The sequence below is a fragment of the Glycine soja genome, chromosome 16 (genome assembly GCF_004193775.1).
Source record: "Glycine soja cultivar W05 chromosome 16, ASM419377v2, whole genome shotgun sequence".
Classification (NCBI taxonomy): domain Eukaryota; kingdom Viridiplantae; phylum Streptophyta; class Magnoliopsida; order Fabales; family Fabaceae; genus Glycine; species Glycine soja.
The window spans coordinates 4723381-4795469 of record NC_041017.1 but is presented as its reverse complement, the minus strand read 5'-3'; the positions used below and the strand labels follow the sequence as shown (position 1 = coordinate 4795469).

Below are 72089 nucleotides of genomic sequence, written 5' to 3'. Positions count from 1 at the left end.
TGTGCTTTTGTTTGCCTTTTGGGTCTTTTGATGATTCAGTGCGTTATGGTGCACCGTACCCCTTGCAACAGGTCCACGTAATTGGTTACATCACTGCGTTGATCACATCCGTCCATGTCCATGATAGGGACCGTACAGACAACCACAGGAGAGAGACAGAGAGATTTGTGTTTGTGATTGGATAATACAAACGACCCGGTTTGGAATAATACAACAATGATGGTGGTGGAGTGCAAATAGCAGTGCCAAAAAATGGCAATGCTTCAAGAAGAGGTTTGGATTTGAGATTTATTTTTTTCAATAACTTAAAAGTGTATTTGGATGAAGAAATTTAAAATTTTAAATACTTAAATTAAAATTCTTTTATTTTTAAAATTTTAAGTTTGGATAAAAAAAATTAAAGTTATGAAGGTGAAAAAAATGAATGAAAAAAGAGAAGATATAATTAGTGTTCCTTTAAGTTCACGATTGCTGAAAGTGTTTTTTGGGGAGACGGTAAAAAGAGAATTTCAATTTCTCATTTTTTAGAAGGAAATTGAAATTCCAGATTTTTAATTGTTTAAAATTCTGTTTTAAAATTTTAAAATTTTAAATTCTTCAAAAAAACATTCAAATAATGAATTCTAGATTATAGACATTTAAATTCTCTGATAAATTACTTTTTTTAGTTAAAATTTTCAATCCAAACGCACTCTTAAGATATTTTTTAAAATTTTAGTTCTTTGAAATGGTTGTAAAACAAATTTGATATGAGATTTAATTGTACTTGAAGATTATATTTTTTTTCTTCTAAAAAATATATTTTAGGAAAGTCAAACTCAGATTTTCTTTTACTGGCTCGACTGTGTTGTATCCGAGTGGGTGTCTCATTTTTGTTTCTCGAGGGGTGAAAAAAGGTGTCATGGAATATTTTTACTCCATGATTTTCTATGAATGATGATTACTTGTTGCCTGGGGACACTAACCGTAGCAAGGGTGTGTGTGAGTGAGGGATATCATATTAGTCATATAGGCATAAGGAAGAAATTATTGTTATTATTGGACCTAGATTTGTTCGTTGTGATGTGAGGGAGCACATGTGCAAATGCAAATGTACAAGTCTTGCTGACTCGTTTACTTGTGTTAAATCAATTTGGAGAGACTGTGACTACTCAAAAAATTGTTGGGTCTTCGAGCAATTTGTGTTGTGTTGTTGTGCCCATGAGTTGTTTGGGCTTGTTTTCTAATATTTGTTGTGTAAAGGGGTGTTTTCAATTGCTCGTAATTCCATAACATTTTTTTTATATAATATGCTTGTTCTAAAGTATTCTAATTGAACGATGAAAATGTTTATGTACGTCAAAAGCACTAGATAATGCATTGGACATGGCTGATTCAAACCTTATCTAATTCATATCTTATCCCTAAACATGTCATATCTAACTTTTAAAAACTTAAATGTTTCAAAATTAATTTCAAATCATATCGAATCGAAATAATAAGACAAAGCACATCCTGAACACTCTAGTTTCCACACAATTGTCACCCTAGCCTCAACTTCTCATATTGTTTATATCGAATTATCATACGTTTCATTACTTTTTTTTCCCCATAATCTTTCATGTATGTTTTAATACATGACCATTTGCACACTCTAAAAGCTTTAAATGTATATAGCACTAGAATGATTAAAGTGATATAACAAATATAATTTAAATTTCAATTAAATACAATCGGAAATAAAGGGGACTGCAATAGAAAAAGAAAGTATTGTATCTTTCAACAATATAAAAGGACAGGTTTTAGGAAAGAGTCAAACGAAGTGTACGATGTTTAATTTGATAATTAATAATAATGAGGAGGACCAAGTTACACGAGAATAATTCTAAGAAAGTTATTTTAAGGAAATGAATGATAAGAAAAAAAATTATTCTTGATATAGCTAAATATTTACTTAGTACAAAATTGTTTCTCTAACATTATCGGATAATGCTATCTAAATTTAAACAGTAATGATAGTTCCTCAATTTTTCTATTTAACAAAGTCGCATAAATATTAAAATAAATGATAATGATGTTAGTAGTTAAAGTATCAATATGTTACATATCCCCCTTATTGGATTACTTTTACACTTTTAGTGTTGAAAAAGACTAACATTGTTTTTCATAAACTATTTTACAAACTAACTTATGGTATATAGTATTACTCACAGTAATGTTTTTGTGCTGCACAAAATCACAGAAATTTGGCAGCATTCAAAGATGACAACTTATTTTAGATTGGGTGCCAAATAATTATAAATGTTACCGTCATCATCATATAGTACAATTCAAAATAATTCTATTTTCTTTCAGAAAATAATAATAATAATAATAATTCTATTTACTAATTCTAAATAAATTTTAAAAATTAACTTCAATTGTTTTCTTTAATTCTCCAGAATTTCACTCAAATTCAAACATCAATATGGGACATTTAGTGAATGAATATTCTTGATGTTTTTGCATATCACATTTTATAGCTTGGCTCGGACAAGACATCTGGTGGGGGCTGATGTTTGTGATCCTGATTTACCCAGTTTCACTAGTTTATTCTTTAGAATATACTTCGAAAAATCAATTAACCTCCCACTAATTATTCAAGAAAGCAATACTAGTTGTTCTTCTCCTTGCCTACTTTTCTTGACTGAAAAAGTCATTCTCTCCATTCAGGGGCAGGAATTCTCACATGAACTTTTAGTACCTGGAGAAATTTATCTAAAAGATAAGGGGGAAAACAAATAAGGGACATACAAAGACTATTTGATCGGTATAATTATTTTTTAGTAAGTAATCTTTTTACTCGATAAACCTTTTAAGATTTTTGTTTTTAGTCCATAAATTTTTTTATTTTTAGTCATTTAATTTTTTTTCATCTTTACAGTTTTTCAATTTATTTTTATTCTTACTTTTAGTTGTTTTTAAGAATTAAAGGTAAGGATAAAAAAATATTGAAGAACAAAAAAAGTTTAAAAAACTGAAAACAAATAAAAAAATTTAAGAACTAAAAACATAAATTCTAAAAATTTTAAGGATAAAAAAGATAATAAATTTTTTGTTACAAGCAAAATAGATAGTATTGATTAGAATCCAACTTAACATAAGCTATACAAATTTGAGCGGTAAAAGTATATTAGTTGTACAAAGAATTAAGAATAAAACCACATTTATGGTGCAAAAGTTTTATAGACGGTTAGATATTTTTAATTTTAAATCTATGATTAACTTTTTTTTTTCTTTTCCAAAATTGTCGCTTTGGAAAACTCCTTCTCTTTATTAATGTTTATTCTCAATCAGAAGACCTTGTGTCTTTCTCTCCATCTCCCTCCTTGGCAATAAACCACATCAGTGCTCACCTTCGTCGATTGATTACCTTCACAAATCTAAAGGTGCAACACCATATTGGGCTCCAATTGAAACAAATATGAATGAATTTTTCTATTCTATTGGCTACCTCGTAGATCTTAAGGTGTTGATGGAATATACTTAAGCGTGATGATGGTGTGTCGTCAATCTTAGGCGTGACCCTGACGATAGTGGCATTGGTGTTGGCCTAGATGGTGACACGAAAGTTAATGTCAGAGAGACAGAGCATGAAGATGATCTTGGTTAGGGACGAGGAAATATTCTAGAAGGTGGAAGGAGGAAGGAATCATCGATTAATTGAGATGCTAAAATGTAGAAGAATTTGGTGGTGATTGAGAACTAATGTTTGTATTTTTTTATGAACTTGTCGATTCTGGATCAAATGAGTTTTGCATATAAAATTGTTTTAACCTAGGTGATTAACTAGACATGAAATTCTTATGTTGTACACATTACAAAATTAAATGAAAATATCATATTTAACCCACATTAAATAGCTTGTTTAATTATGTAACAAGTGAATACATTTATTATGCCCAAAATAAATGAAAAAGCTCTTATTAAATCAATGTAAATGAAAAGACATTTATTAAACTCTAAAATTCGTTCAAATATATTAGGTTTTTGTAAAAGTGCCCTTTTAGCCCAAAATAACATAAGTGAGCATAAATACACCAATCTCATGTATAATTGATAGCCAAAGCTCCTCAATTTGAGTATTTTTTGGCCCAAAAATTCCTCTATAATCCCACTTTTAGCCCAAATTATATTAGTGTAAAAATGTGATTAAGCTCAAATTCATATAAGAGAGAATTATGTTTGACCCAAATGTCTACACCAAGTCTATTTAATGCTTCCTTAAATCTCTTAGTCATTGCTCTTATAATGTGTCTATTTGAAATTTGTAAAGGATCCCTTGAGTATGCTTGTTCTAGCTCTTGATTGAAGCACAATTTTCCATGGTTACGAGGTTTAGCTGTTCTATTTACTTTTCTAATTGTTAGGTATTTAGATTTTTTATCCCTCTAAACACCAAAAAGCATTTTATTAATTGTGCAAAATGGCCAATTGTTCAATTGATGTGGTTATGTGAAGCAAAGTAGAAATTTAGACCCGTAATTGTCCATAATCCTAATAATTAGGGTAAAACATCGGTTCTTATTGTGTAGAAATATATACTAACTTAAGAAAACCAAGTGTGTGCATTTATTGATTAGAATAAGTCCCTTTAAAATCTAATATTGGTAAGTTAAATTCCTAAAATCTTATTTATGGTCACCTATCAATTAGAGAAGCAGTTAGAACGCTTATCTTAATTATTGTTAGTGTAAAAAGGGATAGATTGTTAATTCTTACTAATAATTTGAACAAATTTATCTATAAAAAAGTATGAGGTTGTGTGAAGACATTTCACATTATAGATTCGTAATTGTCCATAATTCTAAAGCCTAATGCTATTAGAAAGATAAATTCATAAGATCTTGTTTAGGGTTATTTACCAATAAGAGTAGTAAAAGTAGTAAAAAAAAACTTATCTTAATTACCGTAAATATAATGAGGGATTGGTTGTTAGGTAATCAATAACTAGAACATTTTTTTTTCTAATAGTAGATGAGTGCATCTTTGAACTCCACAATCAACCTAGAGAACTAAAGTGAAGATCTTACTTTTGACAGTATTTTTATCAATGAATTTCAACTTGTTCTTATTTCAATTCTTGTTCTTTCTCAACTATATATAGTTTTCCTTTTAATAATATTGCTAACTCAAAACCTACTTACTTTTATTTATTGTTTTCTATTTTAATTTAATAAAAGAGGTGAAACTTTACTAGTCCATGTAAATTTGACCTTACTCTCCACTTGCTCTAAAATTATTTTCTAAAAAAGAGTAGGCTATAAATTTCGTTGGTTTGACAACCCATCAAGAAACACTATGTTAGTGACATATACATATAATTTTAGTGACTAAATATATTGGTCGCAATCAATGATAGATGCGTAATTTGGTTGTTAAACCTCTTATTGACTAGGAAAATTGTGACTGCTCTACTCTAGGTCCCTATTTCTATAGCTAACATGTATAGTGACCAAATTATTTTGAATAACGAAAAAAAATTAGCCACTAAAGGATCTTTTTGTAGGGGTAATATATATAATTATTTTTATATTGTGGATAATTTATTGTCAAATAATTTGATAAGTAACAATCTTAAAGATTGTGCTGTTTGTTAAGTTGCATCATAAAGATGTGTGGGTGTGATTCTATTTTTATGACTTTTTTTTTATAATAAATCAAACTAATCCCATAGATTTATTTAACACATGAAATTGAAAGTGGTTTATAATCAAAATTTCTATATTTAAATTATGCAAAGAATTAAAGCATAAAATATATTTCTAACTATTTTAACACATCTAATTATGGGTAATTAACGATGATGTATTTAATATATCTATTTTAACACATTAGAGATAAAATTAGGTCGAGTTAAGTTAGACTTAACCTGCTTTATAATTTTAGCCTAAGCTTAAGTTGATGTCTTATAGTAAGCCAATTTTTTAAGGCTTGTTATGGCCTTTATATAAATTTGATTTGGCTAATTAGTTTATTGAAATATTTTTTTTTCATATTTTTTGTTCATATAGGTCAATTGACATGTCTTTGAAGAATTAATTTTTTTTTCCCAAGACAAAAAAAGAAGAGTTAAAAAATAAGCTTACAGACACTTATTCATTTATTTTAAGTCAACTTAGTACGATTTAGATTTCATCTTACATCATTTAAAATCATGTTGAAATGCGGATTAATATAATTTTAAGTAAATATTCATATATTTAATCTCAAATTGAGAAATTAATATTGGATTTAAAATTAATTCTGAGTCAAGGAATTTAAGGTAAGTTTTATTTTAGATAAAAAAAATTTAAAAGAATTTTATTATTAACTTGCTTTTAGAATAAAAAACATTTAAATATAAATTATTTCACTTCATTTAATGAAGTTCAATTAAAATTAATTTTATAAAATCAATTGCACTAAAAAATAATTTTATAAATTAATCAAGCACAAACACTTAATCATCGAAACAAAATTGTTTTGAGGGCACGTTCTTAAATTGCTTATAGAAACATTGAATCGTAGTTAACACATAATATAAAATGAAAGTGTCTTATTCTAACAAACTATATTTTATAAACCTCGGAATTAAACCAAATCATCTGTACAAATATCTATTCTCCCAAGTCTTTACATCTTTTAGCACAGTTAGTTCTTTTGGTAGTGTATTTGTTGGAAGGTAAATAACCATATTTAAGCTAAAATATTATAATCTCACGGATCTTTGACTTACTTTACTACCAAGTTCTTAGATCATGAATCAGTAGCCGCTGACATCCTAAAAGAGGCGTTTGCCATCATGATGAAGCGGATATAATTGTTTCCCATTTATCCCCACCTTATAAATTCCTATACCTATGAATTGTGTCCCAATGAAGAGGAAGAAAAAATGTAAAGGTTAGTGGGATAATGAAAAAAAAAAAAACAAATAAAGAGTCACACACACATATATATATATATATATATATATATATATATATATATATATATGTATGCTTCAATTGTGTGAACCAAATGATAAAATAATTAATACTTATAGATCCGATTAATTTGAATTCAAATTGCAAGTCTCTTAATTGAAATTTAAACAACAATTAAATTTATATTTTTTTATTATATTATTGATACAGAATATTCATCCATAATATTTTTATTGATAATTATTTTTTATCAAAAAAATTTAACTGATCAATCATTTTTTTTATTTACAAAACTTAAACCAAGATATTACTTAAAGAAATTGAACTTACAATCCCATCGAAGGGTAAAAAACTTTATGCCTACCAACAAAAATATTTTTTCTTTTAGTTTATATAAAAAAAACAATTTATCAGAAAAAGGATGATATATATTAAAAAAAGTCTAATATATAATATTTTCATTTAAAGTAAAATATTTTTCTTAAAATTTACTTTAAACACCACTTATGGTCGAATCAATCCTAGAATGGCTCAAACTTACGACTCGTTGGTAATTAAATTACATTTGAGAACATGTGAACACGCTGGCTGTACATTTGATCTAAAAATAAAAAATTGTATAAAAATTTGACTTGTTATTACCAGCTTCATAAATTCTCTCAATCAAATTGAATTTTGATTAACACAAATAAATCTTTTTAAGAAAAAGAAGACATCAAGCAATATTCAAACTTTGCCTAGCGACATGTAACATTTGGGCTTGCAGGTTTTATTTATGTCTGTGTTCCCCTTCTTGGTGTGGGAGATTTTACATCCCTCAGTGCGCAGAAGATATTTGTAACATCCTTTTCTCCATGGTTTTGTTTCCCTTCTGTTTCCTTATGTGTACGTTTTGCTTCCTCGTTTGTTAAATTCTCAACTTGCACTAATGTGTTGTGGACCATTCCATTGAGGATCTCATCCTTGCCATGTGATGGTGGGTCACCCTCACTACCCACCGGGACTTGTTTTTTACTCCCAAGAATATATGCCATTCAATGCTCTACCTATTGCTACCCATTAGATATTAACATGTTTCACAACACATGAAAGTATTCATTATTTTACATCCTATTTATAGTCACAACACAACTTTCTAAATATGATGTTGATCCGTTTAAAACTAAACTTAACTTTTTAAGTAAAGTTTTGAGTTTGAATTGATGGGTGAAAAAAATATAATTTTTAAAAAAATCTTATTAAAAATACTCAATCAGTTTCTTAATAAATATTAAGTTTTGATAAAATAGTAAATAACTTTTTTCCTTCTATACAAAATCACGTATACACATATTTATAAAAGAAAAAATAGACTATGTCTCTTTCACTTTGCTTTCTTTCTAACCCATGTTTGGACTTTTGGGTATTTACCTTCACTATGCTAAATGTCAATCATTCAACAAAAGTCCTGTTTTTAGCAACCCTACCCATTACCCATATTCTTAAATGAGTTCATCTTGTTGACTCCATTTCTTAATAATGTAAGAGCTTACAAAGTGTCTAAATCTGACACAGAAAGTTCCTTTCCACTTGATAATGAGAGCTCATGTGTATCAAGTTATCAACGTGACTTTTGTATTTTTCTAATGGTAAAGGGTGTAGAAAGTGTTCATAAGCTGGCAATTTTTGTCTTCAACTTGCACAATTCAACAATGAATACGTAGCGATTTGACGTTTATATACTAGCACACTAATTGCCCAATTAGAGAATTGTAATTTGCATCTAAAAAGAATGTTTAGGCCAAAAGATTTGCCAATCAAAGGATAGTTGTAGTTCCACTTACGTATCGTTAGGAGAAGGACAAAAATTAAAAAAGAAATGCAATGAAGGGATAATAAAAAAACAAAAAGAAAAAAACAAAGGTAATGATCGTTTCCATTTTCATATTGCGCCTTCAATGATTGACTAGAATTGCAGCCATGTGAAGTACATGAGGACTATAAGCATTGCAAGATTATCCAACCACTATGTCTATGTAAAACTCTATTTTATTCAATGCTTGAAAAATGATATTCAATGATCAACGTATAAGGGGATTTCATTTTTGTGAGATAGTGGGCGAAAATAAAACTAAAATTTGATTCTTTTAAATTTCGTTACGTAATTTTTTATCATTTAAAATAGTCTTTCCTTTTTTTATATTATTTGATGGGTGGCATGTGATTTGAACATACTTGATTAGTACTAATTTCATTTTCCACCGCCGTTAAACTTACATCAAATTCTGTCCTTTTATATATATTTTATTTTACTTTTATCAATTAAGATTTTTTTTTATCCAAAATGACCTCCTATTTTTCAAAAACGTAATAATTAGTGTTCATAACTTTGTTTAGCTCGCTTGTAAGAACATTATTTTTGATACTGAGCAAGAACATTATTTGAACATTTTTTTTTAATTTAAGTAATGTATTTTAAATTATAAGAAAAATATGCATAATTATTTAAATAAAAATATACACACCTTAAATTAAGAGAGAAAAAAAACTAAGTTAAAAACATTAATTTGAGAATACAAGTATATGAGATTTAAGATACTAAATTTTTTTTAATAATAGAAAACTTAAAATTTACACTTTAAATTGGAATATACAAGAAATCTTCATATAAAAGAAAATCTTAAAATTAATTATAAAATTTTATATAAAAATAACTGCCAAATAATGATAAAATCACGTACGTTTTATAATAAAAATATTTTCACATTAAAAAAAATATTTATAGTATAAGAACAACTGCGAACTAGCTTAAGCTAGCTTAAACATAATTAGACTTAATAAGGTGGTGACATAATAACGTATAAATGCTTGCTACCAAAAACATCATTTGTCAGAGCACTATTTTCTGCCATAGTTGTTGATCGAAAAACAATAAACTACATCACATCACACACATCCTAAATTGCTTATTGTGCCGAAGATAATGGACTATTGGGATAGCAAAGTAATATGCACACATAAACGACAATATTAAAAGCATGTAAATTCTAAGCCATTCCATTCAGAAAAACTAGGGAAGTGAATTCAATATTTCAATCACTTATCAAAAGCGTGTAAACAAACAGGGTTGTGTTTAATTATCGTATCTTCAATTCTTCATACTTGCTAGATATTTATAAAGAAAATACAAAAGCATGCATGGAAGGACCAGGATTTCCCTATACCTAAACATGGTAGAGACCCATCCCAAAAAAGGGAGAGCTACTATAAAGTTTACTTTAGAATCTATAAGGCTATATACTACTTTTTAGTTTAATTCATATACTTAATTGGCATGTCAAGAGTTACATAAAAAATGTTTACTTATTAGATTTTTTTTTAAAAAAAAAGAACAACATTTTATTTTAGTAAAGGGCTGTTTTAATCTAAAATATTGAGCTAAAATGTAAGGAGCTCCCTGTAACTATATGCATATTTTATAAATCCTCGTGATATAGAATTCAGCTATCTAAACTTACCATAGTTCTTTTTCATAAAACTAACTGGCAAGCTAATTCAAAGCTTTTAAGTTATTAGACCAAAGTTAAAAGTTTATAATATTTGATAAAATTAGTTACTAAAGTAGTTAATAAATATATAATTACATCAATAAACATATTTATATATTTTTTATATAATTTTTTTATAGACAATAAATTTTAATTATTTTAGATTCCTACTTATTTTTTAAAGATCAAATACAACATTAAAAATAAAAAGAAATCATGCAATAATGAAATAAACAGTATTTTAATAAAAAAACTAGTAAAAAGTGAAAAATAGTTAAATAATAATTAAAACAGTAACATCAGAATTATTAAAAAAAGAAGGGAAAAGGAAAGTGTATTAAAATAGTAATAATAAGAGTAAAAAAAAAACTTATCTGCGATAACTAAAATATATAATTACATCAATAAACATATTTATATATTTTTTATATAATTTTTTTATAGACAATAAATTTTAATTATTTTAGATTCCTACTTATTTTTTAAAGATCAAATACAACATTAAAAATAAAGAAATCATGCAATAATTAAATAAATAGTATTTTAATAAAAAAAAAGTAACAAAAAAAACTAGTAAAAAGTGAAAAATAGTTAAATAATAATTAAAACAGTAACATCAGAATTATTAAAAAAAGAAGGGAAAAGGAAAGTGTATTAAAATAGTAATAATAAGAGTAAAAAAAAATTAATAACTTATTTGCGATAACTAATACCTTATAAGCTATAAACTACAGTAAAAACTACTTAAATAAACTTACTTATTGAACATCTTAATTAGGTTAAATAAATTCATATTCTAATCAAATAAGTTAGACGTTAACTTGTTTAATCTGTCCCTTAAAAAACTTGTTTAATATGTCAAACACACTAATAGTGTAAGATTTACACCATATTCATGTCATGTGTAAAAAAAAAAAAAAAACTCGTTATAAAGATTTGATACATATGTTTTAGGACCCATTTTTTAAAAGTTAATTTGGGACAAATGTGACTTTAAGAACATATAAAAAAGTGTTTTAGTTTTCAGAGATATTGTAAAAACTAGAATCTATTTTTGTTTGGTTACAATTATAAAAAGTACTTTTATTTTAAAAGTTAGTTATAATTAGATTTTTTTCAGAAGTTAATCAAAATAATTAGAAATGTAATAATTTTCTGAGCTTACTTTGTTTTCAAAAAAATTAAACAAAGACTAAAATTTTTTTAAGAGTAATTACAAATAAGCTTTTATGTGTGTTTAGATTCAATTGTTAATTTTTTTTAACAGAAGATTGAATTATTTTTAGAGACTATTTAAATGGTAATATTGGTCATATATTCCATAATGAGATGCATATGGGAGGAAAAGAGATAAAAAAAGGAAAAACATAATAGACTATATGATGAAAAAAGAGATAATACCAAAGGAATGCAAAGAAAAAAAATAATGCAAAAAAAAAATCAGAATCCTAAACTTTTAATAAAAGAAAGTGAATTTTTTTTTTGTTCGTGCCTGAGAATCGAAGACAAATCAAATATTAGATTTTATAATAATTCACATATTTTACTTAATCAACATTCAACTACACCTTCTTGGTTATTTGAAGATGTATTTTTTTTTTACTGATGACAAAAGCTTAATCCAACACTTTAAAAAAAGTTAAAAAAATAAACTAATAAATCAAATTGAAAAAAATTAATAATGTTAAAATTTCTGTTGAGGAGGAATGAAGTTGAGGTTAGGAGACCCACAAAATTGGGTGCTCAAAACCAGAATGGGGTAGCATGCAGTATCATAACGCATGACGAATGCATGGTGGTCCTGCATTTATGAGAGTCGATGATTAAACAGTTGAATTGGATAGATCTCATACTGTTCCAAAGGGAGAAAAAAAAAATGAAACACAACAACACCTCATCCCCAACAAATTAATGCAAATGCAAATGGAAATGGATGGATGCTAGTTTAGTTTCAAACATTGAAAAGTAAAAAGGTGTGATTGAATGAGGGAAATGGATGGATAGAATGAGGGACAACAGAGGACCACACATATGGTCTGGTGATGTCACCCACTTAGTCCTTCTTCTATCTTAAAAGGAAAAAAAAGTGTAAAAAAACAAACCCACTATTGCATATCTTTGCTCCTCATTTCAGCTGGTCCATGTTTGGAATTACAGAATGAATAAGGCTTAATCCTTCTATTATATCTTTTTTTTTTTTTTTATATATATCCTCCTTCTTTTCATGATAGGTTTTAAATATGTTTTATATTTTTAAGACAATAAATATTTTTACTTTTCATTCTATACTTATCACAAAAAGTTAGTAAAATCTTTTTTAAGATGATATAATAAGATGATTTAATATTATTCAAAATAAATATTAACATGCTTACATGCATCAATTAGGAAAGAAAACAAGGAAAGCTGGAAAACAATAAGCTTAGTCAAAAATTGTTTTAAAAATGAGAATGCTATAATTTTCACACAAATATTAGACATTAACTTTTATACATTCTTAGTGCAAAAGTTTTTACACCCAATCATTTAGACATTATTTTATGTATGACTTGTACATAGGAGTGTATAAAAAACTAAACCGATCCAAGTTATAAAAATCAAATCGTTTTGAGAAAAAGTCCGAACCTTTTTATAAAAATGGTTTGAATCGTTTTTTTTTTAAAATTGAATCATATATGAGTGTGAAATAGATGAAAGAACTGAAATAACCAATTCCAACTCAAAAAAATTGAATTGTTATGAAAAAAAATAAGAATCTACTTTATAAAATTATTTCATTTTATATTTAAAAATATAAACCATGCACAGTCCTACTTTTGAATTAGTTATTGTATAAGTTAATAAACTTAACATAATAACATTTTTTGATTAATTGACGTGTAAAAAATTCTTTACACAACTAACACATACACTATTTTCTCTAAATATTATATTTGAACTTTTTAATGGAGATGCCAAATTGATATGTACATGTGGAAATGTTTTTTGACATATTATAATTGTTCAAAGTAGCTATGTAGTAGTAATAATGCAATGTTTAAAATGAATAAGTTGATCTTGTGAGAAAAGCTCCATCTACATAAGCTTACCATTATAAACCTAACCACATGGTGCCCATTTGTTTTTCAGTGCTTTGTAACTTAGTGGAGGTTAAGAAGTTCCAATTGCTCTGGACTGTACGATGTTTATTCTTCATGGTCAAACTGTGAACAGAAAACAGAAACAGAAAGGTAAATGGTCCACACAAAGTCCTAAAAATCTGTAACCAAAACACATCCAATGGGCTTGAGGTGGACTTTTACCGAATTTCTCTTTAAGAGTAACATGGGTAGGCCCACTTCAAAAACCACGGGTTAAAATAAAACATGTAGTCAAAAGCTGCTATCCTTGGTACCATAAAAAAGAAGAAGAAAGAAAGCTACTAGCAAGTATATTATGGACCACGAAATTCATTTTTTTTCAAGACGAATATTACTGTCTCGAACTAGTAGCATGTGACATTATTTATGTAAACCAAATTTGTGGTGAAAAAATAATCATAATGTTTGTGTAAATTATTGTTAAGACATTTATATAACATTATGTATGAACAAAAATGTTGAAACGTTGTAAACGGGAAAAACAAGGTTGTGATATTGCCCAAAATATTACATTATTATTATTATTATTGGTTGGATTATTAAATCTAAAGTATTTTTGAATGACCTAAAAAAATGTTTTTAAAAAGCCTTTGTTTGACTTATTTACTGAATGCGTTGGTATAACTTAAATTTGACGTGAGTTAGGTTGCATACCTCCAATGAGTAGTCTAATTTATTTTCTCTCCTATTATGAAATAATCCAATATAGTATAAGACAAAAAGGATGAACATAGGTCATGTTTGGTTCAATTTTGTTAGGCTTAAACACTACTTTTAAATAAAACTTAAAATAAGAGTTTTAAATGTAAATTAAAAATTGCAAGACAGTTTTCTTCTTCTTAACTTAAAAGAGATGACACAATAAAAGTGAGGTGAGAGAGACAACAAAACAAATAGAGAGAGAAAGAACCAAGAGGAGATTGAGGATGAGAGAGAGAGAGCTATATAGAAGAGAAACTAACCTTCTTTAAAAGTTTATTCAACTGTCTCTTTTTACAAAACTTTTTTTTTAGGTTTAAAAAGTTACTACAAAATTAAAACCCAAAATAAACATCTTTAGAAATAAATTAGAAACTAATTAACAATTTTCATTTCTTAGTTTAAAAGAGATGACTCAAGAAAGAGTGGGGAACAAAACAAGGAGGGAGAGAGAGAGATAGATAGAGAGGAACAAAATGAAGGTTACCTTTTCCCTCCTCTATTGTTCTGTCTATCTTCTTTCCATCATAATAAACATACCACAAAAGCTCCTTCATCTTCATTTTTTAACAAAGCTATTTTTTAAAAAGTTATTTTAAAACAAAAACTCAAAATATGAGTTTTGAAAATGAAGTAAGAATTGCTTGAGAGGTTTCATTTTTCTTAACTAAAAAAGAGATAGACAAGAGTAAGACGAGAGAGATGATAAAACGAGGAAAAAAAGAGAGAGAGAACGAGAGCGAGGAGAGAATAAAATAGATTTTTTCTAAAAATTTCTTCGCCTACTATTTTTTTTTTAAAAAAAGCTAATTGTTTTTTTTTATTTTCTAAAATTAAGCTACTAAATTTTTTAAGAACTTTTCGGAATATGTATTTGGTTCAAATTATCCTTTTAAAGATTTTTCTTTAAAGAATCAAACATTACCATAATAGGAAATCTTCAAAGCAGTTATCATATTCACAAATAATGAGTACGTATACAAACCAATTATAAAGTGGCAATGAACATGATGAAGAATCGCACAAATACTCCACGCCGGAAACTGAAATATTATTGAGGAAGTCAACACTCACCTTGCATTTTATCCATGAGTAAAAAGTAGTTTGTGTACCAAAACTTGTTCCAATGTTTATGTACAGCAGGTGCAGGTGGTGCATCTAAGGTTATTCATGAATCCGAGTTATTCATTTCTAATCTCAAATTGATCCAAATCAATTCAAATAATTTTTGTGCATAGATCAAATCTAATCTAAATCATACAAATTTCTTGAATTTTGAATTGAATCACGAATTTTAACATTTGAATTCGTTGATCAAACCTATTAATTAAGAGTGAAAATATTTCTTGTTTTTTCAATTCTCATGATTTCATTCAATTACTTTCACAAAATTAGAATTCCAACTTACATTTTTTTTATCACACCTCAATCATGTAGAAACTTGAAAACACATTGAAATAGTGCCACAAAAATTAGTAAAAACTTTAGCTTATAAAAAAAATTAGGTTTTAAATGCGTTAACAGATAATTTTTTTATTTAGTAATCCAACCCAATATAAATCGTTTACAATTATATTAATTTGTGTTGGATTTTAATTTTTTCTTTGAAAATCAATTTAAATCAACCCGTTTAAATTTAAATGGATTAAATCGCGAAACTCAATCCAAAGCCACCAGTGCACACCCCTGGTGCATCCCCTGTAGATATTTGAGAATCGGTCCCACTCTTTATTCAGACACAATTTTGAGTGAATGTAACCCAGACTTAACGAATTAAAACATTCTGAATTTCATAAAAGGTTAGGTGAAGCAAGGGATGATCGATTCCATTCAAGAGCGTTAAAAATATTACAATTATTTTGATTGTTTTATATCACAGAAATTATAAATAAAACGAGTATTTATTAGACGTAACAAACTTTCGGCCACGTAAAGCATAACTACCGCAGTCAAAATAGAATAAATTAAGCGGAAAGGTATCTTCACTTTAGATAAAGCCAAGGTAATCGTCATGCATTGAAATTTCGTAAAAACGTTGTTGTAAGATACTAACAATCTTAGAAAACGCAGAATCGACTTTCTTTTTAACTTATTGTATAGTATTAGTACCTACCCAATCCTTAGCAAAATAGCATTGCTTTGCTACTAAAATATATAGATTAAGGAAAGTCTTCTAAAATGAGTTCAACGCAGGTTTTGTCTTGTGTGCATACTAGATGTCATATATATTGAGAACACCCAACTCTTGTAAGACCAAACCCGTCAATGGAATGAAAAGAAATATTTCCTTCTAACAATGGGGAATCCGAATAATTAACCACACCCACCTCTTTTCATAAACTCAAACCTTCTGTACGGTCCACAGGGTCTAGAGACCTACGATAATATACAACAGCATTAAAACAATAAAACAAGGTCAACCTGGTGCTAAGAGGCTGGGTTGGACCAATTATTGATCTATTGTTAGGTTGCCTTACCTTGTATATGCAAGAGGCTCATTCTACAAACCTATGACATTAGTTCCACAGCAACAACTCTAGCGTTCAAGTCACATATAAACGCGTGCGTGCGTGAGAGAGAGAGGATCACTTGACATCAAATATCAAATTTTTGTACGTACACCACTTAATAACTTTCTTTACTTTTAACTCAACAGTTAGTTTGATTAATTTCACATTTTACAGTTATGGATTTAGTATAAGTTCTTTTTATCGGTAAAAGTAGTATACGTATAAAGTTTGACACTTGATATCAATTGATCATGTGTGTATGTGTGTGTGACTGTGTGTATATAACCTTTTGGAGAAAAGAAGTGGAATCTACTAATACAGTTTACTAGCCGTTAACCAATTGGTAGATTCAACTCACTTTCTCTAAAAGATTGTGTTATACTTCAATTCATTTACAAATATCTTAGGGACTCATAAGAGTCTTAGCATCATTGGGACTTTAGAAGATAAAATGAAGTTTGAGAACTTCATTTTCATCTTCTATAATCCAAAAGTTGATAGTAAGGTGTTCAAAAAGGAGGAAAAATACTCAAAAGGCTCACTCATGGTAGCTTAATGCTGCTAAAGTTTATTTACATTGAAGTAGTTAAAACATGGCACATTTTCATCACTGGAGAGAAGAAAGAACAAAATTTCATGATAGAGAAAAGATTGGTGTAATTTAAGTATCTCTAAGAAGTATAATTTACACCAATGAATGAAGGTTACTAGTCACCAGAAACAGTAGAAAAACCAAACATGCAGAAACTGCTTAGCGACTAAGTATATCTCACTATCATCAGCAACAAGGGCAAAAATAAGTATATTATTATATTCTCATCCTATAGATAAAAAAGGTAAATGCAACCAATAGTAAAAAAGTCTAGACTCTATTATATTCTACTCAGATGCCCCCTGCACAAAATGATGAATCTGATAGAAACCAAAAAAAGAAAAAGCTCACATAATTCAAATCATTAAATGGAAGCTCTCGGTGCAACAATAAACTAGATACCCATTTGTCCTCATGAAAGTTAATGCACTTCAAAGATCATTTCCTTCTTTAATTTATATATATATATATATATATATATATATATATATATATATATATATATATATATATATATATATTTTATTTTTTTTTTAAAAAAAGCTTCTATAACAAGAACTATTATTTTGAAAAATGTTGTGTTTGTACTCTGAGGGTGAAGCTTGGTGTAACAAGGTTAATACATTATGGCCATGAATGTCATTGGTTCTAGTTGTGGAAATAGCCACTCTGCTAATGGGAGTAAGGGTGCATAAATTTAACCCTTCAAAGACCTGGCAATGATGGGAGTCGGGTGTGCCATGCAATAGGGTATAGTTTTTTTCTCCTATGTCTATTTTTACTTTCTAAGAGAAGCACCAATTTTACACTTATCTTTATAATCTGCTTCTGATGATGCCACTATAGAGTGCCTATATATTTTTGGCTCCTTCAAGAAATAAAAATAAGTGCTTTTTCAAGTGCTTTTTTCTTAACTGAAAAAGAAACTTTTGTTGATAGCACAACATAGCCCATCAGGCATCCTTCAATCATCTGATCAAATGTAAATTTGATAAACAAGTTATATAAAAGTTAAGCTAACAAAAACTTCTACTTGTTTTATATAACTTAAAAATTTGAAGGGGATATAATTGATTGTTGCTTATTATGAACTTAGGCCACTAATTGCAGATTATTCAACAATCAGTTTTTCCAAGCACAGTGTAATCAGCAATATGTTCAGTTTCATAATTAAAAAATATTTATATCAATAAACATTGTCTTTAATGAACAAAATAAGAATTATTTTGCAGAAAATTTGTTGCAAAGGGGCCAAACTTTGACTAGTTACCCGTGAGAATTGATTTAAAAGTTAATCATATAGCACCATCAAAATAAATTGTGTAAATTATACAATAACAATAAAGTGAATAAACCATCAAAAGGTGTTGTTGAAGTTCTCTTACACTCATTTTTGGAAATATATGTCAAAGTCAAATGATAAATTCTCCTTACATACAATAGATCATACAATTGATTGAAGCGTCACAGAAAAGGGAAGAGAAAGAAATATATGTGAAATTCAAATGATAAATTCTCCTTGCAAACAATAGATCATACAATTGATTCAAGTGTCAAAGAAAAGGGACGAGAAATGATGAATATACAAACAATAGAGCTTCAGAGAAGAAACCAAGGCAGAACTTTCTTCTAGAAATTTAGTCTTTAGAAACATATCTAGTTATGAAAATTCATTAGATAAGAACTAAACTCAACACAGTGGAAGGGGAGGATTTTGGATTTCACTCAACCTGACCTTGTCTCACACCTTTGGCCCCTATGTCACCAAATTCTCTGCAAAATAGTTCAAGACACAAACATCTAAACCCTAGTTGACAATGAATCTACTATAATCCACGCACTACGTGCCATACCCCTCAAATGAATACTTTAAATTAATTTTTACAGTAGAAAATCACAATGTTAAAAATTAGTCCACCATCTCATCTAACTCAAAGACATGTTAACTAACTATCAGTATTAAACTAGTGAAGACCAGTTACAATTTAAAAAAGATACAACTAAGTATGAATAAGATCTACATATTTCTAACACAATGTTGGGGTCTACAACAATTTATAAAACTTCAAGAATTAATGACGTCACCCATAAAAAGTAGTCACCTTGTCCTATTAAAGTCAACATTAAAGATGGGGCAAGCCATCTTAACATCAACCGTTTCATCATTCCCGGAATCAGGTGAAATCAGTTGTTCAGTTTCTAGTATATATGCTATGCCATGTTGAGGTACATAATCAAATACATATCACTCAGCAAAATCTCTAAAACTTAGACAATACTCAATGGCCATAATTTCCGATAACAATTTCTCGCAGTTTAGTTTTCATATCAATTACCTCAAATCTAAACATCATTATCGCTAACCATACACTACTACCTACCAAGCAAGCACAAGAAAATAAAAAAAAAATACTATCTTGCACTTGCACAATTCGATCCGAGAAGTATCTCGAAACAAGAAAAAACCGCATTGAGCTCAAAGAAAACTAAAAACTAAAAACATTTCTTTCTTTTTCGAAGTCAACAACAGAACTAATCCATTTCTATTTCCCTCCAAAACCCTCACTAACCTCTGCAGAAATCAAGCATCGCTGTCGTCACTGTCGCTATCGTCATCGCTGATGCCCGCAGCGGAAGCGGCGGCGGCAGCATTCCCCGAGTCACCGTCAATGCGAACTCCGGAACTCGCCGTCCGGCCGCGAGTCCTGGACGGCAGAATGTTATTCAAATCGACCTCCATGAGTGGGTCGTCGGAGAAATCGCTTCCGTCGTCATCACTATCACTACCATCATCTGAATCGTCATCGTCGTCGTCGTCTTCTTCTTCTTCTAGTATCATTTTCCCTTTGCCCTTGTCGTCACGCATAATCCCCTTCCCCTTTCGGTCCTCTTCCCTTTCGTCGTTCTCGCCTTCATGGTCGTTTTGGAGGTCTTTGTCGTCGTTTTCTTTGAGGTCGAGCTTGGGGATTTTGGAAGGGAGGTCTTGGAGGTCGAGATCGGACTTGCGCTTGGAGGAGGGCAATGTGGGTTCTTGGGGTGGGTCGTTGTGTTCAGCCATGAATGTGATTTCGTGAATTGAAGAAATTAGGGTTTGGGGGGAGAAGAGGAAGAAGAAGAAGAAGAAGAAGAATTAATACCGGCGGCAACAGTCTCTCGAGTCTCAGGCACACTGTCACACACACCGAATGGCTCGCCTTAGCACAAAACCCAAAATGCGGAACCTAACTATTTCTTACACTTTAAGTTAGTTCAAAAAAATAGGTTTAAATTTTTTTCAAAACGTATTTGACAAATATTGATCCGAAAACTATCATCATATTCCAGGTGAATATTTTTTTTGTCAAATTTATTTGATATTTAAAAGATTAATCATGACTTGAACTTGAATTACTTGGTTAAAGGTCCTTTTGGAGTGATTATGAGTTTTTGGGTTTCAAATATAATTTTAAAAATAAATCGTGTTTCATAATAATGAAGTTTAAATAATTTTTAAATGATTTTTGAAATATTTTTATACTCATTTTAAAAAATAATAATAAAATGTTATATGAAATTAATTTTGTTACTATATCACCTTTTTAATGATTATTGTCATCATAATTATTATTGTTATCGTCATAACTGGTTGTCGTCGTTATCATCTCATTTTAAAAATTATTTTTATGATTGTAAATAAACATAGATTAATTTTTATTTTTAAAATCTTTAAAATAATCAAGATTGTTCAATATGCTAATAACTTTTTTTTTTATCTATAACAAACTGACCAATGTCTTATTACATTTTATTAGAATTGATTAGATATATCAAGTTTGATTAAATTTGTTGGGATTTTATGTTAAGTTTGATTTAGTTTTTAATTGAAATCCGAATTTAGGATATATTGCAATTCCTAATTTTTCATGAATAGAAAATTGATGGATTATTGATATAAAAAAAGTGAGAATAATTCTTTGTTGTTCTTGAGAACTAATAAGCTTACCAAATACTAAAGATCTATGTGGTGCTTAAAATAACTAACTAATCTTTTTTTTATAAAAAAAAAAAAAACTAACTAATCAATCATATCATTCATAGTTGCATGATTATAGCGTCTTCACCTTCTTAGATTTTGTATTAATTATGATACATGAAAGATTATGCGGATCATACCAAGTTTATGTCCCTCATAGGAAATTTGAATGTAGTATTCCATAACATATTCGAATCTCACTCTCATTGGAATTATATATATATATATATATATATATATATATATATATATATATATATAAAGTTTTTTCATACACATAGGCTTTATTAAAGACCAACAAAGCTTGATTATTCTTTGCCTAGTTTTATTATTTCTCTTTTGCAGGAACGTGAGGATATTTTTCCGCAATAAGGAGCACAAAAATGGATATGTAGTTTCTTTTGTATGATCAAATACTCCAATTTATCTGACTATATATTCAAACAATCTTCATACTAAATGCATTTGTCATCTTTTCATAAGAAAAAATGATCTTTATCTTTTGTTTTCAACATTCTAGAATAGATTGGTTCTGTGAGCTAAAGTGGAATTAGCTATGAAAAAAATGTAGAAAATTACTTTCCAAATATGATTGTGTTTATACTTCAATTTTTCTATATCAATTATGGCTATAATTCAACTAGCGGGTTTTTTTTTTAAGTAGCACTGCAACTATACTATCTCCCTAATATATAATATTTCAAACAAATGTTAGAACAAATCTCTTTTAACCTGTGATATTACAAACTACAAAGAAACACAGGTTATTAATAAAATGCGGAAATTACAGATCAAATCATACCTCCAGCCATTCCTATGAAGAGTTTCTTGTTTTGGTTCTTCCAAGCTCTCTCTCTTTCTACTCTCTAGATGGTGTATAAGACTGAATTCGAAGGGATGAGCTCAGGGACCAAATTCATGTGCTTATATAGGCATTCTACCATCAAGAATGCATTTACCAGCCATTACCACTCATTATTGGCTGTTACAATTCATTATTGGCCATTATCATCCATTAACAGCCATTCAATTTGACTTTCAAAACTGATGAGCGTTACAAAATTTCAAAATGTTATGACCATGAATTATTACATTCTCCCACTTGGTCCAAACATTTTGACTTAATGCTCAATCTTCTTAAGAAATGAATATATGAATCATAGTGATAGTTCCTCTTATAACGAGTAATATCATCTATGTATTACAATATACTCAATTTCCCAAGCAGTATACTTAAAGTGGTAATAAAACTTCATGAATAAACCCAATGTTTATTCTTGGTCCAAAACATAATTTTTCTCAAATAAATCAATGTGCACCAAAATATGAGAAAATATCATAATATAAAAGTTTCAATTTTTACATATATGTATACAATCATAAATTGGAACCAAGTCCCATTCTTTCTACATGATCCTTAAATTTAAACGGTGGCATGCCTTTAGTTAAAGGATCAGCGATCATCAACTCAGTGCTTATATGCTCAATGACCACTTTCTTGTCTTTTACTCTTTCTCTAATGGCTAAGTACTTAATGTCGATGTGCTTACTTCGACTTCCACTTTTGTTATTCTTAGCCATAAAGACAGCAGCTGAGTTATCGCAAAAAATTCTTAAAGGCCTTGAAATAGTATCAATTATCTTCAGCCCAGAAATGAAACTTTTAAGCCATACACCATGTGATGTAGCCTCAAAACAAGAGACAAACTCAGCTTCCATGGTAGAAGTAGCAGTCAAAGACTGCTTAACACTCCTCCATGAAATAGCTCCACCAGCCATCATGAAAATGTACCCAGATGTTGATCTACGAGAGTCAACACAACCAGCAAAGTCTGAGTCTGAATAACCAATCACATCTAGATTGTCTGTCTGTCTATACATAAGCATGTAATCTTTGGTCCCTTGAAGGTACCTCAACACTTTCTTAGCAGCTCTCCAGTGGTCAATACCTGGATTACTCTGATATCTTCCTAACATTCCAACTGCAAAAGCAATGTCAGGCCTTGTGCATACTTGAGCATACATGAGGCTTCCAACAACTGAAGCATAAGGAATGTTTTTCATTTGTTCCCTCTCAAAGTCATTCTTTGGACATTGGTTCAAATTAAACCTATCACCCTTCACAATGGGAGCAACACTTGGTGAACAATCTTTCATCCGAAATCTCTCTAGAATTTTGTTAATATAGGTTTCCTGTGATAGACCCAAAATACCTCGAGATCTATCTCTATGAATCTTAATGCCGATGACATAAGATGCATCACCCATATCCTTCATGTCAAAATTCTTAGAGAGAAATTGTTTCACCTCATGTAGCAAACCCCGATCATTGGCTGCAAGTAAAATATCATCTACATATAAAACAAGAAAGCATATTTTACTCCCACTAACCTTGTGGTATATGCATTGATCCATGGGGTTTTCATCAAAACCAAATGAAGAAATTATCCCATGAAACTTAAGGTACCACTGACGAGAAGCTTGTTTTAAACCATATATAGATTTATTAAGCTTGCAAACCAAATGCTCACCACTATTAGAGGAGAAACCTTCAGGTTGTTTCATATAAACCTCCTCCTCTAAATCACCATTAAGAAAAGCTGTTTTCACATCCATTTGTTGCAACTCAAGGTCAAAATGAGCAACTAATGCCAAGATTATACGAAGAGAATCTTTCTTAGATACTGGAGAAAAAGTCTCTTTGTAATCTATTCCTTCCTTTTGAGTAAATCCCTTAGCAACAAGTCTTGCCTTGTATCTCTCAATGTTGCCTAATGAATCCTTTTTGGTCTTAAAGACCCATTTACATCCAATGGCCTTCGCCCCATTAGGCAACTCTACAAGGTTCCAAACTTTGTTACTCTGCATGGAACTCATCTCATCCTTCATGGCATCATACCATAAATTTGACTCTTTACAACTCATGGCTTGATCAAAAGTTTCAGGATCATTTTCAGCTCCAATATTATAGTCAGATTCTTGCAAATATACAATATAATCACTAGGAATAGCTGATTTTCTTACTCTAGTAGACCTCCTTAATGTTGCATCAACATTTTCTTGGGGATCATGTTGTTCAACTGGTTGTTCATCATTTTCATGAATTTGATGATCAACTTGATCTACTAGATTATCAACAACAGTTTGTGGAATGCCAATCATGTGTTGTTCATCATCCCTTTGAACTTGAGGGGTATGAATTACAACCAATCTTTCATTTGACGTGGAAGGTTGAGATTCTATATAATCAATTTCAGAACCTAAGTCCCTCAATTGATCACTCCCACTGATCAAATCATTTTCAATAAATTTGGCATTTCTTGATTCCACAATCCTAGTAATATGATGTGGACAATAAAACCTATAACCTTTAGACCTTTCGGCATATCCAATGAAATACCCACTAATGGTCCTCGGGTCAAGTTTCTTCTCTTGTGGGTTATATATTCTCACCTCAGACGGACAACCCCAAACGCGCATATGTTTCAAACTCGGTTTCCAACCTTTAAATAACTCAAAAGGTGTCTTTGGGACAGCCTTGGTTGGAACACGATTTAATATATACGCTGCCGTCTTTAGTGCTTCAGCCCACAAGGATTTAGGAAGATTGGAGTTGCTAAGCATACTCCGCACCATGTCCAATAATGTTCGGTTCCTTCTTTCTGCCACACCATTCTGATTCGGAGAACCAGGCATAGTGTATTGGGCAACAATCTCATGTTCTTGAAGGAACTTTGCAAAGGGACCAGGTGCTTGTCCATTCTCAGTATACCTGCCATAGTATTCTCCACCTCTATCTGATCTCACTATTTTTATTTGCTTGCCACATTGGTTCTCAACTTCAGCCTTAAAGACTTTGAAGGCATCCAATGCTTCGTATTTGTTATGAAGCAAATAAACATTCATATATCGTGAATAATCATCTATAAAGGTGATAAAATATTTCTGACCATGTGCATCCATATCTGGACAACAAATATCAGTATGAATTATTTCTAATATGCTTGAACTCCTATTAGCACCTTTCTTAGACATGTTGGTCTGCTTACCCTTAATGCAGTCCATACAAGTCTTAAAGTCAGCAAAATCTAGAGTATTGAGTACCCCATCTTTCACTAACCTTTTAATCCTCTCAATGGAGATATGTCCTAATCTCCGGTGCCATAACATAGAGGAATTCTCATTAATATTACACCTTTTAATACCAGTTTGAACATGCATAGAACTATAAGTGACATTATTTTGTAAACCAAGAAGATAAAGACCATCAGACAATATACCATTCCCAACACATTCAGAATTATAAAATAACTCAAATGATGTGTCTTTGAAATTAAAGGAATATCCAAACGGTACAAGCCTTGAAATAGAAATCAAGTTTCGGGAAAAACTTGGTACATAAAAAGTCCTTTCTAATTTTAAAATAAAGCCACTACTTAAAGTCAAAATGCAAGTTCCAATGGCCTCCACATGTGAGCCTAGCTTATTGCCTGATAAAATGCTTTGCTCACTTCCCACTGGTTTCCTTAGGTTTTGCATACCCTGTAAAGAATTTGCAATATGAATAGTAGATCCAGAATCAATCCACCAGGTGTTAATATTAACACTAACCATATTAGATTCATAACATACTAATGAGATTGATTTACCTTTCTTCTCAAGCCATTTCTGGAATCCGGGGCAATTCTTTTTCATGTGTCCCTTCTTCTTGCAAAAGAAACACTTTGCCACCTTCTTAATATCAGCTTGAGGTGGTATTTTACCATTCCCCTTCTGATAAGCTTGAGACTTAATTGCTTTGTTCTTCCCATAAGCAGTAGTCAGTAGTGCACTCTCACCCATCTCCATTACAAGCCTTTCTTCTTCCTGAACACACATGGTCATTAATTCATTGATAGACCATTTATCTTTATGTGTGTTGTAGGAAATCTTAAATGGCCCATATTCATGCGGAAGGGTGTTCAAAATGAAATGCACTAGGAAGAACTCAGACATATCAACCTCTAGTTTCTTAAGTTGAGCTGAAATATCTCGCATTTTCATGATGTACTCACGCACACCTTTCACACTGGTGAGCCGAAGAGAAGAAAACTTCATGATCAAGGTGCTTGCTAAAGTCTTATCTGAAGTGATGAACTGGTCATCAATGGCCTTAAGCAAGTCTCGGACCTTTTCATGCTGGTCAACAGAACCACGTATCCCAGCCGAGATTTTAGTCTTAATGAACATCACGCTGAGCCGGTTGGATCGTTCCCACCGCTCATATAGCGCAACGTCAGCTGGGCTACTTTCATTTGTGATTGCAGGTGGTTCGTCTTTCCTTATAGCATAATCTATGTCCATCCACCCCAATTGTAAAAGAATTCTCTCCTTCCATATCTTATAGTTATCTCCTTTGAGTTCGGGAACATCACATTGAATATCAGAAAAATTAATAGTTTGAGAAGCTGCAAAATTCAAAGGCTTATGTCAAAATTTGAGGCATACTAATCTTAATTGTATCTTTTACCAATGTAAACATACCATAAAATTGAATCTTGTGACATAAAAATTGCCTGTGGGCTAAATTTTTAATTCAATAAGAAACAATTAAACCTTATGATAGAATAATCAAATTATTTGCTTAATATTCATGCTTTACGGGTACAATATGAAAATAATTTAATTTCTATCGTAAATTTTTACTTTATGATAAAATCGACAAATTATACATATATCATGATGCCTGTGGGTAAATCATGAAAAATAATACGTCATTTTATCCCAATTAATTATACAGATATAATAAAAATTCTTGTGAGATAAAATTCATTATATAAGTATAATTAATTACAATATTATGTCTAATTCCTTATATGATCTTTAACCAACTTAATATATAATTTTAATCAAATATAGATGCTGTGGCTAATCCATAATTAATCAAAATCATAAAGATCACTTAGACATAAAAATTTATTATATGAGAATAAATAGTATTTTGCATTTCAAAATCAAGATACAATATAATTATGAATAAGATTCTCATATAATTTTATAATTGAAATATAATATTATGCATTTGATTTCATATATATATGCATAGAATAAAATGTTCTAGAATATATTCATGCATAAATTAAATCAAAATTCAAAAAACTGTAAAGCACAATGTGTATATAAGGTATTAAAAACGACAACATATCAAAAAAGCCTTACTAGTTTAGTGGTCCGCACATATATTAGTGTTCTCGGAGTCAAGGGTTCGACACCCAGCTAGCACAAAACGTAGGAGTTTTTGTCTTTTTTTTTTTTTTTTTTTTTTTTTAAAACACTGTTCATCATCTTCAACCTTTAGCGGGTCAAACCCGACCCATACGCAGACCCGTTTGTTTTTCATTCATTCGGACACCATTTTTCACGATTCAAAAGCCAAAATTAAGGAAATCAAACGAAATACATATTTCTAATTTTATTTTTTTAAGAAACAAGGCCCTTCATACCATAAACAAAATCAAATCGGAAAATACCGAAAAACGAAAATGGACAAGGCAGAGGCAATTCCTGCTCTGATACCAAATGTTAGAACAAATCTCTTTTAACCTGTGATATTACAAACTACAAAGAAACACAGGTTATTAATAAAATGCGGAAATTACAGATCAAATCATACCTCCAGCCATTCCTATGAAGAGTTTCTTGTTTTGGTTCTTCCAAGCTCTCTCTCTTTCTACTCTCTAGATGGTGTATAAGACTGAATTCGAAGGGATGAGCTCAGGGACCAAATTCATGTGCTTATATAGGCATTCTACCATCAAGAATGCATTTACCAGCCATTACCACTCATTATTGGCTGTTACAATTCATTATTGGTCATTATCATCCATTAACAGCCATTCAATTTGACTTTCAAAACTGATGAGCGTTACAAAATTTCAAAATGTTATGACCATGAATTATTACAACAAAAACTATAAATAACAACTAACACGATGGAGTCTAAGGTGGGAAAAGCAAATATCTTTCCCACCATGGGAAGGACTTTTTAAACCGTTAGATTATTTTAGTTTTCATTTGATGGCTGGATTTTATTTTTTTTTTGCACGGAAGAAAAAACACCATGCACACTGCAATCACAATCGGAGCGAGCACGCTCGTCGTCGACGAGATCTGCTGATTTTAGATGTGTTGTGTTTGTTACAATTTGCACTCTTTCTATACTCAAATGCAGATCGCTGTTCAATTTCTCCACCATGGCATCTTGTTGCTTCTCATTAAATAACCACCACAACAAAAATCTATACTTAAGTTTGTAATCATTCCTCAACAACCCAATTGAATATGATTCTGTGAATTGCAGTGAAGTAATGTAAACAACGCTCGCTTCTTCTATGGTAGAGTACTTATCCCACTGAAAGCAACTACAAGTGATGGTGGTGGCGGATAGAAGGAGAGCAGAAGAAGATAAAAATCCATTTCCTAAGCATGCCATGCGTAGATTTTTTTTATTATTTAAATTTCTTATTACTTGTTGAGAACATGAGAATTGCAACAAGGTGACATTAAGAGGAAAGCTTAGGATAATAACGTTCAAATTCTTTGTAACCACTATCTTTGGTTCTAAATATATATAAATCTGTTTGTGCTTCCGATTCTCCTTTACCTCTCTTTCTCTTCGATTTAGAGGTTATGGAGTCAAACATTAGCTGATAAATTGGTTCAAAACAGTATGTTTTAGGAGTCAATTTACTTTACCTCCTACAGGTTTTATATCACCCACGTTTGTGCCCACGTGTGCATGATGGTTAACATAAACAGAAAATTTGATGATCAGATCAACTTGTTACAACATTTATATATTTATGGACTAAATTGATTATTTTCATCAGGGAACAAATTTTCAACAAATGCATCTTTTAGGTACCATATTGGTTATTTACTAAAAAAAACTAACACATAAAAGAAGAAGTAGAAGAAGTGAAAGTGTAAAAGATAGAGGCGAGAGAGTAGAATAATTTTGACTTTTCTATTTGCTACCACAAGACAAAAAGTTCTGGTCTAGTGAGTTGCAGTTTTTTACAGTTTAGTCATAACTATCCAGCCTATGAGCACTATAAGACATTGCTTGGTTATAGGTAGTTTTCCAAACACTCTTTCTATCACTCCAAATAGAAACGATAACAAATTGATTAGGACAGTAACAACCAAAATCCTAATATTATACTAAAAAAGGAAATTAACAACTATAATTGGTATAACGGACATGAAGTTGTTTGAAATATGACTATTACCAATGGTTGCAGTCATAGCAACTTTGGACTTTGGATAAGTAACTACGCAGACACTTGTTGTTCACTGATATAGTTGTTGGTAAAAAAATTTATGTTTTGGAGGAAAATTTAAGTGTAAGATTATTAATGGATTTGTCATTTTGGTGCTTAGTCAAACAAAAAAATTATATAAATTTATTGATGAATTTGTGATGGTTTGACTATTGATAATGATATTTTTTCTTAATTATAATTAAGTCATCATGTAGGTGACTGTTGGATTATTTGAATTAGCCTTCAATAAGTGTATTTTTTTGGATAAGATTATTTTTCTTTTATTAGTGTTGCCTAAATAAGCCACACAATTCTTCTTTCTCATTATTATTTCATCACGCGCTTGTTTTTCTTTCTGCGAATGACAACAATTGCCACTACTAATACTAGTGACTCCAGCGGTGAGGACTACCACTGCCAATGACTCCATCAACGAAAAGAATCGCCACTGCCACTTGCGAGCATTGCCACAACCACAATCTTTTCTCTCTTCCAACACCATCATAATCCTTTCTCTTTCCCTCTCTAAATCAGATTTTTTACACAAGCTTCGTCTCTAATTGTTAGTGATGATCTTGTTTGCGTTCTTCAAATTTGAACTTGTTGGGTGATGAATGATGATATTCTTTACTTGTTTGGTGTATCAAAATTTATCTTGTTTATGTGATGATGTTCATTAAGTTAGTAAAATTAATTTATAAAAATGTTAAATTTAATTTTTTTTTATCATCATAACATTAGTGTGAAGTATCTAAGAATTCACTAATGATTAATCAACAAAATAAAACTTGACTTATCATATTTTTTTATATCCATGAGGCTTGAACTACACAAGATCTTGTTTAAGGACGTCAAAGTCCAATTTCACTCACATCAATAACGAGTTGATTTTTTATTAAATTTAATTTGTTGTAATATAATTTAAGAAATTAATATTTATGTATTAGCAATGTAAAATAAGTTTACATCATTATTTAATTACAAATAATTATTTAAATTACTTTAAAATAATTATTTTAAAAATTAATAAATTTATTATATATGGTCAGTTATGACTAAATGATTATATAAAAATGTTTATATTGTCGTATGATTTTTTTCTCATAATTTAATTAGTAATCTTAATTTATATAAATGTTAAACTTAATTGGTATAACTTTAATAATAAGTAATAAATTTAATAATTGTGTAGCTTTTATTTTTATCAACTATTGAGATGATAAAAAGGTTTACTTCATAAACCAAGAAAATGGAGCAGGGTTTCTCTATATTACAAAAACAAATATTTTTTATTTCACAATATGATTTTTACATCTTCTATATTATTTTTCTTTCATAGACGTATCTCTTTTCCATCATTTAATTCGGTTTCTTTTTAGTTTCATTTTCTCAGCATTTTTGTTTTATTTATTATTCTTTTCTAGAGTAAATTTCTATATATTTTTCTTGTTTTAATATTTTATTCTTTCTGTCAAAAAAATATATTATTTTCTTAAGGAAAAAAAAAAGAAAAGAATTCCCACTATCAATAAATATAACCTTACTCAAATTTTCATTTATACCTTATTACCTTACTCTTGGCCTACGATCCTTGAGCAAATACATGGACTGGTTCAGGTCCTCTTCCTTTTCTGCATCCATATGCATGCTTTGGACAGAGGACTTCTACATCCACCGATTGTACCTTCGCATTCGGGTTTCCCTTTGTTATATATATATCGATATTTTCACATAAAAAACAGATAGGTAATTCTATTAAAAATGATGATGACTGCTAGTGGCGCTCTTTTAAATACTCGGTATTTCACTCAAATTTATTTGAAATTATTAATTTTGATAAGTTTTATTTTTAAATTACTATTTTTCTATAAATTTTAATCAATTATATAAGAAAAATGAAATGTTGGAAAAAGAGCGTCCGCTCTAGCATTTTTTCTTAAAATGATATGCTTTATTAACTAAGTGAATATGACATGATTTTAATAAATCTCGAAAAAATATATTATATTTTTTAGTCAATTTACTCATCTTAATATCTATCATTTAATTTATATCTAACAAAAATCACACACAAATATCACAAATATTTATATATAAGCTCACAATAAAAAAATTAACAAAAATATACAATATGTATATATAATCTTTCTAAATATTTCTATACAATTTTTTTCTTAACTTCTTCTCCACTGACTTTTTCTTTCTTTCTTTGTATTCCTTTTTCATCATATTTCTTATTAGATTTTAAAGGTTCTCTCCCTCTCTCCCGTCATACTTATTTCATTTTTTGAAGTTTTTAGAATCGTCATATTAAAACTTTTATTTTATAATAATGATTAAACATTTTAAAAGATTATGAATTTTTAAAACAATGATGTATTATTGTTGTTATTGTTATTATTATTATCTTTTATATATTTATTGAATAAAAATATAAAAAACAAAATAAATAAGAGATAAGGTTGTATTAATTTAAAAACTAAAAAAATATTTTAAAAATAAATAATTATTTAATATATTTAATTTAGCACATGTATATTAATAATTTATGCATATATTTAAAATATTTTATATCTATATATCTACGTAAATTACAATAATATATATTTTATTTTTAATTTTTAAAATACATCAATGTAAATATATCAATTTCATTTTGAAAATTAATAAATAATACATATACATTATGTTATATATAGAGGTTAATTAATTTTGATAAACTATCGATGTAAATATTTCAACATTTTCATTTAATTAAAAATATTCTATATTCATCATTTTTAGAAAATGAACTTAAATACATTGATAGTGTAAATTTTTTACACTATTATTCAATCATAATTAAAGTATAATATAATTAAAATTAATAACTTTATAATAATTATTTTAAAAAAATATCAAAATAATTTATAATTGATTAAAAATATAAAAATATTTATACTAATAATATATCCGAATTAAAATCATTTTTTTAATTATATAACAACAAATTATGATGTAAAATATTTTTTTTACCGTCAATACATTTTAATTAAATTGTATTTAATTCATGATGCTTTAAAAAATTATGATAGCTTACTTTTTTTTTATTCTTTTTGTTATAATATAACTTTGGATTTAATTTATTTATTCCCTGTGGTTTTTTTAATTATTTAAGATTATACTAATAATATAAAAATACGTATTAGTATTTAATAAGAGAAAATTTATTTTTACAACAATGTTGTTTTACTGTTAAACGGTCAAAAGAAAAGACAGAAATATAAAAGAAAACGAGTAATATTATAGAGATAAATGGATTTTTTTTATATAAACAAGTTATAAAAGGTAAGTACTATAGTATTTGAAATAATGTAAATCTTTCAATAAATGTGAACGTCGTAGTGTCGTGGTTATACTCATGTTCTTGCTTTCCTTTCTTTTCTTCTTTTTATGACGAACAAACCATTCAGTTACGAATAGCTGCAACTTTATGCGCAGAATATTTGACAAATTAGCTAGTAGAAGTTAATGGCCACATTAAATTGTTTTTTGAGATTTCTTTATATTGATATTCTAAGCCAGCATTTTGCCCTACAAAGGCATCAAGTAACTGTAAGAGTCATATTAAATGAAGGCACTTATTCAAAGACTATAAGTGTAAAAAAACAATTTTCAAACTAAAGACAATTACACTATTCAATATAAGAGCCAATTACGCGTCGTCTAGTATTTGAATACTTTTTTGTTTGCAAAATAGACATAGCGCAGTAGTTCTCTGAATTAGTACCAGTGATTTGTATTTGGCGTACTCTTTTAAAATCTGAAGATATATTTTATATGAAGATACATTTTGGGAGGAGATTCATTTATTTTAAAAGTATTTTTTTTTTATCCTTCATTTTATTAAGATCTAATGGTTATAATAAATAAATAATTATTAAATCTAAAAAAAAAATATAAATGATAAAAGATGAATTGGAGTAAGTACATCCCTTCTTATTTTATATAGAAGATAAATAAAATTTGAGGAAAGACCAACTTTCGTTAAAAGTAACTAGAGTTATTTTCTAAATTCATCATTTATTTTCTTAAAATATAATTATTATAATAAATAAAAAAATCTTAATTATTAGATTTAAATAAATAAATGATAAAAAAAAGTTGTTTTTGAAGTAAGTTAATCTCTATTCATAGAATAAATGGAAGATTAACTTATTTTTTTAGAGTTACTCTTGGTCGTCGTTATTATCTAATATGTATAATTAAATTTACAATTATTTGCTCTTTAGAAAATTGAAATCCCAATGACTAGTAATATTTGGTTTATCATGCTGTGCATATAGTAATATTCATCTAGTTATCCAAAATAACTTTCGTACACTCAATAAGTTCCATCTAGTTTAGTTTTTCATACTTAGTTTAATGAACTGATGAGTGAAAAATTTGCTCTAAAACTAAGAACAGTGTGCGTACGCTAGAATTTGGTGTAGTAAAAGTGAGAACACATACATACATAATGTAGTACTACTACTAGAACAAAATGAAACCGTAGTAGAATATTAATTATAAATAATATGCAATTAGTTGGAGTTAACAGTGTCATTAAATGGGGTTTCTCAAAGCACCTGTGCATGGCGACCAGGTGGAGTCTCGAGCGAGTTTGGGAATCCACATATGACCTCAGAAATGAAGCAACTGTACTACTACAAGTAAAGGAACAGCAAAATCCTCCGCAATTATACTCTGCAGCGCGCCCCACAGGAGGCCAAAAAAAAAAACCAATCACGTGGCTCACATATCCCCCTCCCATCGATCTCCATCAAAGGAATCCAAATCAAATCACCATGTGCTCCTCTTGTCACACTCCGCGCCACGTGGCTCTCTCTCAGTGCTCGAGTCCAGCATGCACTAATTAGCGCCCAACACTCGATAATATTATAACACCCACTGGAATTGAATTCAACTAGCTGTGTTTTTTTCTTCATTAATTCATAGTGTGCCCCATGCAATGCACCCAGTTTTTTTTTTTCTTCTCAACTTTGAAATATACTACATACATAGCACCTTCCCCAAACTCCTCCTCCTGAATTTAAGCAAGAAAGATAAATAGAGAGAGGGTGTTTGTGAGTGGGTTTTTATTTAAAAGATGAAAGAAGAAAGAGTGAAAGTATAAGTAGTCCAATGCAAATCCAAAAACGGCATTGATTTCTGTTGTAAGTTTCAGAACTTTAGCAACAGGTGGAGGGTGTTATCGACCACCATGTTTCCTGTGTCTTCACCATCCATCCGTCACTCACTGCTTGGACAATCTCTAACCACCACCACCACACCATGGCACCAAACCCTATGCCACAAACTTAACCCTGGTTTGCACCACACCCCCTATTCACACGCAGCCACATTATCATCATCGTTCATATCATATCACACTCTCTTTATTAATGTAGCCAGCAGAAAGTGCCAAATCCAAAACCAACAACCCATGAATCCAATCCTCACATTTGGTAACCAAAACTCATTAACCCATATCATTTAGATAAAGAGAGAGAAAGAGTGGTGTGTTTCAATTCATTTATATTATTATGGTAAAAGTAAAAGGAAGCAAAGGGAGAGGAGTGAATGCAGGAAGCACAAATGTCATAAAAACCAGACTCTTATAATCACAAAAAACCTTGCTAAAAATAGAAAAAATCCAAAAAAAGAAAAAAGAAAAGAAAAGAGTGAGAGAGAGAGAGAATTTGGGTTGGGTTGTTGTTGGGTTGGGTGAAGAGAAGAGTGAAAGAGAGTCCACCATTGATCTCTTAAACACCAAACCCCACACCCATTTCGTGAGTGCCGAGCGTCGTTCTATCTATTTTTTTCTCTGCCTGCTGCACACACACTGAGACTGAGAGAAAGAGAACCAACTACTACAGTCACAGAAAACCAAAAAAACACTGTGTGTGTGTGTTTGTGTGTCAAAAAAAAAAACCCTAAGCTAATGATGATGGATCCGCGACAGCGAGAGAAGCTACTTCACAAAACCGAGGCCTGTGCTTTCGTGGCAGGTGTTGTTCCGGAGCTTTCCCTTGTCACCGTTCCAGGGAACAACAACAACACCAACAACGTTAACAACAACAACAACAACGTTTCTCATTCTCAATCTCACCGGTCGGGTCGGATCCATGAAAACCACCACCACCACCACCTTGGTCTCGTGGCTGCTGTCTCCACCACCTTCGGAACTGTTCACAGGAAGAAAAGGATGGCCAGACAAAGAAGATCCACTAACCCCACTTTGTTGATGAACCCTCTCATCAACAACAACAACAACAAGTCTGGTTCTTCTCTTCCTTCTCCAAGTACTGCTTCCTCCTCGCACGTGCCACTCTCCTCCTCAACTCTCCCGCCCGCACGTGTGAGTTGCCCCTTTCAAATTTGTTTCTTTCTCTCGATCTCATCTTATATACCTACACACATAGCTTGATTCTCAATTTGTTTGTTTTGTTATATCTTATATAACTTTTAACAAAAAATTCCTCTCCTTTTCAATCTCTAATTTTTTCGGATCTCGTAAATTAATTGTTTTTCTCAATCTTATGTAGATTCAGAGTTTCATATCGATAATTCGCATAATAATTGGAATTTTATCTCGATAATTTATGTATATCTTTAATTTTTTTATTAGTATGTTAATTATCAAGATAAAACTCCAATTCTTTTTAGAAACTTAAAGAATTGTATTTAAGATTTATTCTTTTGTGTTTTCTTAATATGGTTGTGTGTATTTGTCTCGTGATTCTCGTACTTATTTAAATAGTTTTTACGATAATCTTTTCCGATGCTAAACGTAAAGTTCTTTAATATACATACATAGTATTAGTATATCTTTATTGTTGAGTTATTTTAGTGCCATACCTGTTTGAACATAGCATATATAATTTAATTGCTTGATCTTTAATTTTGGGATTGCTACGTGTGAAGGGTGGGAAGGGTGAGAACGGAGGGCAAAAGTGGCACTCTGGTCAAGAAATGAACAAGAGTATTTTTTTTTTATATATATTAATCTCCCCACCGAAAAAAAGACTAAAAGGAAACACAATATATGAAGAACTACATCTAGAAGAGAATCTCTTTCGAAAACAAGTTAAATGAAATGAAAAGTGAAGGCGTCATGGGCTATTATTTTCTTTTGAAACTTTTTGTAACTCAGTTTTGTGTAGTAAATTAAGTCGCTAAACACAAGTCAGACACACTTTGATTTCCTTGCTAGCTTGCGAATCTTGGAACCTTGTGTCAGATTGTGCAACCAAAAAATATATATGTACAAACACACGTAAAAAGGGGAAGACTTTTATCGCGCTACTAAAAGGAGCATGATCAATATAAGTACGGAATTAGCCTCAAAATGGATATATATAAATTTCACTCATCTGATATCTTTATTTGGTTAATGGTTAAAACAACTCTTATATATATTAAAAACATTATGTGGAGTTACCTAAGTTTCTATCTTCAAACTTAGTAGGACATTAACTTTATTTGAGATTTTTCTTTCTTCTTCTTCTTTTTTTTTACTTTATTGGGGTGGGAAAGAGCTACAGGAGAAGAGTGAAATTTTGGTTATTAATTACAAAATTGCCAAATATAGTACTACTACATAATACATGGTTACTCTTATTATATTACCTCTGATGTTAATGTTCATATCCTTTAGTGGTGTGTAGAGAATTTTTTTTTAAAAAAAAGTGACGATATTGGTGGTTATTGACGGCTTCATATTTGGGAATTTGTGTATTCAAGACATCCATAAAGCATGCGGGACAATGCTTTGGGTACTCTGCCTCTATACCACTATTAGTATATTGACTTGATGTCCTTATGCTGGACATGGCAGCATTGATGTCTTAGTTACGCAAAATTAGCATGTTTTGTCATAATTATTTATAATTTGCTCCACCTTTTAGGTAAATATGCCTTAGTTCCATGTTGTTTTTATACGAGATTGATAACAGAAATTGCCTAATTTCATTTACTTTGCTTTTAGGAAATCGATCAAAGAAGGTTGAGATTCCTTTTCCAGAAGGAGTTAAAGAACAGTGATGTTAGCTCCCTTAGGAGAATGATATTGCCAAAGGTTTGGCCTAACTATGTCAATAACTCTTTACAATAATAATGTCTCTACTTGATTTCTATTCCTTTATGAGCCTAGCTATAATAATGAATTGCGCAACAAATTATAAACTTGCAGAAAGCAGCAGAGGCTTTCCTTCCAGCTCTTGAATCCAAAGAAGGAATTGTAATCAGCATGGATGATATAGATGGTCTTCATGTATGGAGTTTCAAGTACAGGTCTGCTATATATATGGTTGGTTTATCTGGATGGTGTAAAAATAAACTAAAAATTGAATACATAGTCACAGTGTTTTAGCACGACGAAAATTGATATTAGTTGAGAATACAATTTAAGGTTACTTTTAGTTAATTGATACTGACAATTCAAAGTTATAGGTTATTGTGTTTCTATTTGAATAATGCAGGTTTTGGCCTAACAATAACAGTCGGATGTATGTACTTGAAAATACTGGTAACTAACTACTTCATTTACTAAAAGTAATGTTCTAACTTTTGGAAAAGGTTAAATTTTGGTTGCGAAATATCTTATGCCGAATGTTTTCTCAGGAGACTTTGTCAACACACATGGCCTTCGCTTTGGAGATTCCATTTTGGTTTACCAAGATAGTGAAAACAACAATTATGTATGCCCCGCCAGAAAGTTCATTTTTAGAACGATTTCTGTATTAATTTCAAAATATAGTTATGCTCATTTTTCCGTACATTCTATTAAGCCTTTTTAATAGAACTAACTTATAAGTGTTTTTTATTGCGCTAACTTTCTAATTTTGTATCGTCTGCACATTACATTTCTGCACAGGTTATTCAGGCGAAAAAGGCTTCTGATCAGGATGAATTTATGGAAGAAACTAGTGATACCATCAATGATATCTTCCTTAATGATTATGAAGTGAACAAACCTGGTTGCTTCAATGTAACCTATCCTGCAGTGAATGATACAGGCATGTCATTCATATATGAGACTACCTTCTCAAATGACTCCCCTCTTGATTTTTTGGGTGGATCAATGACCAATTTTTCAAGGATTGGACCAGTTGAAACCTTTGGCTCTGTTGAGAATTTGTCACTTGATGACTTCTATTAAAGGCATCAAATCACAAAGGAAGCATTAACATGGTACCAAGACTAGCACTATTAAGTGTGTGCTTCTTTATTTTGGTACTAAAGAAACATATAAAGTGTGCTTTGTTGTTGTCGTGGTCATGACCATGAGAGAATTTGTGTAGAATAAAAGAGTAGCCATGCCAATGGGCATGTTTCCTGTTCCTCTCTCTTGAACAAGTGGGAGTGCTCTATCATGTATTCCTTATATTTTTAATTTGCTGAACAGCATCTATATAAATTATTTTGAAAGTTCATTATAAATCATATATACAATATTATGCAAGTAAATCATGTAGGGGGGGAATTATTTTGTATGTTTGGAATACCAAAGTGACCAATACATCATGTTTTGTGTCTTCCTTTGCTTTGGAAGCACTATGATTCATTTAGTTTTTTTTTTTTACAAGAACAACTCTATATATTACTTATAATTTTAGTTGGATGAAATATATGATTTCGATTTATGTTCATTATAATCGACATATCGAATAAGCTCTAAGTAAATGTTAAGAGAGACCCGTTAAGATAGACCCCTATTTGCAGTAACACTTAGTTAATTTTAGAGTACTATCATGGGTGAGGGATTGGATAAAACCTATATGCAAAGGTAAAATTTTAGTTTTAATTGGAAATCAATACTAAATGATCTTATAGAATTGTATTCAAGTTTTGTCTTGTAAATGGAATTTGAAAAAATTATAAATTTATTCAATACTATTTTTTTGTTACACTTTTTTATACTACTTTTTAATACGCTTTACAATAAGAAAATTATGTATTTGTGATCGATCCATACCAATGGATAGTGGTATTAAGTCATTCAAGAAAGTGTTATTAAGTCATTCAAGAAAGTGTTAGAATTGCTAATGTAAGAGTCTGATACATATTTTTTAATTTTTTTGTGTGTGTTTCTTTAGTCTTGACCTTCTCTTCTCCTGAGTGTTGCTTTCTCCTCACACATGTCACTCTCCTCCGCAACTATTCCACCCGCACGTGAGTTGTCCCTTTTAAATTTCTTTCTTTCTCTTGATCTCATCTTACACACATACATAAATAGCTTGATTCTCAATATGGTTGTTTTGTTATATCTTTGATTGTTGTCTTTTCTCTTAATTTTTTTGTTGCCCCCATTTTTTATTCTTCTTTTCAATCTTTATAATTTTTTTTCATATCTCATAAATTAAGCACTATGATTTATTTAGTTTTTTTTATATAATAACAGCTCTATGATATATTACTTATAATTTTAGCCGGATGAAATATATGATTTCGATTTATGTTCGTTATAATTGACATATTGAATAAGCTCTAAGTAAATTTTGTTAAGAGAGACCCCTATTTACAATAACACTTGAGTTAATTTTAAAGTAATATCATATATATAGTATTGAGAAAAAGAGGGAGGGGATTGGATAAAACCTATATGCAAAGGTAAAATTTTAGTTCAAATTGGAAATCAATGTTAGAACTTGTTGATCTTGCGCACACACTCGCACACACACGCACAAAGAGGTAACTTGAGAAAGGATAAAAGTGAGAGAGGTTCAGAGAGAAGCAAAACTAACAGAATAAGGAGAATGAAAGAATCGGAAAAATTAAATTAAAAGAACAATGAAACAATATTTATACAAGAGGGACAAGGACTGAATTGTATTTTGCATTTTGGTCCCACACTAACAACTGCATCATTATTAACTAACCAACTAAGTTCCTATATTAGCAAGGCTTAACAAACAAAGTCATAATTACTATCGTTTCTAACCATCAATACTAAAAGATCTTATAAAACTGTATTCAAGTTTTGTCTTGTACAAAATGGAATTTAAGAAATATTATAAATTTATTCAATACTACTTTTTATCACACTTTTTTGGATACTACTTTTTAACACACCTTACAACAAGAAAATTAAGTATTTATGACGGATCCATACCAATGGGCAGTGGTATTAAGTCATTCAAAAAAGTCATAATTAAAGTTGTTAATGTAAGAGTCTTATATGAATTAAAAAAAAATCGTTGTGCTTTTTTAGTCTCGACCATCTATATGTCATGTTGTGTTTGCATAAAGAAATAGTCATTAACAAGAGTGATAAACTTTGCAATGAAAATTTCGACAATGGTCCAACAACCATGGTTATGACGTCTCTCTGTGCAATTGTAGTTGTAAGAAAAAAAGGTGTTCAAAAACACACATTACAGAATAAAAAGATTTAGTATTTAAATTATATTATAAACAGATTACATATTAAAAGGTGTAATGAGCTCTTGAAGCATAAAAATTCTTCTTCAATAATATGAAGACTCTACGGGTATCCACATTGAGATTGACCTCTATTCGTCAATAATTCTGATCAAATCAAAATTATTATTGACAGTATCCTTTTTTAAGCTATATTATTTCTTGTTACCTTTTATTGCTAACCATTTAGTAATTAAAATTAAAATAATAATTAATCAAGTCAAACATGTATCTAGTCGCCTTTTCAACCCAAATTCCAAATACAAAATCATACATGTTTGTTTGTTTCTTCCACCAAATCTTTCATATTATTTATATTTTCGGTGCTATCAAAAATATAATAATATTCCACCTTTTTGAAATCAATTAATCATTTGATCATATTAAATTCTCTAATTTAATTAATCATCAAATATTAAAATAATTTCTTTGACAGAGATTAGAACACTCGTTTGTGTGTAATCCCGTAGGTTCAATACTAAGTCGATAATATATTAATCAAATTAATATACTAATCAAGGTAGGCGTCTAGCAACACTCCTTAACGTCTGGATAACATGAAGTAGAATTTTACTTTCAAGAACCATTAGAAGAGTAGTGTAATAATTTCTTCCATCCTTACAACTCTAGGCTAAATCTAGAGTATGGTATTATTGTCAAACCCTTTTGAGTTAACTCATAATGACTTAGGAAACTCATTTCTTCTTTCATTAAATTGGCCAGGATATAATTTTATTCATGGAGCTCAAACTCATTACCAAGAGTTGATGAATTCCTTCTTGATTAAACATTAATTCTACACATATTTATTCATATCCAATATCCATTCAACAAGTGTTCTAAAGCATTAGGTGTCCGGAATTAAAATACAACAAATAACATATTAATTACTATGACAATCTCAGGTCAAAGAAAACTATTATACCTCTTATTGAGAATTTTCTATTGACAGTTTATGATAAATTTTAACCATTAGAAAATTTCAATTGAGTCAGTTCAATGATCACATCAACATGTGACTCATCTATATATGTAAATTAATAAATGAGATCTATTAATATTTATCCAATAAATACTATCACACATATATTAATCTATTTGGATTATTGATATCTTATTTACAATAATCCTATGATAAAAAACGGTTTAGATTAAAATTAAAACAAACTTATTTCTCATTATCATAATCTCTATTATAATAACAAGTCTTTAATTTTAATCAAGGACATTATCAAATGGACTATTTAATCAAATAGTGAAATATGACAATGAAAATAAAATAATATTTTATTATTAAAATTAGAATTGATTACATGATGACTTGGATCGTGGGCATACAAATTTATTCCCAACAACAGTCCTTATCATTGAAGTTGAAACCAGTGTCAACACTTCAATGGCTTTCCTAAATACTTTGCATGACAACTTCCTCCTTTCAACCTCTCGGCATACTTGTAGTTCTCCATCATTTGGAAGGTCATATCCCATAAATATTAAAATATATTTTTATAATTTAACTTAAATTTTTATGATAATAAATTAGAAATTATTATATTGTAAATTTAATTCTAAATCACTCTCTCAATTAGATATTTTTAACAATTTCTCTTGTTTTCTTTGAAAGTGCATTTTCACACACTTTCTATATCATTTGGCAAAAGATATAGAGTTTAATGAACATGCACTGAAAGTATAAATAGTTTTACACAATCATCCAATCACAAATTATCGTTGATATGATTTTTAAAATCATTACTATAAAAGTCAACAATCTTACCATACATGATGGATTGTGATTGAATGATCATGTAAAACTTTTTACACTATCCATATATAATTCTTTTTCTCAAAGATATATCTCAATCATGTCAAACAATTATCAATCTATCTTTATATAAGCACACACATACACATGCACACACATATATAATTTTCTTAACTACCTATTCATTTTAAATTGCCAAAATTGCATTTTTGGTCCCCTAGTTTATCTCCAGTTTTGGATTTGGTCCCCTAGTAATTTAATTCATGAATTGAGTTCTCCTATTTTGTAAAATCGTGCAATGTTGGTTCCCCAAGCCACAATTGGACGTTGATCGTTAGCAAGTGATGTTAACTGTCACATGTCACGTTCTTATTAGGTGCAAAAAATATTGGTGAATTGGCGCTTCGTGCAGATGGGTGGGTGCAATTTAATTCTAGAAAATCTGGGGGGGGGGGGGGGAGAGATGAAGATGATGATAGTAAAAGATGAGAGAGCAACATGGGGGAGACGAGAGAGAAATCAGTGAAATATGGGTGAGGATCGAGAAATTAATGAATAAGATAGATAACAATAACTTTCTAATATATATATATATATATATATGGAATGCTAATGCACTTACACCCTCTTTTTAGTATGAGTACATTAACAATCAACATTATAATAATTGCACCAAAAAAATCAATGAATTCCATTGTTTTAGTAAACTTAATTTAAGGATATTAGAGTCAATTTTTTAAAACATCATTTCTCTCTTCTCTCTCATATCGCATAAGCATTAATGTTGTTAAGAAATGAAAGATGATAGAGAAATGATATTTTTAAAAAATTGACTACAATATTCTTAAATTAAACTTAATAAAACAATGAAATTTATTGGTTTTTTTATCCAATTATTATGGTGTTGGTTGCTAATGCATTTATACTAAAAAAATGGTATGCCTGCATTAGCATTTCCACGTACACACACACACACACACATATATATATAGTAAGAGAAAAGAGGAAAGGGATCAACTTACATCAAGAGTAAGTATTCTTTTAGAGTTATTCCATATCCTTACCATTCATTCTCAACTCAAATTATTATAGTTAGAATATGTCAAAAATATTTACATAAAGTCTAATAAAAAATTAGGTTGCAAATCTCATAATAGATGCACCACCTATTAAGTCATTAAATTGGCCTTTTTTCACTTGAATCTAGAGAACCATCTTGGACTCTTCTTTTCCACTTTGGTCTTAAACTTGTAAGTGTTTATCTCCTTTTCAAGCAAGATCTCTTTTGCTTTTATAGCTTTTTCCCTTATTTAGCTTCCTAGCCTAACTAGACTCTTACTTCCTTTAACTATTCATTTTTCCACTTTTCCTTGATTTGCATCTAAATCAATAGTATGAATCCTTACACCAATGAATTTATCTAAAAATAGTTTAGCTCTCAATGGAAGCTTTCAATTTTCTCTTCACTAAGAAGAGAAAATTGAAACACGAAAGAGAAAATTCCAAGTGAGATAGCTCCCCAATTAGTGATTCTTTCTTATTTTCCCTAAAGATATGTATTTATAAAGTCTCCTTTAGGTCAACCAAATCTTCTACATAAAATATAGGCCCACCAAATGTTTATTAGCCCAATTATACAATTTAGTCTCACAAAGGCAAGTTGAGTTGTAAAGTATCTATCTTTGTCCATGCCTTCATTAAATTGTAAATAAATTTGACCTTGAAATTTTAGCATTGGTGATGTCGTTTAGATTTCAATAGCTTAAGATATACTTAAAACTCTAAACCTATGTTAGGTTATCAGGATAGAAAATGATTTCAAATTCATGATTCTGGCTAAATCTGCTCACGACCTCTTCATAAAAAAATATAAGTTTTTCTTTAATATTTTTATAGGCACAAATATAACCTCAATCACATTACCAAATCTCAAGTTATGACCTAGATAAGAATGAAAGGTAAGGCTTTAAAATCAGAATTGATCAAGGTTTACAATAAAGCCTAATTAAAATCCAAAAAAAAAATAAAGCTTAGCGAAAATACTAATAGTATACACAATAAATGTGCAATAAAGCCAAATCCACATCTATAGCAAGTGTGTTAAAATTGATTGATTAGTTCTTCAGGCTAAAATTCATGATCTTGTAACAATAGTTTGTTGCCTCATTTATGAAAGTTGTCTTTTTTTTCTTTTCACATATGTATTCATATTTGGTTGTACATTGAGTATGTGCCCATGAAGCTTAGTAACTCCTACGTTGAGGATCTATCTACTAAATAATTGATATTGAGCTATGGGTAGGAATCATTCATGCATGTTCGGTTTAAATCAATGAAGTCAATACACATTCTCTATTTTCCACTCAACTTTTTACTATCACCACATTTGCCAACCATGTTAGGTATTTTACCTTTTTAATAAAACTTGCCTTGCATAACTTCTTATCATTCTCCAGGGTAGCTTTCCTATTCCCTTCTCTAAACCTCATATTCTCCTAAGCAATCAACTTTGCTCATGGGTCTAAACCTAGCTTATGACAAAGGAAGTTTGGGCCAATATTGAGCATGTTAGTCGAACCCATGCAAAGACATTGACATTTTGCTTCAACAATCTTACTAAATCATGTTCCATGTCTCCAATCAAGTTATACTAATATTAGCTTTTCTCATAGTATCATCATAAGAAACAACCTTCTTAAGGTCTTTATCAAGCCATGGCCAATATAATTAGTAAAGGTGTCTTGAGGTTAAATCTTAGAGATAAGTTTAGGTGTTTCAAGGTTGGATTGTCATAGGTGTTGACATAATCAGTTTGTTATTTTATCTTCATATTCACTAGGGTGTGTGATCTTTAGGAACTAGGTCTAGTGTTCAGAAAAAAGGTGTCCTAATTGAGTTTGTCATAGGTGTTGACATAATCAACTCACTACTTTATAATACGTTGACTTAGTGGAAAAATCTCAAGTATGACTTGAGGACTAGATGTAGGTCAAGTTGACCATACCAATATAAAATATTGATGTCGTATTCTCTCACCCCAAACTCCACTTATTTTCTTATTTGCTTATATGTGTGCTTTGTCTTGAATTTGGGTTTAGGTTTAAATTTACTCTATTTTGTCTACTATTCAAGCAATTGAATTTTAAGGCATGAAATGTTAAGCATGAAAAAATTTGGTCCCTCCATTTTTCCCTATTCACAATTCGGTCCCTCATTTGAAAATAGAAACATTTAATCCTCAATTTTTGAAAATTTGTAATTTTGATCACATTCTCAATTTTACCTATATTTATTGATTTTATTTCTTACATTTTAATTAATTAAATCATTTCTTGATGTACCTTAAATAAATATATTAGGACTAGGGTTGAATTATTTGTAGCAATGCCAACATTATATCTTTCAATGTGTCTTTAAATATCTTACTAAATAGGTCATCATTCCCTTCCTTAATTTTTTTTATTTATAGTTTTTAATAAAATTTAATTAATGAGAGAGAATGTATTACAGGGCATGTTCCATTCCAAGCATTCTTCCATTTCTTATATAAAAAAATAACCTTACTTAATACTGTATGTGAGAAATGATTTTTGAATACCCTATTAATTATTGGCTAAAATATGTTTTGTTCCTGACAAATTATTAAATTTTTTTTTGAGTCCCTGATAAATTATTTATTTGTGTTGAGTTCCTAATAAAATAAAATAAAAATATTTTTGGTCCTTGATATTTGGGTTTAATTCCTGATAAATTAACACATTTTATTTTTGATCTCTAATAAATTTTTTTCATTTTGTATTATTCCCTTTGAAAAATATTTGATAGGGACTAATAATTTTTTATTAGAGACTCAATGCAAATAAATAATTTATTAGGGACCCAAAATAAAATTTTCTAATTTATCAATAACCTAAAACACATTTTAGCCTTAATTAAAATACCTCAGCAACAATCTTATTTTTTCATATCTCTCTCTTTTGTCACATTACATCATCTATCATACTTATATTGTATTTCATTTTTATCTCTCTTGCTAAGCGTACAAAAAAGGTGTTCAATAACATTTACGGTGTCTAAATATATTTTTCCTTGATATATAATAAACCATAAAAAAATAGCTATGCATATGCATTGACAGTCTAAAACCATTCACAACCTTAGCTTGTACTCCCTCTATTCTCAAATATTAGAAGAAGAAAAATACATTTTTATTGGTCTCAAATATAAGATAATTCCAACTAATTTTACCTTATGTAATGTTATTATCGGTAAAATATTCTTCATTTAATCGAGGTGCTAGTTTTAATAACTTTTTTTTTTATTCATATCAAGTTTCAATGATGAGTAAGTTGAAAAAAATTACTATTTAATTAAAATTGATATAATTAAATGTGGTTAACTAACGTTCTTAGTTAACATGCTGTGTTTTTTTCCTTATATTTGAAACCAAAGGGAGTATGATATTCAATGATAGATCCAAAAAAATTTCTTAGTAGGGGCAAGAAATAGTTTAGGATTAATTATGTTTTTGTCCTAAATTTTTTGAAAATTTCATTTTGAACTCCTAAATAATTTTTTTAGTATTTTTGGTCACTATACTTTTACTTTTCCTCCATTAACTATTTTAGTTCTTATTATCGAGTAATAACATTAACTAATGATGTAATATCCATGTTAGGCGATAATAGCCTCATTACTTATCACTGCATCAAGAATTTTGATGGGCAATCACCCATAGTTTTTTTGGGTAAATTATGTTTTTAACGTCTCATAAATTTGTTTGATATTATCAATTAATCTGAATAGATATAATATTAACAACACAATTTATTAAAAAATATATTTGGCCGCCCCTTGCCAAATACACAACAAGTTACTCGACTATTAATGTGACTTGTTATGTCATCTATTGATGTTAATAGGAACTACAACTATTAATAGAAGAAAATTATTGGGATCAAATAATAAAAATGTTTAGAGACTACAAGTAAATTTTATAACAAAAATTAGGGATAAAAAATATAGTTAACCGAATAGTTTATAATATTTTTTCCAAAATAAAAATGACATAATTTTTTTACAAAATGCATAATATCATGACAAAAGAAATTTAAAATATTTAAGTTTCTAAAATTACAATTGTCATCCACGTATTTTCATATTTTAAAAATATATATATTTTTTCATCGTAAAAAATGATAAAAATTAAAAGGATAAAATAGTAAAATTAGTATAACTTTTTTCTTATATAATTTTTACATTCATTTAATAATAAGTGTTGGATAATCAACGCTTCAACAAACAAAATTTCCAATACCCACAAAGGATAGTGAGAATATAACAAAGATTATAAGGCAGAAAAAATAATAATGAACACAAGAACCTTTTGCCTACGTCTACCGAACCGTCTAAAAAATATTTCACTATTACAAAATGATTACAAGATCAAAAGTATTTCACTATCACAAAATGATTATAAGATTGTAACTCACCCTAAATTTTTGTATCATTCTACAAACCCGAGTATTCCACACTGAAGAGTTACAAAAAATGATAACAGAGTGACTTTGTGTCGTAATCTATCTTCTCACACGTTCTCTCTACATGTATATCTTATCCACTAATTCTCTTCTCTATTTACAGTAAAGATTGTCACTAACTATAATACATAAGTTATCTTAAAAGTTGAAACAAAAACAATTTTCAATACATTCATTCAAATGAGTTTTATCTAATAAAATGTAATCTTCCACTTTACATTTAAATCACCTATATCTAAGTGGTAAAAATTCAATTTTTATTATGCATTAAATACATTTTATCTTTTGACTTGAAACTCTAGAATAAGTTATCTTATGGGGACAATATTAATTTTTTTATGGGACAATTTTTTTATTACACATATACAAATAAAAGGAAAATCTTGTAGGGGGAATTGCCCCAGGAGCTTACACATGCATAACATCGACATAGTCTATCTCTCTTTAACTTGTTTCTTCTTCTTTTTGTTTGAAAGAATTATTTCTCGCCTTATTTATAAGACACAATTATTTAATTAATCAAAATTTAAAAATATTTAATTAATAATAATAAATTTATCTTAAATTTATTATTTATTTTTTAAAATTATCATCATTATTAATATTCTTTTATTTTCTAATTATTTGTGGATGTATTTTTTTTAATGAAGAATATTTCTAATCTAAAATTAATTAATGAAAAAACATTATAGATTAAGTTTCATACAAAAGAACATAGTTATTTCAAATTCGAGTCTTATAAATAAGAATAAATAGAATAAGAATTTTGTTGATTTTTATGATAATTATTTCAAAAATCATATTAATTTACACGTGATTGAATAACATTATAAAATTATTGGATAAACAACTAAATTCGTACTTGAAAGTGTGATGTAATGACATGAAAATTATAAATTTAATTTCTGAATTATAAAAAGTGTTATAAATTAATTCTGCCGTTAATTTTTTTGAGACTATGATATTATTAAGTTATAATGTGATATCATGACAAGAGAGAGGAAGGAAGCAATGGCGAGCAGGTACTGGGCAGTGTCTCTTCCCGTCCCCAACTCCGCATCTCAGCTCTGGAACCAATTCCAGGAACGAATCTCCAAGCATTCCTTCGACACTCCTCTCTACAGAGTAATTCTATTTATAATAATAATCACACTCTCTCTCTGCTATTTGCCTATTGATCTTCTTCTTCTCTGTCGCAGTTCAACATCCCCAACCTCCGCATCGGAACCCTAGACTCTCTCCTCTCCCTCAGCGATGACCTCGCCAAGGTGAATCCTCATTCCACTTTTTTTCCTTTCTCCAAATCACTTATCTTCTCTGATCTTTCATCTCCAATTTAATGCATTATTATTTAGTCCAACAATTTCGTGGAAGGAGTTACGCACAAGATCAGGCGCCAGATTGAGGAGCTCGAGAGAGTTTCCGGCATCGACACCGGCGCCCTCACCGTCGACGGCGTCCCCGTCGATTCCTACTTGACCAGGCTCGCCTTCCGTTTCATAATCAATCTCTGATCTGCGTTTTCTTTTATATTTTATATTACCATGTTATTGGTATGGAGTATCATTGTCTTTGTCGATCACTAATCTTCGTCGGAGAAACTGGTTGGCCACCTCTGGTGGGGTCTCCCTTCCCAGCCATTTTTTATCTGTCTTTTTTTATTGGTTCAGGTTTGTTTGGGATGAGGCAAAGTACCCGACCATGTCGCCTTTGAAGGAGATTGTGGATGGTATTCACAGTCAAGTGGCAAAGATTGAGGATGATCTCAAGGTATATTCAATTACTTGCAGCTTTCTGTTAGATTTAGGAGATGGGTTGTTGTAGCAATATGTTGTTGTGTGGTCTCTGTAGTGCTGAATCGTTCCTTTATAGTGGGATCATGGCTAGCGAATTATAGTAACTATTTTATGGTTGCATGGCTTCTACAAGCTTGTAATCAAGTGAGGTGGAGTGGAGTTGATAATTCAGTTAGTGTAGACTGGTTTTTTTCTATTTAGGAGGGATGCTACATGCTTCAATTCAGACTTGATGTCGAAGCAGAGTAATTTTGGCTCCTTTAAATTAAAAGGGGTTCACTTTGGAAGGAAAAGTTTAGGTTCTCAACCATTTGAGTCAACAGTTGATATTATGGTAAAATATATGCACAATTGGCCAATTGCACATTCATAACAAAGTATGGATTTGTTATAACTTATAACTTATCCCTCACTTTAGATGGGTCGAATCCAAGAGGAACATGCAATTTAATCAATTGTATGTTTTGTTTAAGTCAATATGCTTAAAGTTTTTTCAACTTTTATCCATGTGCATTAGGCTCCCCTGGACTTTAATTGCAAATTAAAACTCAACATCTGATTGGGCAACCTTTTCTTTGATGCCACTATCAAACTGTCAACTGTGGTCAGTTTGGTACTGGTGTAACTCAACCTAAGGATGGTTTTGTAGTCATGCAAAAAAAAGGGATAAGCAAGGTTTTAAATTGCAGTCACAGTTGTGGTTTCGTCGCATTTCATGATATTGCAAGAAATTGTGGACAAATGAAGCCTATTTGAATGCGACACATTTGTGGTCGTGGCAAAATCATGGTCATGGACCTGTTTTAAAACCTTGGGAATAAGACTGAAGCTGTCAATCCCACACTTGTGATGATGATTTACATCATATAAATGACAAAGGATTCACCTCTGTCTCTCTGTTTTAGCTTGCAGAGTCACAGATAGATAGTGCTTTTTCTCATGCCAACATGTTCCGTGATGACCTCTATTAGAGTTATGGGCCCTTTATATTTTGTTTGAATTCTAGTTAGAGGACCTCAGTTTTTCCAATATCATATAGAAGGTTCATTGGTAAATTAATCCAGAAGATAAGGACTGTAGTTTTGTTTTCTGGGTAAATTCTCAAATACCATGGGCCACTTTATCCAGTGGATTTTGCTTTGGTACTGTTCTGGTCGTCATCTGCGATATTAATTTCAGATTGCTCTCACTTTTAAAGGACATCATTTTAGATCCTTAAGTTACATGACATTTTATTATGATCCACCTTAGCCATGAATTATGAGAGACACCTCTAAAGTTGTTTTCTGTAACCCCCAATTGTGAATAATATATCGAAGAACAACATCCCTGCTTATTTTGCATGTTGATTAATTTTCCCGTTTGGCCCTTTAAACTTTGTCTTTCATGCCAGGTTCGTGTTTCTGAGTATAACAATATCCGCAGTCAGCTTAATGCTATCAACCGAAAGCAAACTGGAAGGTGTGTGGATGTTGTTATGACTGGTATAGTTTTCAAATATAGTATGTTCTATTTCTTTGCTGATCTACTTGACTATTTCAGCTTAGCAGTCCGTGATCTTTCCAACTTGGTAAAACCTGAGGACATTGTAACTTCAGAAAATTTAACTACCCTCCTTGCAATTGTTTCCAAGTATTCACAGAAGGATTGGCTCTCAAGCTATGAAACATTGATAAATTATGTGGCAAGTCGTACCATATTAACTCACCAATTTGAATTTCTTTTGCTACTTCCCTTGAATTATTGTTAATGGATCTTGGTTGTAAAATCCCTGTGATTCATCTAAATATCCTGATGATGTTTTTGACATTATTGAATAATTATGAGCATGCTTTTTTTTCTAGCTTTATTCCTTATTCTGATTCTTATTGGGATAAATGTTTTAGGTCCCCAGGTCTTCTAAGAAGTTGTATGAGGATAACGAATATGCTCTTTATACTGTAACACTCTTCAGTCGTGTTGCGGATAATTTTAGAACTAGTGCACGTGAAAAAGGGTTCCAAGTAAGTATTTATGTATATTTCAATTTGTTAATATTGGTAATAATCGTATTCTATAATTTTAAGCCTACCCTACCACTTTTTAATGGAAAGTTGTGGGATGAAGGAATGCATGAGACACCTAATGGCAAGTGTTAGTATCAATGCCAGAGTTGATGAAAGGTGTTTAATTAAACTTTATGTCATTGTATTCAGATTCGTGACTTTGAATACAGTCCAGAAACACATGAGAACCGAAAGCAGGAGTTAGATAAATTGGTACAAGATCAGGAAAGATTGAGGGCTTCTCTGTTGCAATGGTGCTATACCAGCTATGGAGAGGTATTATTTACTTATTTATTACTTAATTTAATTTAATTTGTAGAAGCACCTTAGAATATTATAAGGCAGAATTTAGAGGTAGCAGTAGACAACCAAGGAGATTATAGAAACATGTTAAGTTGAAGGACTATTTCAATCTGGATTTCTTATACCTGGATGTGTCTGTTTCTGTACTAGCCTAGCCAATCTGGGACTGGCATTACACAGTGGTCCTTAGTTTCTGTGCTAATTTACTAGCATTTGTTGACCTTAATTTTATACTTTTCTCACCTTTTATCACTCAACACTTATTCTTGCTCACTACTTTTTACTTTATATTTTTTCAAAGGTTTTCAGTTCCTGGATGCACTTTTGTGCTGTGCGTTTATTTGCTGAGAGCATTCTGAGATATGGTCTGCCACCATCTTTCTTGGTAATATACTCTTCTAAAATCAAAGTGCAGTCTAATGACCCCTGGGATTTTCAAACACTGATCACTGAGTATTGGGTATTCCAGGCATGTGTTTTAGCTCCTTCTGTAAAATCCGAGAAGAAAGTACGTTCTATCCTTGAAGGGTTGACTGATAGCACAAACAGGCAAGTGGCTTATTAATGTCTATGATGTCTGAATATATGGCCATTGGTAATTTTACACACTGCCAAGTCTAATTTACAGAGGCATACAGCAGATGGATTCAAGATCCATGCTTTTTTTTTTTGGGGGGGGGGGAATAGGGCACACACTAACAGTAACAGCTAAGATCCATGACTGGTTTAATTAATTTGAAGAGTCTGTCAATGAACAGGATGCACAGTGTTGGATAGTACTTAACCTAAGTTTCATGCACCATATTTACATTATTCTTTAAAAGACTTATTTGGTGTTTTTCTTTATGGGTCATCACAATCCTGAATCCTTGACTAATTTAAACTCATTTGAGATGTTGACATGCTTTACAGCTACATGAAAGAGGAGTGGAAGTAAACAGAAGAAATTTGTTTGTGCTTTAGTCAATATATACTATACTAATTCAAAATGACAAAATACGGTACTGGTCACTTTGCAGTTTCCAATATTCAGCAGTTTAAAACATAGGAAGTTGCTGATAGTAGATAGTTATTTGAAATTTTATAAATCTTCTATTCTCTTGACATTCTCTAAATAAATAGTTTGAGATCTGAGTTTGTGGGGCAGGGGAGGAGTGATTCATGTGAGAAAGTCAATCTTATGTAAGAAATTAAAAAGGTGTATTTTGATCAATGTTGGTATGAATGATTAAGAATAAAATATCAAGTAATGTAACTTCAAATTAGTCATGTGATTTCATTAAAGGATCATGTGACATGTCTATCTTAAAGTCACACAACATGAAAAATATTTGACTAATTTTCTGATTGTCTACTAAAACTGAATTTGGGTACCTCTGTTCCTGTAGTATCATGCTTTAGCAGAACTAGCCTTTCTCACATCTTTTGATACAGTGACTATTTTACATGCTAATATTGTACCTTTAAAATGGTTTGTGCAGTGCATACTGGAAGACCGAGGATGAAGTAGGTGCCGGGATGGCTGGCCTAGCAGGTGATGCCGATGCTCACCCCTATGTGTCTTTCACCATCAATGTTGCTTGAGGGCTCTCAGAAACCAGCCCGATACTTAATTTACAATCCATTATGGGCTCCTTTGGACAGCAATAATGCCAATGCAAACAGGATTTGAAGAAGATATTGTACATTACGATCATATTTCATTCTTTGTTATTTATCTATATAATTGAAGCGATCAAAGTTTCAAAAGGGTTTAATGAATTTCAAGGGTAGCGTCTGGTGCCAGGATTGACCATTAGCAACTTGTATTGTTTCGTGTAAGTTTTCTTGTCGGCGATTATATGAACTTGGAGATGTGACATACTCTGGCTCATCCCTTTAGAGAATAATGCAGCCCTGCAGAGTGTAATAATAAACTGTTACTTGGATGCAATAAGGTTGTTTATTGTTGTACTTCTCAATTAATCAATATTTAAAGATGTTTTTCTGGGAAACTTTTTTCGGTTAAATTATTTGAATATTATAAGATTGACATTTTTTTTTTGTGATATCATATGTAATTATTTTTAATTATTTGTTTATTATATACATATATTCTAAAAAATACATCTTAATCAAGAGGTCAATTTTTTGTTCTGTTTTGATGTTTACCAATAGTTTTCATCTATCTATACCCACTCACTACTGTTAGTTATAGCAGGTTTCTTGATTAACTATCCTCGTATATTTTATTAATAAATTATTCTAACGTTTTAGTACTTTTCGTAGAGAACTTTCAAAAGCTCTTCACTTCAAGCTTACTCATTACAGTAGTAGACCTTTGAGCTGCCTCGTGGCTTTTAGTGTGCAATCTTGATATATATGCATTCAGTTCAAAATCATTAAGACCCATAACGAGAAGTCCAACATATCGATCGCGATAGGTGACTGGATTCCCATCAATTTTGTATGAGTGCTGCTAGGTGCACCCAGCATTATTGCTGGTGCACCCAGCACTAACCACGAAAAGACAAAAATACACTTTACGGATCAAGTTGATCCGTAAGTTAATATTTAAGACTTATGGATCAAGACTTGATCCGTAAGTCTTTTACGAATCAACTTGATCCTGGGTGCACCTAGCAACACTCTTTGCATTTTCCCCGGAACTAATCACAACAAAAAAGGGATTAAATAGCTAGTAGTTGACTCATGATAACAGTCGTTTAAGAGAGCTGATGATTGCAATACAACAAAAAAGGAACATTTTCCAAAAGAAATAATCAAATAAAGGGAGTAAAAATTATCTCAATCTAGACATTTGCATATGCGTCTGTGCTTATGCACAGACAAGAAAACAAATGAGTATTCCCGTTTGACAATGGCATGTAGAGAACCTAGCATGCAAAATTATATCATTCCTACCTACAAAGTTTTCAGCAAGAGGAGGATGCGAGCAAAACCATCCTCCTAAAAATTCAAAATACTCAAATTTAAGAAAAATGGAAACACGATGTCTGAACTTTAAAAGAATATATTATCCAACCAAGCTCGAGTTCCACTCAAGCAACTTCTGCAATCCTCCTGTTTATTTATGGTGTCCCTATTCACTGGCTTTCTAAGTTTCGTAAACAAACTGTTGAATGTGTCATCATTGGACATTCTATGCCTTTGCAAGCTCAGCATCAGAAGCTAGAGCAGCTGCAGGAGCAGGACCACCAGTGGTTGGCCTGGGAAGGGGAAATTTATTTCATTAGAACGTCAATACTGAAGGAAAACAATATATATGAAAGTATGGAACCCTATCATAAGACTAGCAATTGTGTAAACTTACAATCCGGCAAACAATTTCAATGCATCATATATAACCCATTGGTCTCCAGTAAGAGATTGAATCATAACAATACGGAAGAGAAGACCACGGGTAAAGAGATCCCACAGGCCAAGCTTCTTCACCGCCTGCATTATACAGTATATAAAATCAAAGAAGCTCGTCAAAAACAGATGCAATATGAAACAATTATACTAAACATGCACCAAGTCTGACACTCACATCACCAACTGTTGCTCCTTTTGCATTGTTCAGAAAAGAGACAAGATTATCAGCAGGATGAGACACAATTGCACAAAGTACACCAGCAATATTTCCAGCAGCAAAACTGACAGCAAGTTGCAGGCCTTTGGTGCACTCATTCTTTGGTGTTGGGATGGCGTGCTTATAGATCAGCTCAACAATGGTCTCAAACGAAGCAAACTTCATCATTGTGTCTGCAAGAAAGAACATTTTTATGTTATACAGGTCATATTATCAGGTATCAGGACCTTTTATATATCAAGTTATAAGATGCAAATGAAACAGACCTCAAACTAATACAACAAAAAACATCAAATTTCACCACCAATATTCACAATGACAAATAGCATCATTTCTCAACAGACAAAAAGTTTCAATTTTTAAACCGAGTAAGAGCACAGAACAAAAATAATAATTCCATATCATGATGAAGGCGGCATAAATAAGATTAAAAAAAAGCTATGAAAAGCATACAATTCACAAACCAACCATACTTTGCAATATGGAAATGCTGAGAACCAATAATACATTATAAATATCATAATATAGTGTGAATAATCAGAGTTGTATAGGCATATGCATCCAAAATCTACAATAAATGACAACTAATTCCCAACAAAAACTGTAATGCAACAGGGAAGTGCCACAATGGCTCAACAATCAGGACATGAGAATTTAGTAACCTGATAAATCTTAAAGTTGGAGTACAAACTAAAACACCTCATCTATTCTGGTAACCCAAGAGATACCGAACAATGCACAAACACATCCAATTCAGTAAGAGGGCACTAAAAAGTATAATGCAAACTACAAACTATATGGATGGCTAACTTACATGGAATCTGTCGTCCCCATAGAGGCACTAATCCCTTGTACAGCCTGAAATCATAAGACATTTAATAAGATCACAACCGAATCTTAATTCCGAGCATAGATCAACATAGAATGATTACAGTACATCCTCTACCAAAAACAATGTACGAGTTAACAGCATTTGTAAGCATACCCTAAGGTTCCTTCGGATCTGACAAATTTTGGGAGCCCATCAGACAAACCCCTTGCAAAACCTGGCTGAGTTTGGACACGGACCTTCACAGCCTCAAATGGGCAAAGAGCAATATCAGCAATAACCTCAGCAGATGCTGAACCAGCAAGGTAGATCAAGGTCTTGTACTTGCTTGCATACTCTGGGCCAGCAATATCAGAATAGTACTTCTTAAAGAACTCATAGAAGCCAAATTTGCAAGCACCCTGGGCACTGTAACCAAGCAAGGTAGGCACCCAGCCACGGAAAAAGGCCCTGAATCCCTGCTCCTTAAGCCCCTAAATCTAAGCACAATAAGACAGATCGATATATATATATATATATAGAGAGAGAGAGAGAGAGAGAGAGAGAGAGAGAACCTGCATATTACACCTGACTATTTCAAGAGGAGTGAAGGCCAAGTGAGTGAGGCCACAGCTGAGGATTCCACCGGCGGTGCAGGCGGCGTAGAAGGCAGGGGAGTACATCTCGATCTTGCGTGACTCGCTGGGAGAGGGAATCACGAGGCCGCGCGATCCGGCGTGGAGGTTTTCCGGCGGCGGGGAGGGGGCGGCGGCGGAGGCGGAGTTGAGCATGTGGTGTAGAGGGAGCGTTTTGGAGGAAGAGGAGTAGATGAAAGAGGGGATCAGGGAGTTGCGGCGGGAAGAAGAGTCGGGGAGAGCCATTAGGGCACGGAGAAAGAAAAAGGAGGCAATTGGCTGCACGTTGCATGGTACTTTATATTGGTGGTGTAACAACCAGATGCAGTTTTATCTTTTGAATAGTTGTAGACGTGGTACATGCAGTTGCACACGTGCCATACTTTTAGGATTCAGTTTTTCATACGGTTTTTACTTTTGATATATATATATATATATCCTCTTGTAATCCTTTGGGAGATATAACAGAACTCAATTTCTATATGGTGCCAATTGTGTTGCGGACAAAATGCAGCGGCGAGAGAGAAGGAAAGGGTCTCTCTCTTTTGTGCGCCATTGGCTGCACGTTGCGTGGTACTTTATATTGGCGCTAACTTTTCTGATTTACCATCTTGACACTAGATAGTTAGGGGGAATGGAAATCAGCTCGCTGGTCGCGACTCAACAACTACTTGTTTAATTTGTGTATGTTTGGTTCTCCTTTTGAGCCAAAAGTTATTTTTATCAAAGGATCAGAATTATTGTTTTTATCCTTTGAACTTTTATTAGAACACATGTCTCGTGATTTTTAACTATAAATTAACCATACAGAATTATAAAAATGTATAAATAAAGATCGAGAGAGAGGTCGAAGGATGAAAGTTAATTTAAAATTTCAATTAACCACCATGAATATTTCAAATTTCCTTTACATATAGATAGATGCTGTTCATAAAAAAATGTTTCAAGCAACCTCTTTTATTGAAAAATATGAAGTAATTTTTTTTAAACAATTATAAAGAGTTAACATAATATATAATCGGCATCATTGTAATATTTTTCAAATAATTTTATAAAGTTGGATTATGTTCAAGAAGACATTTCAATTTATTTTTAATTTTTTTATTAGTTAAAAAATTTGTTTAATCATTTAGTATACAAACTTTTTTAGTAGCTTCTAACGCTTTTTAATATTCTACTTGAAATAATATTTTTTAAAACGTTAACTTTATCCTTTAGTTTTTTTTATATTTTTTCTACTTTTATTCTTAATATATTTTATAAAAATTTATTATTTTTTTAAAAAAAATAAATCATGATTTTATTACTTTTATATCATTTTATATTTTTCGGTTATTGCAATAGTTAATTCTACAAAACACTAATAATTTAATAAATTAGATTTCCAGCTTTCAGCCACCAGCCAGCTTTTCAGGAAAGAAAGACGATAGCTGAATGTTAAAGCTGATAGTTAGAAACTTAAAAAATAACAAAGTATTTTGTAAAACTAGCTATTGAAGTAGTTGAAAAGTGTAAAATGACAGAAACATAATAAAATTATGATTTATTAAAAAAAACAAGAAAATGAATAAATATATCAAAGATAAAAAAAAGAAGAAAATATAAAAAGATAGAAGATAGCGTTTTAAAAAATATTATTTCAAATAATATTTAAAAAATGTTAGAAGTTATTAAAAAACTTATTTGTCAAATAATCAAATGAATTGTTCAACTAATAAAAAAAAGAAACTAATTATAAAAAAAAGAAACTAATTAAAATGTTTTGTGAAACTAATTAATCATTTTTTTGTGCTAATTTTTGGGACAGACTTTCTCTGCCTAAGTTCTTGCCTATTGGTGTAATGTTTTTGCACCTTAGTTTCATTTTTTAATAACAGAAAAAGAAACCTAAATAAGTTTTCAATTTCTAAAAATATGTAACATTTAAATTAATATGTGCTGTAATTTATTCTCTTTCAGTTTATTGTCAGCCCTATGAAATTTTATTAGTCAAGTTTGTTGATATAATTAACCATCCATTAACATCATTAAGAAATGTTGAATGTGTCACATTATTTGTCATGTGATTGTCCATTTAAGAAGACATCAATAAGAATCAATTTGACAATAAATTGATAATTTCAAGTATATTAAGATGACATTAAATCACATAAACACCAATAAGGTCAATTAGAATGTATGTCCATAACCAAAAGTTGTTAGCACAAGTAATTTGACATTTGGATTCCTTATTCAAGGTTTGGTATTCGATCTCCGACTTGAGCATGGAGTGACAACTCAAAATATCAACTTACCTAAAAAATGAACCGACCCGATGGGAGAGGAATCACACAAATTATACCCAAAAATAAAATGTATGTCTGACCCATCAATTATTGATCCTTAACAAAATATTTAAAAGTTCACTGAGACTTGTCACCTTTCACCCTCACTCTTTACTCACAAACCTATCTTCTTCCTCTACTCCAATGTAATAGTCACTTTCATTTTTCCTACCATCATGTGCTGGTTTGCATACAAAGGTCATGGCAAAACCAATTCAACTGACCAGGCTAACCTGACCATGCTCGATATAATTTAAGGATTTTGGACTATAATTTTTGAGCTTGAATTGAACACAAATTTGTTATCTTGATTTGGTGAAGCCTGAGTCATAATCAGGTTCAGCCAAGGCTAGCTAGATTTGGTGAAGACTGAGTCATAATCAAATTTCTTATTTATAATTTTGTTGAGCGAAAATGAGACTAAGAATTTTAGGAGAGTAAACTCACACTTTATTTTCCAGTTTTTCAAACTCAATGGTGGGTTTGGTCAAGAGACAAACAAATTTTGTCGCTTATTCCTTAACAATGGGTCAACTTTTCATGCTAGCTCTCAAGTTTTTAACATTGTTCCCTCATGTATTTCTGCGCTTATTATTAATGAAATGACATAAGTGTGTTTCCATAAAAAAAAAACTAACTCTTTATTTTTTGACATAAGATTTGATATTTTATTTTGAAAAATGCTACGTACAAAGTTATAGTATAAGTTTCTAAATTGTATTTTATCTTTTTTGATCTACATATATTTAATATGTTAGGATGCCTTTGAAACTTTAATTCATTAGACATGATTTTGACATAAGTTACTTACAGAATTGCAATACATGTTGCAATACATGTTTCCAACTTGCATTTTAAATGATTGAGTTATGTGTATTGTTAAATGGTGATAAATTAGTTTTATTCATCAGAGATCATTAATTATATGACTTTTAAGGTAATTCTGTAAAAATTATCAAACTTATTATAAATAGTGGGACCAACAAGTAAGTGATGTTGAACTCAATTCCTTTAAGTAAGGTTCTGAGTTTAAATTTTGTGAATAAAAAAAATGTGATTGAGAGAGAAAAATCACTAAAGATAGCTAGTCAAATTATTTGAGAAAAACGAGTCATCGACAAAGTCACTGGTTATTTCATATTAATATTATGGTTAAAAAATCATAAATAATAAATTATGATTAAAATAATTTTAGATAACTATTATATAACCATTTTTCTCATTTAAAATAATAGAAGACCTGTGCAACATTTACAAATTAAAGTCATATAAACCATTAAATATACAAGTACCCTCGTTATAATTTTTACAAAATGATATATGAGATTACTTTAGGATATATAAGCGTTTTTCATATTAAAAACAATTACAATGACTATCATAGCATCACATTTCAATTTTTTTCTTCTAAATGTGATAATAAAACAAAATAATTATCTATCTTTAATTTATTATACTAAAATAAATATGTTAATAATTTTTTTTCACGAATATTGTTATCCTTGAAATTTGGTAGAAAGTAAAAAATGAACAAAAAAAAAGAGGGAAATAAAACTATCACAACAATTGTTAGCCTTTTCGTCATATGTAGTCGTTGTCGTGAGTTCATGACTTAAGAGTGAGGGTGATTGTTGCGACGGAGCAAAGGGAAGCAAATGGGCTTATGATTAAGGGAGTGAGGGGTGAGACGTGAAGACCTGAAGGCTCTCATATTTTTTTTTTAATGTTTTGTTGATAAAAGACCAATCATTGATGGTTTCTTGTCCTAACTGACTTGATTTGTGTTTTTTAGTTTAATCTTCTTATTTCACTAAATTATCAATTTAGTGTCAATTTGATTTCTATTTATGCTATTTATGTATGTATAGTTGGACAATCCCATAATAGATAACATATCACATCACACATTTTTTTAACAGAATTTGTTTGTGGATGACTAATAACCTTTCCACAATTTTAAGAAATAAAATGATATTTTATTAATTCTAAAAAATAAAAATGAAGAATTAAATAAGGAAATTATGAATAGTTTGATAGAGCAAAAACTTAATTAGGTCTTAACCAATTGTTTTTAATTTATTTTCATTTTTAGAATTTTACTTGTTTTATTAGTTTTTGTTTTTATTTTATTTTATACACACCTTATATTTTCAAACTATAGATATTTTTAACCTGTTATCCAGTTAAATAGATTATTTTTCACATGTAAACCAATCAAGATCTTACACTATTGTTTCAATTCCATTGGTTATAGGGTACAACTAATTATGACCCCAGATTCCTCTATTTTTTTTTATTCTGTTGCAAACTATATACAGTTGCACTGTCAATATTAAACTCATTACAAAATACGTATATATTAAAGAAACGAGATTATTGGAGTGGTTTCCAGAAAGTCAGCCTTACATATTTATGAGTTATAATGGACATATTTGGTTAAAATAGTAAATTGAAAACTATAGAACTCTCCTATAGAATGCGTTCGAATTTGAAAAAGAATGTGTTTAACGTTTGTCGGCTGCTATATGCAAAGTTGGATTATGTTCAAGAAGACATTTTAATTTATTTTTAATTTTTTTTATTAGTTAAAAAATTTGTTTAATTATTTAGTACATAAACTTTTTTAGTAGCTTCTAACACTTTTTAATATTTTACTTGAAATAATATTTTTTAAAACGTTAACTTTATCCTTTAGTTTTTTATATTTTTTCTACTTTTATTCTTAATATATTTTATAAAAAAATTATTATTTTTTTAAAAATAAATCATGATTTTATTACTTTTATATCATTTTATATTTTCCAGTTATTGCAACAGTTAATTCTATAAAACACTAATAATTTAATAAATTAGATTTTCACCTTCCCGCCACCAGCCAGTTTTTCAGGAAAAGCTAGACGGTAGTTGGATGCTAAAGCTGCTAGTTAGAAACTTAAAAAATAACTTATCAAATTAAAGCTGATAGTTAGAAACCTAAAAAATAACTTATCAAATTAAAAGTATTCAGTAAAACTTGCTATTGAAGTAGTTAAAAAGTGTAAAATGACAGAAAACTAATAAAATTATGATTTATTAAAAAGACAAGAAAATGAATAAATATATTAAAGATAAAAAAAAAGAAAATATAAAAAAATAGAAGATAGTGTTTTAAAAAATATTATTTCAAATAATATTTAAAAAATGTTAGAAGTTATTAAAAAACTTATTTGTCAAATAATCAAATGAATTGTTCAACTAATAAAAAAAAGAAACTAATTAAAATGTTTTGTGAAACTAATTAATCATTTTTTTTGTGCTAATTTTTGGGACAGACTCTCTCTGCCTAAGTTCTTGCCTATTGGTGTAATGTTTCCTGTACCTTAGTTTCATTTTTTAATAACAGAAAAAGAAACCTAAATAAGTTTTCAATTTCTAAAAATATGTAACATTTAAATTAATATGTGCTGTAATTTATTCTCTTTCAGTTTATTGTCAGCCCTATGAAAGACCACTTATATTTAAAATGATTAAATGAAAAGGTCATGATATTTAAAAAGATTAAATAGGAAACAAAAAATTTACTTAACAAAAGAAAATTAATGAAAGACTAATAGAAGGTTCATTTGCAAAATAATTTTTTCTCCTTTAACTCAATTTTCAAAAGAATAAACAATGATTTTTTTATTGCGAAATGAAATTGTATTAGTCAAGTTTGTTGATATAGTTAACCATCCATTAACATCATTAAGAAATATTGAATGTGTCACATTATTTGTCATGTGATTGTCCATTTAAGAAGACATCAATAAGAATCAATTTGACAATAAATTGATAATTTTAAGTATATTAAGATGACATTAAATCACATAAACACCAATAAGGTCAATTAGAATGTATGTCCATAACCAAAAGTTGTTAACACAAGTAATTTGATATTTGGATTCCTTATTCAAGGTTTGGTATTCGATCCCCGACTTGAGCATAGAGTGACAACTCAAAATATCACCTTACCTAAAAAATGAACCAACCCGATGGGAGAAGAATCACACAAATTATACCCAAAAATAAAATGTATGTCTGACCCATCAATTATTGATCCTTAACAAAATATTTAAAAGTTCATGAGACTTGTCACATTTCACTCTCACTCTTTACTCACAAACCTATCTTCTTCCTCTACTCCGATGTAATAGTCACTTTCATTTTCCCTACCATCATGTGCTGGTTTGCATACAAAGGTCATGGCAAAACCAATTCAACAGACAAGGCTAACCTGACCATGCTCGATATAATTTAAGGATTTTGGACTATAATTTGGGAGCTTGAATTGAACACAAATTTTTTATCTTGATTTGGTGAAGCCTGAGTCATTAAGACCCATAACGAGAAGTCCAACATATCGATCGCGATAGGTGACTGGATTCCCATCAATTTTGCATTTTCCCCGGAACTAATCACAACAAAAAAGGGATTAAATAGCTAGTAGTTGACTCATGATAACAGTCGTTTAAGAGAGCTGATGATTGCAATACAACAAAAAAGGAACATTTTCCAAAAGAAATAATCAAATAAAGGGAGTAAAAATTATCTCAATCTAGACATTTGCAAATGCGTCTGTGCTTATGCACAGACAAGAAAACAAATGAGTATTCCCGTTTGACAATGGCATGTAGAGAACCTAGCATGCAAAATTATATCATTCCTACCTACAAAGTTTTCAGCAAGAGGAGGATGCGAGCAAAACCATCCTCCTAAAAATTCAAAATACTCAAATTTAAGAAAAATGGAAACACGATGTCTGAACTTTAAAAGAATATATTATCCAACCAAGCTCGAGTTCCACTCAAGCAACTTCTGCAATCCTCCTGTTTATTTATGGTGTCCCTATTCACTGGCTTTCTAAGTTTCGTAAACAAACTGTTGAATGTGTCATCATTGGACATTCTATGCCTTTGCAAGCTCAGCATCAGAAGCTAGAGCAGCTGCAGGAGCAGGACCACCAGTGGTTGGCCTGGGAAGGGGAAATTTATTTCATTAGAACGTCAATACTGAAGGAAAACAATATATATGAAAGTATGGAACCCTATCATAAAACTAGCAATTGTGTAAACTTACAATCCGACAGACACTTTGAATGCATCATATATTCCCCATTGGGCTCCAGTAAGAGTTCCAATCATAACAATACGGAGGGGAAGACCACGGGTAAAGAGACCCCACAGGCCAAGCTTCTTCACCGCCTGCATTATACAGTATATAAAATCAAAGAAGCTCGTCAAAAACAGATGCAATATGAAACAATTATACTAAACATGCACCAAGTATGACACTCACATCACCAACTGTTGCTCCTTTTGCATTGTTCAGAAAAGAGACAAGATTATCAGCAGGATGAGACACAATTGCACAAAGTACACCAGCAATATATCCACCAGCAAAACTGACACCAAGTTGCAGGCCTTTGGTGCACTCATTCTTTGGTGTTGGGATGGCGTGCTTATAGATCAGCTCTACAATGGTCTCAAACGAAGCAAACTTCATCATTGTGTCTGCAAGAAAGAACATTTTTATGTTATACAGGTCATATTATCAGGTATCAGGACCTTTTATATATCAAGTTATAAGATGCAAATGAAACAGACCTCAAACTAATACAACAAAAAACATCAAATTTCACCACCAATATTCACAATGACAAATAGCATCATTTCTCAACAGACAAAAAGTTTCAATTTTTAAACTGAGTAAGAGCACAGAACAAAAATAATAATTCCATATAATGATGAAGGCGGCATAAACAAGATTAAAAAAAAGCTATGAAAAGCATACAATTCACAAACCAACCATACTTTGCAATATGGAAATGCTGAGAACCAATAATACATTATCAATATCATAATATAGTGTGAATAATCAGAGTTGTATAGGCATATGCATCCAAAATCTACAATAAATGACAACTAATTCCCAACAAAAACTGTAACGCAACAGGGAAGTGCCACAATGGCTCAACAATCAGGACATGAGAATTTAGTAACCTGATAAATCTTAAAGTTGGAGTACAAACTAAAACACCATCTATTCTGGTAACCCAAGAGATACCGAACAATGCACAAACACATCCAATTCAGTAAGAGGGCACTAAAAAGTATAATGCAAACTACAAACTATATGGATGGCTAACTTACATGGAATCTGTCGTCCCCATAGAGGCACTAATCCCTTGTACAGCCTGAAATCATAAGACACTTAATAAGATCACAACCTAATCTTAAATCCGAGCATAGATCAACATAGAATGATTACAGTACATCCTCTACCAAAAACAATGTACGAGTTAACAGCATTTGTAAGCATACCCTAAGGTTCCTTCGGATCTGACAAATTTTGGGAGCCCATCAGACAAACCCCTTGCAAAACCTGGCTGAGTTTGGACACGGACCTTCACAGCCTCAAATGGGCAAAGAGCAATATCAGCAATAACCTCAGCAGATGCTGAACCAGCAAGGTAGATCAAGGTCTTGTACTTGCTTGCATACTCTGGGCCAGCAATATCAGAATAGTACTTCTTAAAGAACTCATAGAAGCCAAATTTGCAAGCACCCTGGGCACTGTAACCAAGCAAGGTAGGCACCCAGCCACGGAAAAAGCCCCTGAATCCCTGCTCCTTAAGCAAAACTCCAAACCCAGAAGAGATGCTCTTGTACTTAGCAGGATCAATCTGAAATCAATAACCAATTCAAATGTTAAAACACAAATCGTAGCAACAACCAAGTAAACAATCTCAATTCCAATGCCATGCACTAGGTATCAACATTAGGATTTGACTTCTCTAAAGTACTTATAAAGTAATATTCCAACACAACCATAATTTTTATGCATGTGCATGTAATATCAAAAGTTGATTTTCTTATCAACACAACTAAGATTACTTACTTTCGAAGAGTAAGATTCTTAACATTACAATTCATTACAGGTTCAGCAATTCAAGACGGCTCTCTAATGCAACAATGTGTCAAATGAAGTTTCTCGTGCAGAACCACACTCAGCGCCTCAACGGAGTAAAACTTCTGAGGAACTGGATCCTTAACGTTACAACAACAAACAAGACTCTTAATCTCTCGTTACAGATTCAGCGCTCCAGGACGTACAAACATCCTTGTCCTCCAATGTAAGTAACTAAGGATTATCTCGCAGAATCACAACCAGCACCTCAACTTAAGAGAAGCCGAATCCTAACCGGCCCAAGACAAATCACGACTATTCATTACAGATTCAGCACTTCCACAAAAACAAACCTTCCATCTCCTGTAATCTAACGACGCGCCTAACGAAGATTCTCTCGTGGAATCATGAAACTAGATAATCTAACAGACTTGATCGGGAAAGAAAAAAAACAAACTGCAAAGTCATGAGACTTCTGAAAGACCAGGATAGCACATGTCCGAAACTAGAAATGAAAAATAAAAAGCATGAAATCAACCTAGAAACATCACGAAATATGAGGCTAACGATCTTTCAAGTAAACAAAGCTTCCAAGCGTGGCAGATCTAATTGACGAAGACGCGAGAACCACGACTTAATCGCAGATCTAAACCATCACGAAGCAAAATAGTAGCAAACACATGACAATCGAACAAAAACAGAGTTAAATCTAAGCACAATAAGACAGATCGATATATATATATATATATATATATATATAGAGAGAGAGAGAGAGAGAGAACCTGCATATTACACTTGACTAGGTCAAGAGGAGTGACGGCCATGTGAGTGAGGCCACAGCTGAGGATTCCACCGGCGGTGCAGGCGGCGTAGAAGGCAGGGGAGTACATCTCGATCTTGCGTGACTCGCTGGGAGAGGGAATCATGAGGCCGCGCGATCCGGCGTGGAGGTTTTCCGGCGGCTGGGAGGGGGCGGCGGCGGAGGCGGAGTTGAGCATGTGGTGTAGAGGGAGCGTTTTGGAGGAAGAGGAGTAGATGAAGGAGGGGATCAGGGAGTTGCGGCGGGAAGAAGAGTCGGGGAGAGCCATTAGGACACGGAGAGAAAGAAAAGGAGCAGTGTCAGAAGCGTCAAAGGAAAGCCAGAGAGAAGGAAAAGGGTCTCTCTCTTTTGTGCCCCATCGGCTGCACGTTGCGTGGTACTTTATATTGTGTTGCGGACAAAATGCCCCCCGCTAACTTTAAAATGTATAAATAAAGTTCGAAAGGTGAAAGTTAATTTAAAATTTCAACTAACCATCATGAATATTTCAAATTTCCTTTACATATAGATAGATGCTGTTCATAAAAAAATGTTTCAATCAACCTCTTTTATTGAAAAATATGAAGTAAATTTTTTTAAACAATTATAAATAGTTAACATAATATATAATCGGCATCATTGTAATATTTTTCAAATAATTTTATAAAATTGGATTATGTTCAAGAAGACATTTCAATTCATTTTTAATTTTCTTTACTAATTAAAAAACTTGTTTAATCATTTAGTACACAAACTTTTTTATTAGCTTCTAATATTTTTTAAAATTTTATTTGAAATAATATTTTTTAAAAGTTAACTTTTATCTTTTAATTTTTTATATTTTTTCTACTTTTATTCTTAATATATTTTATAAAAAAATTAATTTTTTTTAAAAAAGTAAATCACGATTTTATTATTTTTATATAATTTTATATTTTTCAGTTATTGCAACAATTAATTCTATAAAACACTAATCATTTAATAAGTTACATTTTCAGCTTTCAGCTACCGACTAATTTTTCAGGAAAAGTTGGTCGATAACTATAGTTAAAAATTGAAAAAATAACTTATTAAATTAAAAGTATTTGGTAATATTAGTTATTGAAGTAGTTGAAAAATGTAAAATAATAAAAAAATAATAAAATTATAATTTATTTAAAAAATAAGAAAATGAACAAATATATCAAAGATAAAATATAATGTTTTAAAAAATATTATTTTAAATAATATTTAAAAAATGTTAAAAATTATTAAAAAACTTACTTATCAAATAATCAAATGAATTGTTCAATTAATAAAAAAAACTAATTAAAATGTTTTGTGAAACTTAATCTTAATCTTTAGATTGAAAAGATAAGCAAATTTTGGTAATCTCACCAAACAGAAGGTAGCAATGTAATAATCGTAATTTACTATAGTAAACTTTAAGTTTATCACTTCACGTAAATTACGATTATTATAATCTAATTATAATGGCTTAAATAATCATATCAGTAGTATAAACCATCTCGAGGATTTCTTCTTCTTGAAGCATATTCTAAGATTTTATTTTTCATTGAAATGCTAAATTGTGGTGCATCTGTAATTAAAACAAGGATGAGTGGCATTTGTTGCATATAATTTTGTAAAGAGGGACAAGTGAACTGAACGTGGAGGAAGGTGGTATATATAGACCATATTATTTGCGCCATAATGTTGGAATCATCAATCGCCGCTATCTTACCATTCTTTTATATTTTCATTACCTTACTGTATTCTCTTCATCTTTAAGACACACAACTGTAATATTGGTTAACATTTTTTTTTTTGCTAATTTTTGGGACAGACTTTCTCTACCTAAGTTCTTGCCTATTGGTGTAATGTTTCCTGCACCTTAGTTTCATTTTTTAATAACAGAAAAAGGAACCTAAATAAGTTTTCAATTTCTAAAAATATGTAACATTTAAATTAATATGTGCTGTAATTTATTCTCTTTCAGTTTATTGTCAGCCCTATGAAAGACCACTTGTATTTAAAATGATTAAATGAAAAGGTCATGATATTTAAAAAGATTAAATAGGAAACAAAAATTTTACTTAACAAAAGAAAATTAATGAAAGACTAATAGAAATGAACAATGATTTTTTTTTATTGCAAAATGAAATTTTATTAGTCAAGTTTGTTGATATAGTTAACCATCCATTAACATCATTAAGAAATGTTGAATATGTCTTATTATTTGTCATGTGATTGTCCATTTAAGAAGACATCAATAAGAATTAATTTGACAATAAATTGATAATTTCAAGTATATTAAGATGACATTAAATCACATAAACACCAATAAGGTCAATTAGAATGTATGTCCATAGCCAAAAAGTTGTTAGCACAAGTAATTTGACATTTGGATCCCTTGTGTTCAATCCCCGACTTGAGCATGGAGTGACAACTCAAAATATCACCCTCACTCTTTACTCACAAACTTATCTTCTTCCTCTAGTCCAATGTAATAGTCACTTTCATTTTCCCTACCATCATGTGTTGGTTTGCATACAAAGGTCATGGCAAAACCAATTCAACTGACCAGGCTAGCTTGACCATGCTCGATATAATTTAAGAATTTGGGACTATAAATTTTGAGCTTGAATTGAATACAAATTTTTTATCTTGATTTGGTGAAGACTCAGTCATAATCAAATTTCTTATTTATAATTTTGTTGAGCAAAAATGAGACTAAGAATTTTAGGAGAGTAAACTCACACTTTATTTTTCAGTTTTTCAAACTCAATGATGGGTTTGGTCAAGAGACAAACAAATTTTGTTGCTTATTCCTTAACAATGGGTCAACTTTTCATGCTAGCTCTCAAGTTTTTAACATTGTTCCCTCATGTATTTCTGTGCTTATTATTAATGAAATGACATAAGTGTGTTTCTATTAAAAAAAACTCACTTTTTATTTTTTGATATAAGATTTGATATTTTATTTTGGAAAATGCTACCTACAAAGTTATAGTATAAGTTTCTAAATTGTATTTTATCTTTTTTGATCTACATATATTTAATATGTTAGGATGCCTTTGAAACTTTAATTCATTAGGCATGATTTTGACATAAGTTACTTACAGAATTACAATACATGTTTCCAACTTGCATTTTAAATGATTGAGTTATGTGTATTATTAAATGACGATAAATTATTTTTATTCATCAGAGATCATTAATTGTATGACTTTTAAAGTAATTTTGTAAAAATTATCAAACTTATTATAAATAGTGGGATCAATAAATTGTTGGTCCAAGTGATTCTAAATTTAAATTTTGTGAATGAAAAAAATGTGATTGAGAGAGAAAAATATCTAAAAATGACTAGTCAACTTATCTTAGAAAAATGAGTCATCGACAAAGTCATTGATTATTTCATATCAATATTATGGTAAAAAAATCATAAATAATAAATATGATTAAATAATAATATAAAATAATAATAGATAATTATTATATAACCATTTTTCTCATTTAAAATAATAGAAGACCTGTGCAACATTTACAAAGTCATATAAACCATTAAATATACAAGTACCCTCGTTATAATTTTTACAAAATGATATATGAGATTACTTTAGGATATATAAGCGTTTTTCATATCAAAAACAATTACAGTGACTATCATAGCATCACATTTCAATTTTTTTCTTCTAAATGTGATAATAAAACAAAATAATTATCTATCTTTAATTTATTATACTAAAATAAATACGTTAATAATTTTTTTTCACGAATATTGTTATCCTTGAAATTTGGTAGAAAGTAAAAAATGAACAAAAAAAGAGGGAAATAAAACTATCACAACAATTGTTAGCCTTTTCATCATATGTAGTCGTTGTCGTGAGTTCATGACTTAAGAGTGAGGGTGATTGTTGCGACGGAGCAAAGGGAAGCAAATAGGCTTATGATTAAGGGAGTGAGGGGTGAGACTTGAAGAACTGAAGGCTCTCAAATTTCTTTTTTAATGTTTTGTTGATAAAAGACCAATCATTGATGGTTTCCTGTCCTAACCGACCTGATTTGTGTTTTTTAGTTTAATCTTAAATAGATTATTTTTTCACATGTAAACCAATCAAGATCTTACACTATTGTTTCAATTCCATTGGTTATTGGGTACAACTAATTATGACCACAGATTCCTCTAATTTTTTTTATTCTGTTGCAAACTATATACAGTTGCACTGTCAATATTAAACTCATTACAAAATACGTATACATTAAAGAATCGAGATTATTGGAGTGGTTTCCATTCTGTTGCAAACTATATACAGTTGCACTGTCAATATTAAACTCATTACAAAATACGTATATATTAAAGAAACGAGATTATTGGAGTGGTTTCCAGAAAGTCAGCCTTACATATTTATGACTTATAATGGACATATTTGGTTAAAATAGTAAATT

At 30.4% G+C, this 72089-nt stretch overlaps 4 protein-coding genes and 1 pseudogene across 5 annotated transcripts; 2 read left to right on the top strand and 3 right to left on the bottom strand.

Moving 5' to 3' along the window:
* Positions 1-18861: 18861 nt before the first annotated feature.
* LOC114390103 (histone H2A.Z-specific chaperone CHZ1-like) lies at positions 18862-20624 on the bottom strand. The gene is made up of 2 exons (XM_028350788.1): positions 19962-20624; positions 18862-19164 (listed from the first exon to the last, which is right to left on the bottom strand). Exon 1 carries the CDS (start codon positions 20447-20449, stop codon positions 19973-19975), a length of 477 nt encoding a protein of 158 aa, XP_028206589.1. The 5' UTR covers positions 20450-20624; the 3' UTR covers positions 18862-19164; positions 19962-19972.
* A 14521-nt stretch (positions 20625-35145) lies between these two features.
* Positions 35146-39185, top strand: LOC114390257 (B3 domain-containing transcription factor FUS3-like). The gene is made up of 6 exons (XM_028350968.1): positions 35146-36085; positions 37715-37804; positions 37919-38019; positions 38208-38254; positions 38350-38426; positions 38603-39185. Exons 1-6 carry the CDS (start codon positions 35669-35671, stop codon positions 38885-38887), a joined length of 1017 nt encoding a protein of 338 aa, XP_028206769.1. The 5' UTR covers positions 35146-35668; the 3' UTR covers positions 38888-39185.
* A 10232-nt stretch (positions 39186-49417) lies between these two features.
* LOC114390929 (V-type proton ATPase subunit C-like) lies at positions 49418-54591 on the top strand. The gene is made up of 11 exons (XM_028351859.1): positions 49418-49578; positions 49653-49721; positions 49809-49936; positions 50124-50223; positions 51643-51710; positions 51792-51933; positions 52136-52252; positions 52445-52570; positions 52899-52982; positions 53067-53146; positions 54079-54591. Exons 1-11 carry the CDS (start codon positions 49441-49443, stop codon positions 54179-54181), a joined length of 1155 nt encoding a protein of 384 aa, XP_028207660.1. The 5' UTR covers positions 49418-49440; the 3' UTR covers positions 54182-54591.
* Positions 54592-55342: 751 nt separating this feature from the next.
* On the bottom strand, positions 55343-57892 carry LOC114389463 (annotated as a pseudogene). Its single transcript, XR_003661774.1, has 5 exons — positions 57157-57892; positions 56986-57029; positions 56130-56344; positions 55911-56035; positions 55343-55806 (listed from the first exon to the last, which is right to left on the bottom strand). The product of XR_003661774.1 is annotated as a mitochondrial phosphate carrier protein 3, mitochondrial-like (transcript).
* A 6566-nt stretch (positions 57893-64458) lies between these two features.
* LOC114389462 (mitochondrial phosphate carrier protein 3, mitochondrial-like) lies at positions 64459-68069 on the bottom strand. Its single transcript, XM_028350148.1, has 6 exons — positions 67645-68069; positions 66277-66638; positions 66106-66149; positions 65252-65466; positions 65033-65157; positions 64459-64928 (listed from the first exon to the last, which is right to left on the bottom strand). The coding sequence occupies exons 1-6, from the start codon at positions 67948-67950 to the stop codon at positions 64862-64864; spliced, it is 1119 nt and encodes a 372-aa protein (XP_028205949.1). The 5' UTR covers positions 67951-68069; the 3' UTR covers positions 64459-64861.
* Positions 68070-72089: the final 4020 nt, after the last annotated feature.

Bases quoted from the DNA above. Each gene is read 5' to 3' on its own strand.
- LOC114390103 (XM_028350788.1), bottom strand. From the start codon at position 20,449: ATGGCTGAACACAACGACCCACCCCAAGAACCCACATTGCCCTCCTCC.
- LOC114389462 (XM_028350148.1), bottom strand. From the start codon at position 67,950: ATGGCTCTCCCCGACTCTTCTTCCCGCCGCAACTCCCTGATCCCCTCC. The intron at 66,639-67,644 runs GTTCTCTCTCTC...TATTGATTTCAG, and splicing joins TAGTCAAGTGTAATATGCAG to ATTGATCCTGCTAAGTACAA. The intron at 66,150-66,276 runs GTATGCTTACAA...TTATGATTTCAG, and splicing joins AGATCCGAAGGAACCTTAGG to GCTGTACAAGGGATTAGTGC.
- LOC114390929 (XM_028351859.1), top strand. From the start codon at position 49,441: ATGACAAGAGAGAGGAAGGAAGCAATGGCGAGCAGGTACTGGGCAGTG. The intron at 51,711-51,791 runs GTGTGTGGATGT...TGACTATTTCAG, and splicing joins AACCGAAAGCAAACTGGAAG to CTTAGCAGTCCGTGATCTTT. The intron at 52,253-52,444 runs GTAAGTATTTAT...CATTGTATTCAG, and splicing joins CACGTGAAAAAGGGTTCCAA to ATTCGTGACTTTGAATACAG.
- LOC114390257 (XM_028350968.1), top strand. From the start codon at position 35,669: ATGATGATGGATCCGCGACAGCGAGAGAAGCTACTTCACAAAACCGAG. The intron at 38,255-38,349 runs GTAACTAACTAC...ATGTTTTCTCAG, and splicing joins GTATGTACTTGAAAATACTG to GAGACTTTGTCAACACACAT. The intron at 38,427-38,602 runs GTATGCCCCGCC...ATTTCTGCACAG, and splicing joins ATAGTGAAAACAACAATTAT to GTTATTCAGGCGAAAAAGGC.